The sequence below is a fragment of the Xiphias gladius genome, chromosome 2 (assembly GCF_016859285.1).
Source record: "Xiphias gladius isolate SHS-SW01 ecotype Sanya breed wild chromosome 2, ASM1685928v1, whole genome shotgun sequence".
Classification (NCBI taxonomy): Eukaryota; Metazoa; Chordata; class Actinopteri; order Istiophoriformes; family Xiphiidae; genus Xiphias; species Xiphias gladius.
The window spans coordinates 11,974,616-12,046,704 of record NC_053401.1 but is presented as its reverse complement, the minus strand read 5'-3'; the positions used below and the strand labels follow the sequence as shown (position 1 = coordinate 12,046,704).

The 72,089-nt window shown below is 39.5% G+C and overlaps 2 protein-coding genes across 3 annotated transcripts; both read left to right on the top strand.

Annotated features, from left to right (window-relative positions):
- The first annotated feature begins 14,023 nt into the window (after window positions 1-14,023).
- On the top strand, window positions 14,024-34,233 carry nrcama (neuronal cell adhesion molecule a). Of its 2 annotated transcripts, XM_040149590.1 has the most exons (28): window positions 14,024-14,132; window positions 15,120-15,225; window positions 15,797-15,990; window positions 16,146-16,268; window positions 16,636-16,806; window positions 18,347-18,458; window positions 18,714-18,898; window positions 19,938-20,069; window positions 20,401-20,544; window positions 20,664-20,775; window positions 21,032-21,198; window positions 21,352-21,499; window positions 21,626-21,750; window positions 23,104-23,205; window positions 23,298-23,495; window positions 23,596-23,666; window positions 23,973-24,198; window positions 24,579-24,694; window positions 26,193-26,400; window positions 27,890-28,012; window positions 28,155-28,331; window positions 28,579-28,611; window positions 29,269-29,334; window positions 30,175-30,297; window positions 30,479-30,634; window positions 31,073-31,204; window positions 31,304-31,382; window positions 33,048-34,233. In XM_040149590.1, the coding sequence occupies exons 1-28, from the start codon at window positions 14,024-14,026 to the stop codon at window positions 33,280-33,282; spliced, it is 3,873 nt and encodes a 1,290-aa protein (XP_040005524.1). In that variant the 3' UTR covers window positions 33,283-34,233. The 2 variants fall into 2 exon arrangements, with proteins under 2 accessions (XP_040005524.1, XP_040005516.1); XM_040149582.1 differs by lacking the exons at window positions 28,579-28,611; window positions 29,269-29,334; window positions 30,175-30,297; window positions 30,479-30,634 and adding an exon at window positions 17,269-17,329 and having other exon boundaries at window positions 18,351-18,458.
- Window positions 34,234-40,668: 6,435 nt separating this feature from the next.
- cntn1b (contactin 1b) lies at window positions 40,669-49,526 on the top strand. Its single transcript, XM_040148717.1, has 23 exons — window positions 40,669-40,740; window positions 40,862-40,897; window positions 41,042-41,168; window positions 41,327-41,508; window positions 42,265-42,360; window positions 42,648-42,860; window positions 42,948-43,047; window positions 43,219-43,403; window positions 43,627-43,751; window positions 43,911-44,028; window positions 44,160-44,310; window positions 44,452-44,579; window positions 44,787-44,959; window positions 45,110-45,233; window positions 45,472-45,639; window positions 45,865-46,014; window positions 46,105-46,175; window positions 46,298-46,550; window positions 46,686-46,807; window positions 48,376-48,565; window positions 48,673-48,794; window positions 48,928-49,084; window positions 49,170-49,526. The coding sequence occupies exons 1-23, from the start codon at window positions 40,686-40,688 to the stop codon at window positions 49,250-49,252; spliced, it is 3,129 nt and encodes a 1,042-aa protein (XP_040004651.1). The 5' UTR covers window positions 40,669-40,685; the 3' UTR covers window positions 49,253-49,526.
- Window positions 49,527-72,089: the final 22,563 nt, after the last annotated feature.

Here is a 72,089-nt window from a genome sequence, read left to right as displayed (position 1 = left end):
CTTGCACCTGTCTGCTCGTAGAGCCTGCTACTCTTTCATTGCTATGTAATTCAAGCTATTTTAAGTTTGCAGGAGTCCTTTTTACAATGGAAGATTTCAGCTCTCTCCAAAGGTTTTCAATTGCATTTGAGTCAGGACTCATTGCTGGCCAGTTTAAAACCATTCTTTTGTGCTGCTGGATGTGTGCTTTGAGTCGTTATCCTGCTGAAAGACCAAAGACCTTTGCTTCAAACCTAGTTTTCTGACACTGGGTGACACATTTCGCTCTAAAATGCCTGGTAATCTTCTCCTTTCATCATTCCTTTGATACATTCAGTGCCTTCAGTATCAAACAGTACAAACTGATGCTCTGCATTCCCAAAGAGCTCTACATCAGTTTCATCTGTTCATAGAAAACTATCCCAGAAAGACTTTGGCTCATATATGAAAGTTTTTATAAACATTAGTCCTACCTTTTTGTGCCTCTCTTTCAGTAGTGGTGTCCCCCATGGCCTTTGCCCATAGAGTCCTACTTGGTTTAGTGTGTGGTGTATGGTACGCGCTGAAACCACCACTCCAGATTGCTCCAGGTCAGCCTGAAGCTCTTTAGATGTCTTATGTGGTGTTTTTTCCACAATTCACATCAACATTACCAGACTTTTCTCATTGAGTTTCTTTTTAGCGCCACATCCTGGAAGCGTCTTAACAGTTTTATGACTGTGAAGCTTCTTGATAACATTACGAACTGTTGTAAAAGGGATTTCAAGATTTTTGGCGATTGCCTTGTAGCCTTCGGAATTGTTATGTTTTCTGATAATAGCATTTCTGATGCTCTCAGACAGCTTGCTTGTCCTCGCCATTGTGAAAAAGAGACTGGAAACAAACAGCCCCTTTATGTGCAGTAAAATCATCATTCATTGGTTGATTCAGGTCATCTGAACACTGAAAAAATAAGCACAGGTGAGTCTTACTTGTTTTTTATTTTGTTACATTAAATTTATCACAAGGTGGCCAAAAATTGTGTGAAGCGTACATTTTATGTCTGTATTTTTTATTTCACAATATGAAAGCATTTTTTTTTCTCGTAGTTCAGTAACTTTGGACATTTTAATAAATACTCTAAATGATACAGAATTGGTTAGTTTGCATTTATCTCTAAAGATATTCCAAATTCTTTACTTAAAATTCAGGGGTGCCGATATTTTCAACCAGGACTGTAGACTAGTAACTAAACAACTGTTAATGCTAATGTTGGCTATGTAGCGATAGCAAAAACTTAAATATAGCACCGTTAAAATAATTCACCTTTACAACACCAGTCATTTCAAGCGAATGTGTCATTTATCTGCTTTTCCATGTCCCTTTATCCTACCTGATGCTGATTAATTAATGGGTGGCCACTTATCCAAGTTTGCATAAATGTAAGCTTTGCAGGCCTTTGACTATTGCCACATGAGTTATAATAGAAACATCATTGCTCTGTAATATTATAGGAGACAAAGCAGTAATATTATCTTATCCATATTATATAGTTTTCAGTATTAGATTATTCTTTCTAGTGAACACTTTCACTTCACTATCGCTTTCCTAACCCTTAATAGTAGCATGAGTATCAGAACTGGTTAGTCCAGCGGCAAGGGATTTTTTAACTTTGGCTGAAAAACAGCCCTACTAATGGCTAATGTTTTTCTCACTGATGCAGGTTTGAACAACCCTCTGAAGACAGACAGTGGCTGAAGTTAAATCCTCACAGGTAAGTCAAAGGTTGCTAATGAATCTACTTTGTGTGCTTTACTATTTCAACCATTATTTCACTGTTGGTAACCCCTGATGTCTTGTGATGTTGCTAGGAGCAATGCTGTAATGTTGCTGAATCCACACAGGTGGTCAATCAATGACAACAATAACTTGTTCTATATAATAACAATTTTTGGTGATGGCATATCTGGTCTTGTGCATTTTGTGTATGCAATGTCTCAGTCATCTATGTGCTCTATGGACAGACCCTACACTCTGTTTGGACTCAGTTATGGACTAAATGGTCTTTATTAGATCTGTTTCTGACAGAACTACAAATATCCTTTTGTTTCAAACGGCACTTGAAAGGCCCTTTTGTGAATTTTATAAGCTTTTCAAACCAAAGAAAAGCTTGTACTTCAAAGAAGAAAGGTCAGTTAGCATGGATGAAAAGTGCTCAGTGTTGAGGTGTGACTCACAGCTGATTTATACCCTTTGCAGTATTGGCTGTGACCTCTTGGTATCTGCAGCAAGTATACTCACCAGGTAGTAAGTCATCGAACCAAGGTAGTTGCATAAGGATTGTTGCAACCTCCGTGCGGCTGCGTTAAGTGTTATTTTGTTTAAGGTTGGGTTCTTTTAGTTTCTATGTGGAATTGCCTGATACAGAAAAATAACTCAGAGACAAGTAAAGTGAGATAGTAGTAGTGAGTAGATGTGGAGTGATTTACAAGCTAGAAGCTGGGACATGACATGAGGTTTAAAGTTTGAGGTTTGTTAGTGGGAGAACTCAGGATTAATCCGTAGTTTAGCCAATGTTCTACTAAAGGTTATGTAGTTTATGTAATACCAAAATTCTTAAGCATACATTTAAAAAAAAAACTGTGAAAATAACAATTGGGCCACACCCATAAAGGTGAGAGAGCAACATAGTGACCCAGCATGTGTTTGGACAGAGAACTGTATCTGAATATGACTGGAAAAACTGGAGCCACATGCCCTGGCATCACCTGCTGCAGAACACACAATCCTATGCACATACACACCACACGGGAACAGGGAGAGGAGGGAAACAGATGCCATTTAATACACTCAGATGAACAATTAATGAAAAATATCGTATTTTATGCACATCCAGATAAAAATGACGGTAATTTTCCAGAAGTCTAAAAATATCGATCGCTTTTATACGCACAAACGTTAGAGAACCTAGAAGAGAGTAACAAAGGAAAAGACATACCCTAAATATATTTTGAGATGCAGAGATTTATACACAAGGACTTTTGCATTGCTGTAAACCATACTACTATAGGTTTAGACAGTATTTCCATTTGAATACTGAGCGGCAACTAATGTAAAGATTTATTAATGTTCACAGATAAGAGGCCAAGAGTACACAGCATACTGCATCTATCTTTTCAAAAACCCATAAAACATTTGTCAGTAGGGAGCAATGTCTTAGTAAGTAGAGCAAGCGAGCAGGTGCTGCAGCATAGTATTACATAACACACCACTACAATATTTCCACCTCCCATTACTACCATTGTTACTTGAATAGCAACATGAGAGCACTTCACTATATTGCACTGATCCATAATTTTAACAATGAGTCCTTATCCCAGCAGTTTATTTTATTGTCATGGAAGAAGAATATTTGAATTCAGTTATTGTAGGTTTTGATGATAGATCTCTTCTCCTTTTTCCAGTCTTTGCCCTCCTACAGTTCCCTCTTTCCTCCTATCCATCCCTCTCTATGAGTAATCCTGATGAACAGATGGGTGGAGAAGAAAAAAAGGGGCATGCCAGCTTGTTGCACTGCAATAACACCGTCAATCAGTCCCCTCCCCCCACTCTCACCTCCTGCGCTTCTCATCATGCCCTTTTCTTTCTTGTCAACATTTCAGCCTGCTCTACCTCAGTCTTTCGTCCCTTCACACTCTGTCCCTTATCCTCAACAGATCAAATTTGCACCGCAAACCCTCATGATGTTGTCGGTCAGTCCATTGATCGGTCTGACCATCTGTCTGTGTTAGTATTCATCACTAGCTAGCAACTACTGCCCAGATTGCCATAAAATTTACAGTGTACTTTTATGCACCCCAGACAACAAAACCAGTTACCGGTTTTGACAGTCCGTGGGACAAAAACTTTAAAAATCATCATCCTGTGCAACAACAAGGGTGCAATGAACCTACTACAAACAAGGTCTTAAGCGATGGATCATGCCCAGAAAAATGGAAAAGATATGTAGGCACCTCAACCATAAAGGTAAAACAGTCTTTGCCCTGGAGGACCTACAGACAGGCACACTCTCAGAGACAACCACAGTAACTCACGTCATAGTAAAGCCCAGAGTCACGTACCAAGGCCATGTGCATCTATCTGTTCATCAATACCTTTTACCTAATAGCACCCAGGAATACCAACGAGACTTGGCTCGTTTACAAGCTCAGCTGGATTTATATGGCCACTGTCACATTGCCACACTGTATTAGAATGACACTGACTATTGATTTTAGGTCCTTTTATTATAACATGCATCGTCCTTGCCTGCTTCATTCAAGCACACATTTTCACACCTGAGATCTTCAATAGCTCGGCACCAACCTTTTGCATCTAGCTTCTGACAAGAATTACAGTGTATATTAAAAGGACTATATGGCTGATTTTGCTTATTTCAACACATCAGCTACAAGTTGTCTGTATTTTACATTGCTGTTTTTCAAATGCAAAATTTTTGGAATGTGCTTTCTGCATTATTGGAGCAAAGGGTTCTAATTCCTGGCATTGGCTCCCTTGATATAGATTTTATACTGATGGTTTGGAGATTAACAAGGGAAAAGAGGTAGAGATAACCAAACTGGTTAAATGACTAAATGGAGGAGGAGAGAAATACAGTAATTGGATGGAGGGCTTGGAACTAACCATAGAAAGAGAGGGAAATGACTGGATAGGCAATAAATGTCATTACATACAAGGCTTTGGAGAAAATATATCAGTGTGTGTGAGGAGCACAAATTATGTTTTTTTAATGAATTGTGTGTTTTATTTAAAGCATTGATTATTGCTCAAGTCAGAGTGAGCCACTCTGTTTTCTTTTGTTACATATCTGATATATTTTAAAGGATATTTTGTATCCATCTTTGTTTTCCTTCATTTTTTGGCCATTTTACTTCATATATGCACAAATGTACACAACTGCAACCACACAGAGAAACACATTTAGCCAGCATGTCCCTCTTCTCTGGCTGAGCTCACAGCTTTTGATGAGATGACCTCAGAAAGGCGAGACATGCACACACACACACACACACACACACACACACACACACACACACACACACACACACACACACTTATTCACAAATGCCAAAATGCATAAACATTCATGTGCACATGGGCACACACTCAATACACACCCAAGCCCACGGCATCCGACAAACTGGTCCATACGCCTGGCAAAGTGTGTGCAATTGTCCAAATATCACAGTGCTATAATTGGAAGGCAGATGAAGCGAATTTTAATAGCGGCTATCAGTAATGGCTCTTGATGAGTGAGTGAGATGGGTCCAATGCTTTGTTTTTGAGCAGTTATCATTTTCAGAGCCTCACTCGTCTAATTGTTTAATCTTGAAGGCTTTAACACAACCACAAGTTACAGTTTGAGTTCATAAATCATATTGAATGTTCATTGCCTATTACATAGTCCTCATTTTGTCAAATGCTAGTATTTTTGTATTCCTAGTTTAAAATAGGAAAATTATATTATAAAATGTGTTATTTTTTTTAAACCTTTTTTTAAAGGAGGTATTCAATTTTTTCCAGTAGACAAACATGGCAGTTTGTGTTATCAGTCCTTCATCAGGTAGCGGGTGTGATACCTCCTCCATCTTAGGTATCCTGCCCTTCCCATTTTCTCACCTTCTAAGAGAGGATCACTGTGTTACCTGATTGTGCCTGGAGCAAAGCGTTTAAGATTCTAGATAGAAAGGAGGGATGATCACTTTCCCTGACTAGGAAAAAGGGATCAGGGTCAAGCTATCCATATCAGGGATTTAAGAGTGCTTAAAGATGCATTGGAATTCCCTGCAGCACTTTTTGGCTGGTTATAAACTAAACTATATTTGAATTAGCATTTAGGCACTTATTCAGATGACACTCTCCCTTGCCTTTTATGAATCTTGCGTCCTGGATGAAGAAAAAATTGGTTATTAATGCATTGTGTGAGTTTCAGAACCACACTTTCCTGCCATGCACTTGTACATTTGCTTGTCTATCATTACTACACACTCTCTGATTCAGTATAGAACTATATCCAGATGAACTGTGGCCAAATCTTTTAAAACCAGAGGTGTCACCTTGTGCCCTAGAAAACCCCTGCCATTTCAGCGATATCCCAGTGGTAAACAACATGAAGGACAATAGCTCCCAGTGGGGTGGTTGTAGAGGTAGGGATGGGGGAGAGGCATGGCCTGGCGCATGCTGACCATCAGCACTTCACAAAGCCTCAGAGAAAAGCAGGCGCTGGGGGATTCTGCGGATGGTGCTAGAATAACTGACCCAAAAAGGGAAGGCCCTGCTTTTTGTGTGTGTGTGTGTGTGTGTGTGTGTGTGTGTGTGTGTGTGTGTGTGTGTGTGTGTGTGTGTGTGTGTGTGTGTGTGTGTGTGTGTGTGTGTACAAGTAAAAAAAAAAAAAGGGTGAGATAGTTTGTTTTGATTAGGTGGCTGTGTGTGATCCGGTTTTGGGGATACTGGAGACAAAGAGGCTGCCAGTTCTGTATTTTCATTGCAAAGAAGTGGTGTTAGTGTAGGGAAAGCTCCACTTACAATAACTGCCAATGAAACGGCCAGCTTCTGATGAGGTCAGCAGTTAAGTCATGAGCCTCTCTAAAATTAAGCAGTTGAAACTCGTGACTTGATAGTTGCTGGTTCCAATTTTGACAAGGAAACCTGGGCAGGAGAAGTGGGAAAAGCCTCCTGAAGTGCTATTAAGCAATAGTCAAACTGTTTACTGACCACATGTACAAGAATGTAGTGGTCGTATGAGTGTAACATTTCCCTGTAAAAGACAAAAGTAACACAAGTATGCCATAACCTCATCCTCACTAGAAGTTATTGTCTTTTTTTACAATAAACTCCACACCTCATCTCTGCATTTCCAGGTGTTGAGTATTTGTTTGACCGAAAATATACCTTGTATAACACTCTGCATAGCTTCACTTTAGCTTGAGAGTGAATGCTTTATTCCCATCCCTCATATAATGTGTCTCCTTACTTTCCAAGGTACTGAAAAGTGCAACATTATCCATCTATTGTCTGCAGCGTAAATGTGCTTTAGTAAATAATACTTAACTCTGTAAAAAGATATGAAACATGCATGAATAGCGCCCCATCTATCAAAGCGGATTAGTGAGGAAAGGTACATCTTGTTTTCCTTCCCGATCAAAAAGCCATGTCAAGGCTTTGCTCCAAAGAAGTAGGGCTAATTTCTCACCTTACAATGGGCTTTTTAATAGTAGACTGGCCGCTTTATGCAGGTTTATCCAGGAGGGAGAGAGAAAGTGAGATAAGGGGAACAAGAGATAAAGCAGTCAGCCAATCAAGTTATCAAATTGTGAGATACAAAGTCTAAGATTATAGGTTGGAGTTTTCTGATCAAGGTCAGCCTTCTCTCCAGATGTTTACACAGATGACATGGTGCCTAATACATCTGTCTGGTATCCACTGGCAGCGCTTTACATTTTCCATTCCTTCTCTTTGTGTTCAGCTCCCAGCCCTAGCCTGTGACTCAATACAGTATAAGAAGAAAAAGCTATACATTAATTTAAAGCTGCATCAGTTAATATTTTCTATATTAATAATGTATCACATGACTACTTGTATGAGAAATGGGTCACTAATAGTAATGAGCTCACAGATGTATCACTCGACTCGGCAGTTCCCTTCAGCTCTACGGAGATTCATTATTTTTTATTTTTTCTGGCCTGCGACTTTACTTAATTGGTTCACTCTCACGGCTCTCATCAGCGTTGTTTTCTGCCACAACAGGTAGCTGTTCTCAGCTCTAAAGAAACTCACTGTACACTACCTGCCCAACACCAAACGACAGCCAAAGTTAGCAGGTAGCTGGTGAACACAGTGGAGAAATTAGCAGCTAAAGAGCCAGATTGCATTACTGTTTTTTTAATAATGCTATGAGACTATAAGGTAAAGTTCTAACTTCAAGCGTTTGCTAGGTGTCATATAAGCAATGGTGTGTGTATGTGTGGTCTGCACTAAATGTTAAGGTGTATTTGTTTACATTTCTTTCCCACTGTCTGTTCAGTTTCAGTGAGCTTGGCTTTTCTTTTCAACAACTGGTATACTTTCAGTTTAGTTTTGGTCACAGTTTTAAGGGGGTTTTTGAAAGAGTTCAGATGCACATTCCCCTGTATGGAAAGCCACAGCAAAATAACAAATGTGTAAAGTCTGCCCTCTCAAACGTCGGCAGGGAAGTGGTCGTTACGGTGGCTTCACATTTAGGCTGCACTTCCTCTCCATGTGTTTGTGGGAACTGTCATGGCTCAGCGCTCCTATTTATTGGAGACACTCAAATTGCCAGATGGCAACTGCAGTTCAGTGTAGTCTGATCAGTGTGCTATGATATATGTTGAGAAACAAAAGAGAAATCTTGGCCTTCAAAGAAAGTATATGCAACAGTCCAGTCTAGCTGAAAGCAGTCCAAATCCGTCTATTGTCTCAGAAATATCTCTGTTACTGTGATTTGATGTGACTGCAAATGACTGTGTTTTCATCCCTCCCCCCAATTCTCTGCCTGCCTCCCTTTGCCTCGTCCCTCATCTGTCTAGTCAGGCTGTCATCCCTCAGTGTCTCTCAATGTGACTGAAGGCTGTGGAGTGACCAGCTTAGCGCTTTGCTCCAGGGTTTGCTAAAACTGAGAGGCAGGAAGACCGTTGGGTTTGTGTCAGCGAACTTCACGTCATTCTTTGTTACTGTTGAGAAATGTTGGCTCTGGTTATAGTGACTGCTTTTATCCATGCAGGGTAATTCCACTGAGTGAGCAAATAGGAGTCTTGGTCAAAGACATTAAGATCAAAACAAATGGCTGAATGGCACCATTTGTTTTCGCAGGGATTGAATCCATTATTGGATGATCTTTCTAACAAGTCAGCGTGTTATCAAAGTCCCAAGACTTTTCAAGAACAGAGTTGCAGGAGAGAAGATGGTACAAGTTGCTTGTAATCGTTCGCTATCAAACATCTCATCTAATTTTCAGCAAGAAAATGAACAAACATATTTCCTTAAATGTCAAACTATTCGTTTTGCTGTGATGAGTTTTTAGTTTCAAATCTAAAGGGCAGCTATACGCATGAGATAGCATTCCTGAACAAAACTCCATCGTATATGTCAAATCCTTTCAAACAACTAACAGAAATGCACAACCATGTCCACAAAAGCATCCCTTTAAAGCTCCAGTTTCTTTAAACACAGACACCATCACACATACAGTACTTTGAGATATAAGTATTTAATGGTTTGACTTAGTTTCAGTAGCCCCTCAAATGTTGAGTGCTCAGCTCAGTCCACATGCACAAGGTCAAAGAGGGAATAGATCCAGATTATAGAAGGTCAGTGTGTGGTGTGAATGGGCACATATAGTGGATTATCTCAGAAATGGAGTTGGTGTGCGACCTCACACCTGAATTCCATTTTTATAGGCGCTTATATAATGGTAGTGTGCCGCAGTGTCAAGGCTTTATGTATGGAATTGTGGAATATTGATTCATCCATTAACGAAGACTCTTAGTATATCATTGCAAACTCCAACTTTTCAGCTTGCATTGACTTTCTGATGGCAGAGATGCAGGATGGGCTAGGGGACATCTGCCATTATGATCCATGTCCTTTTAAAAATATACACCGAACACCTTCCCGATCGCTCTGCAGAAAATGAGTGTCAGCTATTGGAAAATGCTCAAAACATACTGTAACATTGAATTTCTCAGTGAGACTGAGAAATTAGCAAGATCAGTTTGACAGCCAGACTGATCTGCGCTTATGGGCTTGGTTTGAGGATGACTTACAAAACACAAAATGATTAAGTGAAATTGGGGCAGGAAGTGATAGAAAGAAAAAGAATAGGGCAGAGCTATCAAGACGGAAAGACAGAGCTGCAGGGCAACTCTTTGACCTCTGGGCTTTGACCCCTGAGTCGATGAGAAGAGCAATGAGGACGATGAGAGATTTCCTGCCCATTAGCCAGAGTCATCCCATTCATCCTCCTTTCATTATCTGTGTCATCTTTGGTTTTTTATCAGTACCCTGTAAAAAAATGAGCAATGGGAAATAATTTTTTCATGTTTAGCTCTAGGATGAATGTTAGACTGTGTGTGTGTGTGTGTGTGTGTGTGTGTGTGTGTGTGTGTGTTTCACACACTCTCATTGCTGCCAGAGAAATATCCTCCTCCCCACTGTATAATAAAGCCTCATGACATAGCCTTTAATGATGGTAAATTCACTCAACAGGCTTCAAAAACAAAATTAACACATTTTTTGACTGTGCTGCACACAGGTATGAAAGAGTGTGTGTCCTCTTCACTTAAAAAGGTTAAAAGTTCAGTTTTATGGTGTGGGATCATGCAAAACAAAGGCGGTGATGATGCAATTTATGCCACTTAACACTCAGTGACATTCTAGCAGTTGAAATATGGAGATGTTGACATTTGCACATTGCAGCTAATTTTATGTGTGTGTCTGTTATGTTTGTGCCTGTGCTGAGGGAGTTGTCTGTGTTGTCTGCTGATTTTTTTTTTTTTTCTCTTTAACCTCAAGCAGTTAATCCTTCCCTTCCTCTCTGGAGATGTGACCCAGGTCAGACATGAAACCGAGACACAGGACAAGAACAGATGACAAATGAGTTATATTTCCATGCTGGGCGAATTTCTTACTGAAGTAACTACTTTATATATAAAATATAGGACTAGTTTGTGTTACTATTTTCATATTTGTCACTTAAATATACAGCCAGAGTCCGTAGCTTGTTAGCTTAACTTAACACAAAGACCGTAAACAGGCAAAAGCGCTATTGTAACCTGGCTAATGAAAAATGGCTGGTCAGTCCAAAGGTAACAAAATCCACCTACCAGCCCTTAAAATGCTCACTAATAAACACGTTATATCTTGTTTGTTTAATCCGTACAAAACCTGAAGTGTAACATTTTCAATTCTCCGCTAGAAAGCAAATACATTGACGTTTTGTTCATTTATGGTACCTCCGCTGCCTTACTTCATTGACAAGCTAAGGATACTACGGTTGCATCTTGCAAACTCAGCAAATAACCTTACTTTTATACATGACCTTTCCCATCCATGGTGTCGAATCCAAAAAAACCTCTCAGATAGTTTGATTTTATGATTATCTAATCTGCAATGGTCACTTTTTTCGCCATTTTTGTTAGCAAGGAGAACAGTGACCTAGCTTACTCAGAGGCTGACAGGGCATACAAAGCACTGGAGTTCAACACACAGCCTATTACGTGTGAAAATTTCAAATTCAAGTGTTTTTATTTATAATTTTTTTTTTCTTTTAAACATTTAAAATCTCAGTAACTTAGTTTGCTCAAAATGTACTATTACAGTTAAATTTGATAAAAATGTATTGTTCAACTTTAAAATATTTTTACTCAGGCATGTTTATTACAAAATTCTTGTTACAAAAAAAGAATATCAGCTAATTTCTAGTCATCAGATATTTATTATTTTAAAATATTCTTATAAGCCTGAAACATTCTGTCAGTCAGGTTCTACCTTAAAGTAGAAGACCAGTAAAGTAACTGATGTAGCATTTTATCTTTCACACATCCCCCTCTATCTCTCTTGCCTGCAGCTAGAGAATTTATCTTTCCCTTTCCACCCCGTCCTCTGTACTTTCTTGAATGTCTTCATTTTTACCCATTTCCACATTCTCTTCATCAATTCCCATCATCCATCTCCCCTTCTCTTTTTGTCATTCATTACCTTTTAGACAAAAGTCCCACTTATAAGAGGCTCAACTAGATTAATAGGCTTCACCCACTGTCTGGTAGAAAATGTCCTGAGGTCCAGCAGGCCACTGTCGCTGTGGCGCAGGCAATTTTTGCTGCAGTAGCAGCATGGAGCATTATTGTAATTGATATGAAGATCGGCCATTACATTTGCATGATATCACATTGCCTTTTCCACAATGAGATTAGAAGATTTAGCATGCATGGCCAGCATCTAATGCACGCAGTTGTGTTGCTCTCTTCTCTCCCTCCATTGTCTCTCTTCTCGATTAACTAGAGAGAGTAATATCCAATAGGACGTGTCGGCGTAATTAGCTGTGTCCTGGGGTTGTATTAGCTCACACTCTGCCTAGCTCAGCTGGATAAAATCTGACACACTACTTTCTGAGTGTGTGTTTATTACCAATCTCTCCCTATGTCATCAGGCATGCTTCCTCTTCAGCAGAGTAGAGACGTAACTGGCCTGAATCTAGCAGCGAGCCAGATAGTTTCACCTTCAGATGCTGCTGAAGACTTCAACCTTCTGCGTATATGCAACACTCTTTGTGTATGTGGGCTGTGCCTGTGTGTGCACATGTGTGTGTTTCTACAATGTATGTGCAAAGATGCATGTGCTACTCATCAATAATGAAGATGTCAGGATGGACTGAGCCATTTCCCTGACAGAATTCCATCTCAGGCTGCTGATAGGAGTTACTGTCACCCTTTGGCGACTTTGCTCATACTACGGAAAAAATGTCTGTTTCAAAAAGTCATTTAGTCTAGCTCTGAGAATCAGTCTAGTCTAGAGAAATGTGCCAGTTGATTTAAGGATTTTCTTCAATAAAAATAAACAATAATAATTGTGGAGCTGAAATCTTGCAGACATTTCAAGACTGAATATTATTAGATATTATGTTCATCTTCCTGGATTAGGCAGGCGAACATGTATGTTGTGCAGAAGACAGACATCAAAAACAGCATTTGCACAGGAGTGTCTTAATGCCATTGGTGCTATGATATATTACCAATTTGCTAATAAATGAAAGCCTAAAAATGCACATGTGACACAGGCTTACACACACAGGGAGAGATGGAGGACATATAAATGAAAAACAAACACACACATAATTTCCTGCTCCCCATGGTGCAATTTACAAGAGCCCATTAATCCCAACATGGTTCTGTGTGTTTGTCATGGCTGTATCAATCTGTGTCTCTTTGTTATGCGCTACGCAACAGAAGCTAGCATTTACGGGTCTGCACTCAAATTGATCCATATGACACACTGACAGGAATGTTTTCACTAATTTGGTGTGTTTGTGCACACGTGTGCCAATCTGTGGGCTGCTATATCTGCAGCAGAGTTGCAAATGTTCCGGCTGAGTGCACTCACATGCCGTATGTTTACAGGCAAACACGTGGTAGGAGGGACACCTCAGTGGTGCACACGGGATGTTCTAGTAATCAGTGGCTATTTTGTCGAGAACAATGCAAATGTGAACACAGCTAGCCCCAAATAACTCCACAAAGACTGCCTGAACATATTGGTCCGTCTCTTCTTTCTAGAATATAACACGCCACTCGGTGGATGTTTGCAGCTCCTACACTTTGAAAGCCCAGTATTACAAAATGAAGTGTGCTTGAGTCTACACTAACACTTATGTGAAGCTCCTGTGTCTTTTTATAGGTTCTCTAACACTAGAAAATAAATAACAGGAGAGACGACAGACAAGTGCACAGTGCATAAGTTGTTTAAGTTACAAAAAAACTGGAATCAAGTTTGTTTTGACTTCTCCTCCTGCCAAAGTCTTTATGTTGGCAGAATGATAGGCTATCCAAGAGACAAGCCACTTGCAGCGCTTGACTTAAATACCCTGCTGTGGATGTATAACCCTGAAAATGTCAGTAAACATAATAGAAAAGTGCAAAGTAAACTTTCCGTTGTAGTTCAGACTAAATATTTATATCCATGGACCCATATCTTTCATTTTTATGGATCAATCTTGTATACATTACACTTATACCATTTTAAGGCCTCTGTTACTATGTATGTGTGTAAGGGTGTACTTTTATACTGCTTGTGTACTTCTTATTCTGATTCTGAAATGCATTGACACGGCTATTTTCTGAATTAATTGAATGAGTTAAAAACATTAAGTACCCCACATAGTAATATATTATGTTTTAAATCTATTTTTGTACCATTCTGTAGGGTGGATCCAGACTTCTTCTCCGTGTTGACCACCCGAACTGCTGCTGAATCTGGGAAAAAGGTTTATCCCATGACACACCCAACCATGGACAGGAACAGGAAGTGGATGCCAGGCTTTGGAGCTGTGCTATTGATGCTCTTTAGTCACATGACTTCAGCACTGGAAGTGCCTCTTGATCGTAAGTATCATCCTTACCAATATCAATTTTGTACTCAGTGTTAATATAGAACATTGTATGTCACTTCTGTCAGTTAAGGAAACTTTTCATGCTCTATGGAAATTGCACTCAGCACTTTCATGTTGTGAGGTACAATTAATTATAGTTACTATGAGCCACAGAAAGGGCTTTAGAGGAGCTGTAGAAAACTAAACGGGACAGAGGGGGTTTTTCTTGTAATTCATCCTTGCATTGGATTGTGGTTTTCAGTTATGAAATACAATAAAATTTTGGAGGAACTCTGTTTACCTTAATATCACACATCCTGTGAGAAATTTTCAACTACTTTTTTTGCATTTATTGCACCTGCCTCACAAAACTGAAGCCACTGATGGTACTCTCAAAAAAGAAGGAAAGCTTGTCCTTACCTTGTCCAAACTTCAGATAGGCTTACACTCAAATGCTAAAAAGCACCTGAAAGCACAACTATTTCACCTGAACCTTGAACTATTTCACCTTTATTGCTTGCAAAAACTAACAACCTTTCCTCAATATTCTGCTACTGTGGTACGACGTGTCATGGTGGACAAAAAGCTAAAATACTGGAAGGATGTAAGTTGGCTGTAACTTCTAGTGTGGAGTTTTTGCTCTTAAAACTTATTTATTTGTATTTGTGTGGGTTTTACCAATATTAGATGTGCATGCAGTTATTTCAGTGTTGCCATATGAAGTGGCTTGCTTGTTTTGGATTGGTGCTCAATATGTCAGTTCACAGAATGGTAAGTTGTATGTCCTCAGATCAGGGGTGAGATAGCTATTGTGGCTTTGTTTGCAGTGAGTGTTTCAGCTCCAGATGACTCGATAGTCAAGTCTGACTGAATGTGAATGCTTGTTGCACGTTGCCTGCAAAACCTCTGCTTGAATATCTATGTTCCAGTGTGCTATATTTACATTGCGCTGTTTGCGTATGTGTGTGTCTGAACTATGCTTCTATTCATGTTCCTCCAGTGCCCCAACCTCCCACAATTACGCTACAGTCCCCAAAGGATTACATCTTTGATCCGCGGGAGAACATTGTCATCCACTGTGAGGCCAAGGGGAAGCCAAATCCCAGGTGAGACACTCTATCCTCCCTGTCCGGTTGATGCTTGTCTATCAGAACATGTGCAACAGGCAAAAAAGTGTGCAGGTCTCCATCCCAGTTAAACACTACGTTAGCATATGCCACTGGTTTCTTCTCTGGTTGACAGTGTAATTGAGGGGCAAAAGTTCATGAAATAATGATATGCTAAAGATACAACCTGGAAATTTCAGAAATCAAGAGCAGACAGATTTCCATTCACTTTTATGGTTCCTCTCTGAAATTCTGGATCTGTTCCTGAGGGTAACTTAACCTGGAGCGATGCGGAAATATGGATCACCATAGCAACTGTTGTCATGGAGAGCCATCGATTGAGAGACACCTAGCAGAGTGAATTAGCCAGAGTTTAGACTTGCCACCAGTTTCTGAATCAAAGGAGTTACAATCAGCCAAACTCCCCTCTATGAAATCAGTGGTTCAAATCAGTCTACATGAATAAATGCATTTCGATGATTTGAACAGATGTGTCATTTCCTCTCTATTTTGTGTTTCCTTGTTCCCGCTAGCCTGGAAAAAAACTGTGTATTGTTTTACATTATCTTAGCTTTTCCTGGACGAGAAATGGGACCCACTTTGATGTCGAGAAGGACTCCAAAGTGCTGATGAAGCCCGGTTCTGGAACTCTGGTCATTGACATCAGCGGGGAAAAGGCGGAGGCCTACGAGGGAACGTACCAGTGTACAGCTCACAATGAGCATGGCACCGCTGTATCCAACAACATTGTCATCAGACAGTCCAGTACGACTTTATTATATTAGATAACATTATTTCCAAAGGTGTTTGTAAATTAAGTGATTCTAATGGCTTGAGCTCCAACTACGATATAAGTTATTTTTTTACACTTAATTCTGGGTGGCCTTCAGTACCTTTTGTTTGATGTTTGTGACTCGCAGGGTCCCCCTTGTGGTCGAAGGAAAGAAATGAAGCCATCACCGTGCAGATGGGGGTCTCCCTGGTGCTGCAGTGCCGACCCCCTGCCGGTCTGCCCCCTCCTGTCATCTTCTGGATGGATAACAGTGAGTCATTTGCATCTATACATATCTGCAATCATGATACAACGACATTCACGACATTTCACATTCACAAACAAAGGATGGTACATTCAGCATTCATTCAATATAGACTTCAGTGACACCCTTTTTACCTAGGTCTGTATCTATTTGCTGCCTTTTGAACATCACAGGGAATGATGGTATAAATCATTAGGTATTAGTGGATAGATTTGATGGGAAATAGGTAAAATGGACCCCCAGCAACCATTTGCTGACCCTGTGAAAAGTAAAGATCATTTCCTTGTTAAACTAACCCCCATGAGGAGTTTACATTGTTAAACTGTTCTTTGTTTTCATGTCTAACTCTCTCCCTCCTCCCCCTGTCTTTCAGACTTTCAGAGGCTGCTGCTGGATGAACGTGTGTCCCAGGCCCTGAATGGAGACTTGTACTTTTCCAACGTTCTCCCAGAAGACACCAGGAGTGACTACATCTGCTATGCTCGCTTCCCCCACACACAGACCATCCAGCAGAAACAACCTATTTCAGTCACCGTGCTCGACAGTAAGTCTAGACAAAAGGCAAGACAAAGCTTTCATGATTTACATCAAGCAGTCACTAGTTCACGTTTCTACATGTATCTCCCACGTCTTTGTGATGAATATGATCTTGAGTTGCTCCTCAGTTTCAGTTCCATATGTTGCTCATCCAAAACTGTCTTAGATGAATTTTGGTTGCTGTCTTTCCTGTATTCTACCTTTCCTGAGCTTTATAAAGTGCTTCTAGCAGTATTTGATTTTACAATGGCCATATCTCAGTGTCACAGTGATTTAACTGTACTGTATATTATGCTACAATCATAATGTGACGACATTTTTGCAACAATACAGTATTATTCTGTATTTACAGTGCATTTTAACAAGCTAATGCATTGGTTAAAACACAGAGGGGAAATCCATTGTAAAGTAAAGCATTGCCTGTTTATTTACTAGTTTTGCATGCTTATGATTTTCTGTTATATTACAGTGGAAACAATGAATGAGACTGTGGCTGCTTTATACAATTTCACTGATTTCTATAGTGGTGAGTGCTGCTGGTTTATTCCCATTCCGCCCCCTAAGTGTGAACCCAGCCCTGTTTTTACTCCCTGGCATAACCATACCTGACATACACACTCACTTTTAACTTGGCCTCAATCCTCTCCTCTGTGATAATATTAACATATACTCTTCCTCGGGTTTCTCCCATTTTTATCCGTTTAGTTTTATGTCAAGTTTATTCAAATTAAAGGTTTAAAGATAGAGATTGTCTGACAAACCTGGGATTTCGGTCAATATAAATGAAACTGACTTGACTATAATGCATGATACAATATTGATTACATCGCAAAATCAACAGTAGCCCTTAATTACCTGTATGTAGATAACAATTCCTAACCAGCTCTGAACTGCTTTCAAAGCATGCATAACATTAAATATCAGCTAACCGCATCTCCCCTGGAATCACAACTACACATAAATTCACACTGATCTCATGATCTGCTCCATCAAGCTCACCTTCAGCGATTATCCAAAATGGCGACATATGAATACAACACATTAATTTAACATGGCATTGCTCCTCTTCCACTCTCTGAAGTGGGGGAGGCTCGTTCGTTATTTTTCTGACCTTTTCAGCAAAGTAATGATAAGGAAATCTATCTCCTTCCATGAGGACATATACTACATGTCTTTGGCTGCTTTCGGCCAAAATCCCCCATGTTGCCATAGCAACACACCAACGGCTACCCCTCTCAGGGAAATTCCTCTTGCTCCCTTACTCTGTCAGTGCTCATACTGTATGTGATTAGGAAAAACAAAAAGATGTCTTCCTATTACATTGTGTTGGGTCGTCACTCACTCATTTTCTATCCCTTCTATCCACTTTGGCAAAAAATACTTTTCATCAGCAGTGTATATTTGTCTCTACCTCTGTCCGTCATGACAATGTGAATGGCCCCCTAAGCTTACAGTTTCACTTCCTAAACTCCTCTTGGGTAACTCAAACCTTCAAGTCTAATGTTGCGGCTTGGTTCTGATTTGGTCTACTGTCCTCGTGTGTTCAGACAGCCCAGTGGGGGAGCGTCGACCCGGTTTCATGTTGCCTCTGGGCCCCACCAGTACCAAGATGGTTCTGAGAGGGGAGACTCTGGAGCTGGAATGCATCGCTGAGGGCTTGTAAGTTTGCATCTGCTGCAAGTTTTTATCACAGTTTATCTCATCTTAATGGTTTGTGTTCACTTTATCAAATGTTAGTGACAAACCACGAAAAATATCTACATGAAAAAGAATATTTTTTCCATTTTTCTATATATTTTTTATATATCATACATCAATTTGCTCTATAATAAAATGCCAGGACTTTCATAAAACTAAAACAAAATGCAAAAATAGCACACAAACACAACTGATTTATAATGGCTTCCATAACAGACCCACTCCAGAGATCTCCTGGCAGAAGGATGGAGGTGAACTGCCGAGCAGCAGGATGTCCTTTCATAACTTCAAGAAAATGCTGAAGATTTCTGATGTGAATGAAGCTGATGCTGGCGACTATCGCTGTGCGGCCAAAAACAACCTGGGCATTGCACACCACATCATCAAGGTCACTGTCAAAGGTATGCAGATAAACTGTGGTATTTTCTTGTTGCATGGCTATTAAGTTTACATTTATTAAAATATTTAAACCAATCACTATAGTGGTGAACTGTGGAGTAACTTCCTTTTACTCTTACATGAGAGTGCTATATATGTTTTTAAAATTTTCCCAACACATAAAAGTCTGTAATCAATTAAGAACAGATACAAGAACAAATCAAATCTAGTCACATAAAAGTAGCTAATACAAATAATCATTAAACATAAAAAGTACAAATAAAACATAATACAGATACAAAAATTGGGCAGCAGATACTTCCCTGACAATTTTTTTGTCCTTGTGATATACTTTTGGAATTTAAAGTACATTAATTCAAATAGAGCTGCAAATAAGGATTATTTCATTATCAATTTATCTGCCAATGTGTCTCGATTCATCATTTGGTTTATTAAATGTCAAAAAAAATGTCCATCTCAATTTCCAAAAAGTCCAAAGTCATGACATTAAGTTGCTTGTTTTGTTTGACCAACAGCCCAAAACCAAAAAGATATTCCGTTTATTGTCACATAAAAGAAAAACAGTGATTTCTCAAACGAGAAGTTGGGATTAAGGAATGTTTGTCATTTTTGCTTGAGAAATGACTGAAATGATTAATCCATTATGAAAACATTTTTCTGTTGATCGACTAATCATTTCATCTTTACATTTAAGTTTGACAACTAGGGAGTATCACGATATTCTTGGTTGGTTTTGCTGGTGAGCTGGGATTCAGCAAAGCAGGCAAAACAAAATAATGCACTGAAAGCTGCTATAGCTGAAGAACCAAGTGATGATTCACAGTGGGATCAGTAGTACTAGTAACACAATACAATTAAAGGGACTGATTAGGTTAAAGAAGTCAGCTTTATCTGACACATTTTAATCAAACGGTTACATAGATGCAACTATTTCTTCATCCCTAAATTAAGTATATCATGCAGCAAAATGCTAAGTAAAGTTTACTTTGTCATATTGTCTCAGGGATCTCACTCTGTATCTTTATTCTTGTTCATCCCCAGCGGCTCCTTTCTGGGTCAGTGCTCCGAGGAACCTGATCCTTGCTCCGAACGAGACTGGCATCCTGACTTGTCGAGTCAATGGAGACCCCAAACCGAAGATTAGGTGGTTTGTCAATGGAGTTCCCATAGAGAGTGAGTAAAATGAGACCATGCTTTCAAAAACAGAATATACTACATTTGAGCACACTTCTGTCGAAAGCACTCAGCAGCAACAGAGTGTATAAAACAGCCTGTGGAGTTGCAGTGGGAATTGAACTTACAGTCCCAACAGTGTCTTCCTCCTTTTTTGCTTTTGTCCCCCCACTGTATGGTATTGTATAAAGGCTTTGCATAATGCAAGAACATTGCTACGAGCTGGTTTATACATACAAAGAACTCTTATGGTGCAGTTGAAGAACTTATCAGTAACATGATGTGTTTTCTATAATTTGGATATTATATTCTGTCTCTGGTCCCATGCTAGATGCTCCTGAGGACCCCAGCCGCAAGGTGGAGGACGACACTGTGATTCTCAACAACGTGCAGTCAGGATCCAGTGCTGTCTACCAGTGTAATGCATCCAATGAGTTTGGGTACCTGATGGCAAATGCTTTTGTCAATGTTCTTGGTGAGTTAAAACATCTCTGTAGCTGGAAATATATTCAAAGTTTAAGGTACAATTTGGATATAAAGGCCGTTGTGATAGGTGAGGTACAGTGAGTGCTGATTTAGGGCTTCTTCCCACAGCTGAACCACCAAGGGTGCTCACTCCACCCAACCAAGTGTACCAGGTCATCACCAACAACCCTGCACTACTTCACTGTTCCTCCTTTGGCTCACCAATACCAACCATCACATGGTACGATTCGGCTGAGGTTGTCTGTGCAACTGAATCCATTTTGTTTTTATTTCAAAAAATTTGACGTTATACAACCATGTGGAACAAAATTATGTCAGTTTTAATAATGTTGAATTTTGATTTGAAAGGTTATTAGATTAAGACTTCAGAACTGAGGAATTAATCGTGTCCAAGTCTAAAATAAATTTCCATGTACATTTTTCTTTTAAAGCTCAACTTGCTCTAAAAGTCTGTCTTGTTTGCTGTTTCTGTGCAGGTTCAAAGACAGTCAGACCAGCATTAAGAATGGTGACCCATATGTGATCCATGAGAATGGTACACTGGAGATCCATGTGGCCCAGCCACTAAACAGCGGAAAGTACACCTGCATTGCCACCAACAACCTGGGGATCAAGGAGAACCACGTATTCCTGGAGGTTAAAGGTCAGATGGACCAATCACAGCTCAGACAGTTGATGATTCAACTTTTAGTCTGTTATAAATACTATCATAGCTCATAAAGAGCTTATATTTTGGGCCCCTATAGCCATTAAGTCATGCCATCAAGCTATATTGCTTTTTTCCTCCATCCTCCAGAGCCCACCCGTATCCTGAAGCAGCCAGAGTACAAGGTGGTGCAGAGAGGAATGAGCGCTATGTTCGAGTGTAAAGTCAAACATGACCCTTCCCTCATTCCCACCATGACCTGGCTCAAAGACAGTGGAGAGCTGCCAGATGACGAGAGGTAGAAAAGACCTTCAGACTGCGCTTATTTTTAAATCAGAGTAATTGATTTAATCACCTCCTCCTACTGTGGAAAAACATGATATAATTTAGGTAAAAATCATCGTGCTTGGTGTATTACTCTCAGGTTTGAGGTGGATGCAGACAGTCTGACCATCAAAGATGTGACAAAAGAAGATGAGGGCACGTACACCTGCATCATGAACACAACCCTGGACCAGGACTCAGCCAGTGCCATGCTGACTGTTGTTGGTATGTTCACACCTTAATGTGCATTAGGGGTTTTTGCACTCAGCAAATCGACAGAGGTTATTTAGAATGTAGAAATCACACAAAGGACTTTCTGGACTGATCTATTTTTTTATCTTGTCCTCTTTTTTCAAAAAAAAAAAATCAGGTGAGACATTTCAAATGATCAGACTCTATTGACATTTTTTGAACACAAGCTAAAATTTAACAAATGAGTCATTTTCTCTTCCGTCCTGTTTCTTTTGAAAACCCTTTTCTGGTCTTTCATGTATTCTCAAATTATCCTCTTTACTTATAAATAACAGTAGGCTTCAGTCATATTCTAACTTAGAATCACATTACCATATTAAAATTTTCCTGCTTTTCTTCTGTTTCTAAAATCTCTGCCACTAACATCTAACCCTCTTCTTGCACTTTACTCTTGCTTCTTGCTGTCACAGAGGCTACTCCTACTCCAGCTATGGTCTACGGTAAACAAACAGTGTAGCGTGCTTTGTAGCGTCCATTGTCTTCAGTCATACGTTCTGTTTTTAAAACCTGCAGCCTCCATTTTGCCTTTATTTTACGTGGATTGCCCTTGTTCTCTGTATTACATGTTGCACCATATGATATTTATTTAGTCTTTAGCAAGTTGTTGCACTGTTAAAATCACGAACATTTGAAAAATGCTTAGCCTCTGCATGGCCATGGTGCAGCGACACAGGTGTTTTCACTTAACCCACCTGATTAGACCTCTTCTCGGGGCTGTGTGGGCGTGTACGGACTGTGCTTGATTGACATCTCCCTCATTCTCTGATCCACTCAGTTTCAACCTGCGCAGAGGTCTAACCAACCAGAAGTGACAACACCTGAGTTTCTTTACAAAATTCTTACTTTTTACAAACTGCCTCCTGTGTAGTATTGAATGAAGACACATTATTAAATTAACATAATAATAGAACCTCCACAGTGGTCATAAAGCAGGTCCATTTTTTAACTCTTCTGTCATGCAATATTAAAAGGTGTAAAAAATAAACTAGCCTTGCTTTCAAGGCAGCATACTCTTACTGTCTGCTTTGTTGATACCATTTATTCTAATTTTAGGGGCATTTTCATAAATAAATAAAAAAAATAATAAAAAAAGATTAAATCCTGACACCAAAAGCCAAACTTAAGCTCAAAAGCTGTAGTATGCATCAAACTGAATCACTCTGCATCTCTTTTCCTGTCTGTTTTTTAATGGACGTGGAAAGGTACTGCAAAAAGTGTCAGTGTCAAATTTTCAATCAAAAAACAGAAGCAAGTTCTAGATGTAACCAACACAGATGACAGAATTTAAAGTTTTCTCTGGTCCTGAGCTCCTCTTTGTGTTTGCAGAGAAACCCGACCCTCCGACTGACCTCGAACTGACTGACCAGACAGAGAGGAGCGTTCAGCTCTCCTGGATCCCTGGAGACGAACACAACAGTCCCACACAGAGTATGAAATATTCAGCGTTGCTGCTTAGTTGTTTTGCAGAAATTGCTTCAAAATACACTAAATTTGTAAATCTTTTTTTGTATCTTCCACAGAGTTTTTGATCCAATACGAGGATCTGCTCCACCAGCCAGGAGTGTGGATCAACCTGACAGAGGTTGGTGGCACTAGCACCACAGCACAGTTAAACCTCTCTCCATATGTCTACTACTCTTTCCGAGTGCTGGCTCTGAATCGCGTGGGCTACAGCAACCCCAGCCAGCCGTCACGCCAATACAGGACCAACCCTGCAGGTAGTGAACATGGTCATCATCCAGAAAATAAATAATGTACTGTAATGGTAAAAATTCTAAAATATTCACAGATTGAGCCTCAATTCTTTGGTTTTCCCAGCTCCTGATGAAAATCCATCAGATGTCCAGGGAGTAGGAACAGAGCCTGGCAACTTGGTCATCTCCTGGACAGTAAGTTATCTTTAATGGTTTGATCTCTGGCTGCTGTGGGCTGACTGAGAGCCTAAGTATAGCGTGTGGCTGGAATATACTGGTAGCCTCATGCCTGTACAAGACAATCCCATCAGTATATGATATGAAGGTACTAAAAAACAGTCCTGTACCTCTGTGTCTTGCACTACTATTTAGGTTATGTGAGGAATCAAAATGATGTATTTGGCAGAATGTGGTTGGAGTATTTTCATTTACCATGGAGAAGTCTGAATATTTCAGTGTTATTTTTCAGCAACAGACTAATTAAAATTACTCTCTGTACAGCCATTGACAGGATTCCAGTCCAATGGCCCTGGTTTGGAGTACATAGTGCAGTGGAGACAGAAGGACATGGACGAGGATTGGTCATCAAAGAACGTGGCCAACGTTTCCCAGTTTGTCGTGTCTGGAACCCCCACCTTTGTGCCGTACGAAATTAAAGTTCAAGCATTGAATGATTATGGCAGCGGACCAGAGCCTGAAGTAGTGATTGGGTATTCTGGCGAAGACTGTGAGTGAACTGATGATTACTTTTTTCGCTTTGAAAAACTTATTTAGTCATCATTGGTCAAAACTAATCAAAAAAGACAAGTTACAAAGTTAAAATCTGCATAAACATTTTTTGTGTGATGGTTTAGTCAATATATGTTGCGCTTTGTTTCTTAGGGGGCTGGAATTCATATATTCCACTTTCAACCAACATTTTAGTCGTATCCTTTTTATTTCTTGAAAAAAGTTTAATGAACTTGTGCAATAGGTTGGACAGAGGTACATTTATATTTTGTCACTTCATGATAGTCGTCTCTCTATCATACAAATGTAGTATGCCGTTACTGTAGTGACTTGGAACTAGATCTTGACTAACTGCTTCTGTTTCTCAATGTTTTGCAGTGCCTTTGGCTGCTCCTGACAGTGTGCAGGTCATGGTTCATAACAGTACCCTAGCAGAAGTACACTGGCAGCCTGTATCTTCCCCTTCATTAAGGGGAAAACTACAGGGATACAAGGTATTATTTGATAAATGGTTATTTATACAGCATGTCTTGTTTGTTGCTGCTACTTTGTGAGATCAGTGCTTGAGTGACCAAACTCAAGTGAAGACTGTTAAACACACACGAAAGCATTCTGTCAGATTTTTAAAAACCCCTTGTATGTTTTAGCTTTTGTGCCTACACACTAAATGTGAACAATAACCCAGCAATACTAATGCCTGTAATAAACACTCTCCCCCTCTATTCAACCCCTTCATTTCAGCACATGGCCCCCATCCGCATTTTACAGAATGAATGAAAGCACAGCCCATATATACAACCCACAAAATGGCTGACTCTTTGTCAATTATCCAATGAGTAGCAGACACATACAGGCCAACCTCTCAGGATGTTGTGCCTTAAACACAGAAATGTCAAAATAAAACTTCAAAGCATAAGGCTCTAATGCAAACTGTAAATACAACCAACAATATACAGTCAAGCAAAACCAGGAAATAAAACTACCAAAAGAAAAACTCTAATCTAGCAGCCTGGATTAGCCAACACATGAATTCCATGAAAGGGGAATACGTAAAAACACACAGTGGTTTATTCTGGAATTTCTGTGTTGTAAGTACAGCTTCCTTAGAGGTTGGCCATCTATATGTCTACTCCTCATTGGATAATTGATAAACAGTCAGCCATTTTTGAGGTGTATATATAGGCCGTGTTTTCTCTACTTTTGTAAAATCTGTGTTGAGTGATGTTTGTTGGAGGTGAAGAAAGTTTTCAGTTCATTAGTTGGTGCTTTTGAGTTTTCTTGCACATTTGCTGAGAAGCTTCAAATCCTAAAACATACAAGTTCCTTGAGGCTCTTGCAGAATGTTTGCATGCGTGTGCAGCTGTGTGTGACTTTGTGTGCAGAGGGGTGTATCATGAAACGAGATTACCACTTAAACTAGGTGCTCATTTTCATGGAATTATGTTTCATAAAGTGGCTTTAAAATACATTTAAGATCATCTAAAATACATCTCCAGACAAGTCTGGTCCCTGTCAAGACTTAACCAATGTTACACCAAACTGAAAGTGATCAATAAATTTGACCCAAAAGTTTAAGCCTCATTGTGGAAGACGCACTTTCACCATTTACCTTCAAGTTAAATGCCAATAAAATAAATGAAAATAAACAGACACTGAGAAATTGTATTGAAAATACAAAAAGGGCAGACAACCAATGTGGAGAGTGTAAATTGATATGATCTTGTTTGGGTCTATATTTTGAAATCATGAAGATCAGCTCTTAAGCCAGGCTTGAATTAGTCTTATTAGCTTGAAGGTATTATCAGGCTTACTCAAGCCAGGCTTTTCACGATAAACACTGCTTTTCTGAGGCTCCTTTATGAATCACCCCTCTGCTGAGCCACCTGCATCTCTGTATGGTACCATGTTAGTGAGGCAAACTATAAGGAAAAAGAAAACAGTAAAACAGCAACACATCAGACGAAACTTTTACTCTTGGCGTATCTCCTCCAGGTATACTATCGTCGTGAGCGAGGCTTGCATGAGACAGAGGAGGAGACGGATCAACAGGAGCAGGTTTTGATGTTCAGTGGGAACCGTAGTGAGGGGCGTCTGCCAGGCCTCCAGCCTTACAGTCTCTACAACCTCTTTATCAGGGTCCTTAATAACAAAGGAGAAGGTCCTCCGAGCCCCAGCCAGACATTTGAGACACCTGAGGGAGGTGTGTATGCCTGGACATGGTTCTGTAGGCCATAGCGCATCAAGAATATCGAAAGATTTTCTTGTCTTCCCACCAGTTTGGCAAAAGTTTTTGGAAAATGTGCACAGGATTTTTTTCATTACAAAATATAGGGGAAACAGTTGCACCCTAGCAGTACTCACTCCAGTAACCAACCAGAATCACCGTAGTAACCACCGAGAGCATCCATAGAGCACAACCCAAACGCCCTAGCAAACATTGTACCCTAGCGACCACACAAAACAACATACTAGTGATGGTGAGCTGAAGCTTCATGAAGCACTGAACCCTTCCAGCAAAGTGTTTCAAGAAAAGGTTAATTTCTTGGTGCTTCATGTTAACAGTACGATGTCTGCTGGCCAGAATATGAAATAGCAAATACAAATGTGTGTGTATATTACAAATTAATCATCAGTGTAAAGGAAACCATGACTGTATTTTTTTTATTCTAAGCATACCTTTTAAAGTTATAACATAAAGGCAATTAACATTATCTAATCATCAAGTGTAACATTATCAGTCAAGTTAGGATGAATGTCTGTGTTTTATCTGAAGTGTGAAAATTGAGTAATCAATGTGTAATGTGGGCACAGAACATGTATAATGGAAAATGATTTTCGAAAAACACTTTATTCATTTTTATTAAGAAATAACTTCTCAACTGTGTTGGCGTCTGTTGTGACTGACACTTATGACCAGATGAGTCCACAGACTGTTACCTGATAAGCAAAAAATGTTTATAGAGAATGCAGTGATGAAAAAGAAAGCACAAACACTTAACCTTAGAAAAAAAAAAAAAAACAAATAAATCCAATTTGATTTTGATGTCCTTTTGAAAAATTATATTTCGATAAACTCAAAGCATCTATAATAACATTACACTACTATGCGCATACCTTATTGGTAGAAATAAGATCAAAGTATTGACAAACTGGTCAAGTCTCTCTTTTCCGTGGTGGATCCAAAGCAAATATAACCAAGCCACTTGCACACAAAATGTCAGTGTTATTGATCAAAAACTATGAAAATGCATCATTTCTCTCTTAGTGCTTATATACACAGTAAAATGTAGCTCCATAATTCAAACTGCCACCAAAAGCAGTCATATGGTACGGACAGGAAACAAGGCTTCACACGTCATCGGTTACGTCAAAAAATAATACACACGCTTAGATTTGCACTTCACCAGAAAGGTTCAGCTATACTTGACACACACTTTGAAGCCTCAACCTCTCATGTTACATCAATACTTACAACTACCTAGGCATGCCCTAGCAACCACCTCAAACCCCCAAGGAACAATCTATTTATTCCCTTGAAATCTCATGGAAAACCCTAACAATGATGTAAAAAAGTCGTACCAATCATACGTCCATGTGCTGCTCTCTTAAGCACATACACAGTCTATAAATGTCCTATGAATGGTCCTGTTCACAACAGACCCTGACTGTGGTTCTGGTTTTGGTTTCAGTCCCAGGGCCTCCTTCTTTTCTGAATGTCATCAACCCCAGTTTGGACTCTCTCACTCTGGAATGGGGCCCACCAATGAAAAGCAATGGACGCCTCGCTGGATACACACTGAAATACCAACCAGGTAGGCTTATGAGCTGCCTGGCACACTACCTGAATACTGCAACAAAATTATGCAGCCTTTGTGGAAAGGAAAAACTATGCTGTGCATTCCTAACATGAACCATTTCTCCTCCTCCCTCCATCGTGACTCTCTGTCTCTGCAGTCAACAACACCAACGAACTGGGACCAGTCAAGGTCATGACATTTCTAGCCAACGAGACCACCATTACCCTGGGCAACCTGAACTCCAGCATGCTCTACAAGTTTTACTTAAGTGCAAAGACAAACAAGGGCTCTGGCCCCATGATCACAGAAGAGGCCTTCACAATCATGGACACAAGTGAGTCCTGTGTGTACATAAACTTACAGTTTAAGCATGTAGCTTCATGCGTAGCAAATTACAAGAAAAATAGGATGAAAAGGCCAAAGTCTTATATCAGTAACCAAAATAAGGAGTGCAGTGGTCAGAATGACAGTGCCCTGACAGATATTAGTGATTCCTGTGAAAATTACAACCATGAGGTTCTACTGCATTCCTCACTCAACCTCTTACACCCATTCTCTATCTCTTTCTCTTCTCTCTGAAGCACGTACTCAGCCCACTGTAGAGACGGGCAAAGGTAACCCAAGTCTGCCACTGGAAGTCCCTGCATGCTAATTACAACATCAGATATAATTAACTTAGCAGAGATATTTGTATTATCTCACTTTTCCCTGCATGTTACTAAGTTAGCATGTTTGCAGACTCCCTGTGTGAATAAATAGGATTTAACTGTGACAGACTTCCATGGCATTTGCAAGCAGTGCCGCTTGTGCCCTATTCAGATAGAATAGGCTGTATTTGCTGTAACATAGTCTAAAATAGAGGATTTTTATGCCTTAAAATGAGCTGTGCTTGCAGTGTTTTTGTATTCGTCAAATGGACATGTTTACATTAGACTTTTCGCATGATGTTCATGAATGCATACGATGTAGTCCTAACACATTTTATTTACCTGCTGATGTTATAAACTGATGGACTGTGTGTATAAATGAACGAGAGTTTGATTTGAACCAAATAATAGGCATTTTGAAGTACTGTGATTCAGAGTTGGTTTTTTTTTTGTTTTTTTTGGGGTACAACGCTGAACCAGGTTCTTAATTTAACTCTGAATCTCAGTACTTGGAGGTCTTGTGTTTTTGACTCAGCATGCCAGCAGCAAAGCTCTGCAGTTGACTGTGTGTTAGCTATTGTGGTGTTTATGCGTGTTGTCTCACTCTTTTCCGTGTTCTTTCAGGCCCCACAGAGCCCCCTCACCCAACTTCCCCCATCACTCAGTCTCTGCACCCCACGTTTCACAAGGGTACAAGCACTCCCTGTGTCCCCCTACTACTGTGCCTGCCCAGATATCTACCTACAAACTCAGAGCTGCAGAAATGATCCATCTCAGCAAATGTTTAAATCTAGCAACCAAAAAAAGAAAAAATGTGAAAAATTAGTCAAAAAGAGGGCAATAATACACACTTCTGTGACTCTCAGGATTTTTGGCTTTAATCAGATGAGCTACTGTGATGTTTTAAGTATTTTAAGACATTTTTGCTTGTTTTTAAGGAAACTTCACTAATATACAGTAATATTGCAGTCCTTACTGAGATGGGCATTTTTGTTGCAACTATACTGTATAACTGGCCTGTTTTGTACATTGTAGCAGGATATAAGACTACTCTAATGCTTCTTTTGTTATGTAACAAAAACTGTGGCCCTGTATTGCATTGTGGCAAACTTTTGAAACAACTTCCAGTATATACAAGGTGGGAGAGGCAGCCAACTAAATTTTAAACTGTGGAGTGTTTAAAGATTTCTATTATTCTCTAACTGGTAAAACAGACATTGAGGTCCTTTTGTAATACTTGAATTCGGCTGGTACAGTAGTTTGTGAATTTTTGTTTTCATATAATAAGTTAGTTTCCAGGCATGATTGTTCATATTCCGTGTCAAACAGAAAGTGAATGAACTGACCTGTAGATTTGTAGACACTAGTTTTATTGTACACACTAGCCTGGAGATGTTATGGATATGGATATGGACATTGATATATTAGGTATTGAAATAAGTTAAAAAAAAAATTCAGGTGACATAATAAATTGGTAGATTTTACATTTTGAATAAAAACACTTTTTTTTTTTTTCTCTTGTGTGCTCAGCACCTCCTGTAGGCCCTGCATTTGGCACAGTTAACACGTCTGTATCAGAGGACGGTGCAGTGATCAGTTGGGAATACTTTGGACACCATAAGAATGTATATGTGGAATATATTGTAGAAAACAGTAAGGCTTCACTTTGTATTTACAGTCATTCCACTCTTATCACTTAATCGATCTGGTCAGTAATGATGATTTAACCTCCAAAACTAGCGGTAAAAACCATTCACCATTCAAATAGTAATTGTTTCCCAAAACCTCTTTTCCCCTGAATTTCATTCTTCTCCATCCACAACTCCAATTCTAGGTAAAGAGGACTGGAAAAAGGAGTTGGTAAACGGTTCACAGTCGCATACGATAAAAGGTTTAAAGCCGGGGACGTCCTATAGGGTGCGTCTGGTAGCTAGAGACCCGACTGACCCGACAATCCACAGCACAAACGAAGTGTTGGTTACGGTGCCAGGTGAGGCGGCATGCCTCAGGATGGATGGTCATTGAATTTTTTTGTTGCCTGTCTCGTTTTTGTGTCTCATCCTCAGACATACAGTGTTACATTCAGACATGAATGTGCAATAGTATAGTTTCCTAGATAGTGTACGAGCATGTTGGAAGTTGCCATCAAGTTGGTCTGATGCATGTCACTTAATCATCACTAAGAGGTCCATTAGTTTACTGCCGTGACTTTTGTTTTTCTTGTCATATTTTCAGTTCCTGAACAATCATTGCATATTAACCCATTTTTTTAAAATTCCATTTCAGCCTCTGATAATCTCAGTGTTGCTCAGCATGAAGAAAACAGATTCCACCATTTTAACAGCCTGGATTTAAATTTGGACTGACAGTTATTCTTGCCCTGTTTGTCTCCATCTTTCTCTTCCTTGCTCTTTTTCTGTGTGTCCAGCTGTACCTAGCCGGCAGGTAGACATTGCCACCCAGGGCTGGTTTATTGGACTGATGTGTGCCATCGCTCTTCTCATCTTGGTCCTTCTCATAGTGTGCTTCATCAAGAGGAACAAAGGTGGCAAATATCCAGGTAATGCACATATCAGTATGTACTATAATTTCAAACATTTTGAAATGGATGGGGGGAAATAAAAAAAACAAACAAAAAAAAAAAAACTGTAATCTACAGTGAAAGAGAAAGAAGATGCTCACCAAGACCCTGAGATCCAGCCCATGAAAGAGGACGACGGGACGTTTGGAGAATACAGGTCAGAGCATTCTTTTTTTCTTTTTTTAAATTTAATTCATTGTGTCCTGAGTTGACTGTTTGTTTGTATGTAGAACATTTTTTTACAGGCCACAGAAACACTCTCCCCACCAAACTCCATTACTAAACACTCCATAGAGGCAAGGCAAAATCCGCCCTACTCTGTGCTGATCCTTTTTTAATGACCAACTCACAATTTAGACGGGCCATCTAATCACAAAAACTGTGCAATGCAAAATATGTCAATATTAACAAGTAATCCCATCTCTGGCCAAGTAAACTTTATGGTAACTCAAAACAGTTGGGGGAAAAAATTGCCATTAATGTTATGATTTTTCATCATGTTTTCACTTTTTCTAGAAAAATTTATTCTGACTTTAACAATTCTCAGAATTGAATCTCAAGATTTTAGAATTTAGTTGCTATGGTGTATCTTTTTTAATTATCCATGTGGATGCCATTGTACTTTAATTGTTCCCATATATATGCTTTGCCTTGCAAAATTGTGAAATCATTGTCTGTGTCTATGAAAAGCTCATAAAATAATAGATTGTCATTATGGCTCATGAATTGCTTTTCATGTGTCCTTCCATTTTTATCTTTGTTTTTTGTTTGGGGGGGGGGTTTAGGTCTATGGAGAGGTAAGACGAGATGCGGTAAAACCAGCATGCAATTCACGCAACCTATAAAACATCCTTTAAGCTATGTGTCTGACTTAAGTGAAAACAGAAGCAAAGGAGAGAGCGCATCAACTTATCTGGTTTACTATGTCATCATACTCATCGCTGTGACAGGATCAACACCATAATCAGTTATAACATTAAAACTAAAATTTAATATTAAATATCACTGCTTTTACTTATTCATTTAATCGTTATCATTTAAATAATTTAATTTGATTATTTCAAACGCAAATGCATTGAGCAAAGAGTTGAAATGTACAGTATCATCCTAACTGAAGAGCTTGCATACTGGTGTATTGAATAGACTAGGGCGTTTTTAAGGAAATGGAGCATAAAAACAGGATGTGAACGGTAATAATGACGTAATCTTTGGAAAAATAATTGCATTTTGGAATACTGCATGTCAACCGAGCATAGCATATTGACTGAAATTGTTTCAGAAATTGCATTCAAATACAGGTGTAGTATTACAAAGGACTGAACAGCACGCATTTTCGAAATCCTCTTTAGCGGTGGTCACTAACCCTGAATCTTAACAGCACCCAGACTTAAACCACGACAGCACTAACACTATAGATCATACTGTATAAGCTACATAGCTGAGCTGCTCCACTGTACAGTACCATGAAGTATATTGTACTAGACTTTACATTGACATTGTGCATTATAAGAACCCTTCGATGTTTAATGGAAACAGTTGGTAGGGCCTACTCATTTATATGTTTGCACATTTGTGCATTTGTAGTGCGCCTGAGCTAAACCAAAGCCTATACGAAAGACAGCATAAATACATGCTGCTATGACAGGTGATGCAGGGTACACTTGTGCAGTGGAAAAGCCAGATTACTTATGTGTAAAATGGTAATGCTTGAAGAAGACCCTGTCCTCTGTGTGGGCACTACGGTTTCTGACCACTGCAGAACAAACCGCATGGATTATTTTGAAAGTAACCTTTACCTCCGACTTTTTCCTACCCTTTACAGTGACACAGAGGACCATAAGCCGCTGAAGGGCAGCCGGACGCCGTCCAACGGGACAGTGCGCCGTGACGAGAGTGACGACAGTCTGGTGGACTACGGGGAGGGCGGCGACGGACAGTTCAATGAGGACGGCTCCTTCATCGGCCAGTACAGCGGCAAGAAAGAGAAGGACACACACGAAGGCAACGAGAGTTCGGAGGCACCGTCACCTGTCAACGCCATGAACTCGTTTGTCTAACGAAGGGCCGCCGCCTGGTTGCGACAGTTTCTGAGGCCACTCCTTGTCACCCTGGCAAGTGTGACCATCTCTGTGGTTACAGTTGCTAAGGTGACAGTGGTTGTTATTATACCTACTTTTTACCATGGTGGCTGTCACTTCGGTGGCCATGGCTACCTGTCACCAAGACTGCTGACACGCCCTCATCTCCACACCCGCCAGCCCCTGTCACACTGTGACCTCCTCTGATCAACACACACTCAACATGGCAAAGAGCGACACCATATCCCCCCATGAATGTTGAAAGAAGGCGCGAAACGAGGAATGTGAGGACTCCGAGAAGAGGAAGGGAGAGAGGAAGCAATACAGAAAAGCAGAAGGAATGTACAAGCAGGAGTATTACCACTCAGAATGAGCAGCAGTGTGGCCAAGTTTGTGTGTGTGTGTGAGTGTGAGTGTGTGTGTGTGTTGGTGCCATTTAATCTCCTTTGCAAACATACTAAACCTGATGTATCCAAATATATATTTTATCAAGTGCAGTACATGACCCGCAGGCAGGAAAATAAGCATTGAATCACATTCATAAACATCCGCATGGAGTAAATCATGATTCTGTGAAGCATTTTACCATCCTCGTGTCAGTGGTTGCAGAGGTGAGCTGAGTGTTGAGACTGTATATGGTGCCAGCCTTCTAGCAACTGGGTTTTTTTGTTTTTTTGTTTTTTTTGTTTTTCAGTCAATGTGTTAAATGGCGTACGATATCGAGACAAAATGGCAGCAGTGTCTTAGTGGACACTGCTGAGAAATGTGCGACTCAAAGTAGAAGCTAGGATATGTCTTTTTGAGACGAATGAGCTGTTTGTTCATATGTAATAGAATAAGAAGAAAGCTATATTTCAAGGTCAGGGATATCCATTTGTAGTCATGGGAAACCTGTCTAGAAACACTTTGAACTCAGCGTTCGGTCACTCCTTATCACACCAGCCAGCCAGAACTCTCACACTGATTTGGTCTTTTTTTTTTTTTTTTTTTTTAGCCTCATGTTTACTCAAGCTTGCTCTTTTTGCTTTTCTCTCCCGACCTGTTCCTTTACACTGAGCGTACGCTTCTTGTTACCGAGCACTAGCTGAACACAAGTGGAGGTGTGATTGATCCAGTGTCATTGTCAAGTGCTTCCACCCCGAATCGCGGCCACTTTGCAGGCCTTTGTTTTAGGCGATCATGGTAGTGTCAGACCTAACTGCTACCCCAGCATTGTCTCCAATAGAATTTCAACTTCTGTATCTGCTATGTATACTGGCAGAAAGGAGAGAAACACTGTCGCATGTAGAGGTTTACGTAGAATGCACATGATAGTTTCTGGATATTTAGATGTTCATGATCAAGAACCTTTTTTAGCATGGTTTCTAGTGCCTTTGTAGAGATCAGTGACTTAGATCCATAGTTACATCCCTCTTCATGCACAGGACAGACCTGGGCTCAGTGCAGTTCATATAGTCCAAGAATACAGTATATACAAAATAACACCCCATTTTATTTAAATGACAACTGCAGATGTGAGAGCATTCAAAAAGACACAAAACATTCAACACAGGATTTTGTTGAAGAGTTTGTTAATGAGGGCACATTAAATCTATGGCCCTTTTATGTGAGCTACGAGTACGGTGAAACATCCATTTGGGCTTATTAATTTAACATAGCCTCTTTGAGTCTCATTGGGTCCAGGGTTCTGGTCACTGGGCTGAAGACTGTTTTTAAAGGTGGATTTCAAAAATGACCATTTTCACAGTTTTACACTGGCATTAGTTGTGAGGAATCATTTTCAACTATAGCTTGTTATGGCCTTGTTGACAATCATGTTGCCCGTTTGGTATACAAACAGACCGCCAAGTCATACCATTCCAACTAAGAGTTAAAGGCTGAGCACATTAAAATGCGTAGAAAGCCTGAAGTCATAGCATGGACGCCTGATGAGATGTCATCCCGGCTCGTGTTCATTTCAATAATTCTCCTCCTAACCCATTGATCCTAAGGAGGAGCCACTGCTCAGCAGCACGGAACTACTGCCAACCTACTCACCAGGTAACTGCCCGTGGGAATCGGACTCACTATCTGGTACAGACTATTATAAGAATGGGACTTACTGTTACTGGTTTTCACTTAGAAAAGAAGGGGTCGGAAAATTGTTTAATGATACTGAATGTTGGAAACGAGTCCATCAGTTTATGTGAATGAATATATTGCTTGTTTCACTGCAAATGGTAAACACACTGGTGACTTTGGTTTATGCATTTAACCTTATATCTGTATGTTGTCACGATCCGAGTGCAGCACTCAGTGAGTTTTATATTAGTGTAAATGAATGAAGCTTGTGTGTGAATGTTTGGGTGCGTGTGTGTGTGTGTGTGTGTGTGTGTGTGTGTTTGTGTGTGCACAGCACATGCATGCTACTATAATAAAGTGTGCGTGTTGTATACTATCGCTTTCTATTTCCATGGATAACAGTCTATAATTCTGACGTTTCAAGCAGTCTGCGCCTACTCTCAACAGGAGATACAAGACTGTTTTTTTTTTTTTTTGTTTGTTTGGTTTTTTTTTTTTTTCAAGAGAACATTTCCATGTCTTACGTTTATCATAACTTGCATCAAGTTTTTAGGTTGCAATGTGTCAGCTTTCCACGTGTAGATATTTTTGTTGTATTTTGTAAATAATGGCTTGAATTGAGCGCAGATGTGTTGAGGTCAGAGGTGAGAGCGTGACCACTGCTGCATTATGGGTAAGGGCGGGGGGTGCAAAATGGCTTTGTGTGAGATGAGACTATTTAGTTTCCACTCTTTATTTGCTGTGAAACTTATTATTTTATTTCTTTTCTTTTTTTAACTTGTCAGGTGAATTCGCTCAAATGTTTAGCCTATCAGGTATCAAAAGGAGATTATTTAACCTGTGACTGAGCTCTTGTGACACCTGTATTGTTTCTGTCTCTGACCGTTCATGCACCTTTTTCTGTATTTTTTATTTTAAAAAAGGCACACACTTAACCAGGATATATCATTTCCAACAAATTCATGCGTCTAATTTAGGACAACGTCCACTGTCTGAGCGCTGCATGCTTGAAAACGGTTGTTCTAAACTAGACATCTCCTGAAACTTGACACATCCTTTTTAAGAGTGTGCACTTAAAAAAAACACACAATTGTAATTTGGAGCATACAGAGCCGGCATGGACAGATAAGCGGCGTGACACACTGGAGTGTGAATACCCTGGAGACAATGTTCTAGTGACTGGTGAACATACAGTAGGATATACAGTATATGATATAATGACATTCTGGCTAATGTTGAAGCTACATGAGAAGCATGAAAGGCTGTCAAAATGGTTTACTCTACAGTATAATATTGCAAAATATTTTGTATTTTAAATGAAGTTTAAAAAAATGAAATAAATGTTGGTTTCAGGATTTCACATCAGTCCTGTTTTCTTTTGTGACCGTGCATGCAGTGCAACATGCAAAAGTGTGTGTGTGTGTGTGTGTGTGTGTGTGTGTGTGTGTGTGTGTGTGTGTGTGTGGCTCCACCTAGTGTGTTAAATGAAGATGATAGATATTTTGAGCTGTCAAATAATCCACAGAGATAAACCTACGAAAATTAATCTGGTGTGTGCGCGCGCATGCACTGTGCATCTATTATTCTCTTCTACTGGGAGAAATTGACTGCGGTTTTCTATATGGTTTCAGATTCCAAAGAATCTGAAACCATATAGATTCCAAATCTAAGTTTCCAAAGATTCCAAATCTAAGTTTTACTTGTCACATGCTCAAACAATACCTAGTGCAATTAATAATAATTAGAATATAGTAAAAAAGAATTGGGGAAAAAAAGACAGATAAGATGAATTATAAATATATGTAAGTTTTAAAATGCTTAAGTCGTGATGCAAAGGTGTTTATCCCGTAACCAAACTCCAACCGTCTTTTTCAAAACACTCACATTATAGTGGATCCAGTGATATTTCATTTCCTCATACATCTCGTGTCTGTCATTGATAATTGATCTGAGGGCCATTCGTGACGCGCAGCCCACGGTGAGGAGTAAGATGTGGACTTCTTTCTAAGAAATGGTTCCATAGAGGCTTGTACCGTCTTACCCTCGTCCGGGATGCGCAGCAGCACGGTGCTCGCATCCCTCCCATCCGCCCTCTCTCGTGGACCAATCGCGTCCTCGCTGCCGCTCCCGAGGTGCCGCGCACCCTCTTTCTTCCAATAGAAAAAGTTCATCTGAACGGGACGCTCCGTCGGGTGGTGGGCTGTGGGACGACGCGCTTCGGGTCCGGGTGTGCCATGCGGACGGTGCACCGAAATCTCCCATTCTAACGCAAAGGTAAGCGCGACAACGCAGGGGTAGGGAGTGTGTCTGCATGCCCCAACCGGCTCCGGTGTCGGGACTCAGCGGGAACAAACCGGAAATGTGTTGAGCTCTGTGGCGCAGAAGTGGACCGGCACAGGAGTACCGCAATGCAGGGCAATGGATTACCGGTCCCGCTACGTCGTCATTTGGGGTGAAGTGATGTAAGGGGCCGTGCAGTTACTTGTAGAGGTTGGGCGCTTTTGGAGGGGCATGCGACAAAGTGAGCACTGTCTGATTTAAAATAAGGTTTCAGCTTTTCTCCCTGCAGTTGTAGTCAGGGACAAGGGAGTGTGTGTCTGTGGATGCAGGGAGGAGACGCAAGGTGAAAGTGTCAGATACTCTATGCGTCAAGAGCTGCTGGATGCACCGTGGCATCCATCTGCTAAAGGACTAACTTCCCCAAATAGATACCACCCCTGCTGTTAGATGTGAAAGGTATAGCGAACTGTCATGGCCGGGAGGTGGTCAGGAGAAAAGGATCATTTCTCCCCCCTCTCCTTTTTTTGTTTATCTCCTTTATTCTGTCACATTCAAGCTCTTGTGATGCGGAAAAGAAAGCGGCAAGCAGAACACTCACTGAGACAAATCAAATGTAGTCCCCACGAATCAATCCACCGTTGACCCAGAAAGAATAAAAAAAACCTTGTCGCGATACCCTCTTGCAGAATTCAAACATGACTTTAAATGTGAATCTCTGCAGCCCCAAAACCACGGCAAACATGGTCGTTCAGGCAGCCGCTGTGACACAGGGATTAATACACTGGCTGACCTGAATTTCGCTGGTCTGTCCAAAGAGGATATGTGATGGGATTACTGCCAGGAGACACAAATGAAAAATGCTCTGATGAACTTATCAGAATTAGTGGTGGAACAGATTGCTGCCACTATATAATCTATAAAGCCAAAGCTATATATAAAAGTGTCTTGGAAGCTTGTGCACGATTTGAATCCGACCTGCGATGCAGTGCTATCAGTGTGAGACCCCCCCCCAACCATCGCTTCTTGCTGCTCTTTCTCCATTTCAAAGACAAAAGGTTTAAAGAAAGGAAGCCGCGCCAGTGCAGGATAGACACAGTCAACTGGTAGCGTAGTGATATTGGTGCTGAGTCATCGAGAGTGCACATGAGGAGTCGGTGCTGCAGTATCTGCGCGAGGATGTGCTGTAAGCCTGTGTTCTCTCTCTCAATTTCTGGGCAGTTGAGCCAGACATGGCTGATTAGGGACATGGGAGGTGCCGTGCCTTCTTATTCTTCTTCCTTTTCTTTTCTTTCCTTCTTCTCACATCCACACTCAGTTAAGGCCTGTGAGACTGTCTGCCAGCTAGCTAACTGTAGGATCACAATCCCAATAGTATAGTAATAGCATCACCATATCACAGTTGTATTTCCAGAAGGTTTTTGGATGTTTGCATGTCAAAACATTTCTTTAGGCAAACTGTCTTCCTGATTTACCACCCCTGATCAGAGTCCCCTGACCTTTGACATTATAGGAAGATTATTATCAACTGCAGTCTGAACCTTAAAATAACTGTTGAGTGTGGTTTCAGAAGTCTATGATGCACTTTGGATCAGTGGAGTAAATGTAAAACTTGGGTATTGTCATCGATAACAACATGAACCCAGAAGAAGCTCTGGTGTAGATTTTGCTGCTGACCCTATAGTAAACGATGGGTGGTAGTTCTCATTTAGGGTTTAGGACGAGCACCCAATGTACTGACTCCAACCAATCCCATAACAAGATCAGTCATAGCAATAGAAAGTCAGGCAGTGTAGAGGTGCCTGCTGTAAATGCCTGAATTTTAAATCTAACCTTTTGGTGACCTAAGCTGTGTCCCAAATCCATTATATATATAAAAATATATACACACACTACTCTATATAGTACGTATTACATAGTAATTTACCATAGTGTATGGTTTTAGCAGTTAGTATCAAAATTAGCAACATACCTAACGATTTTATGCTAATGACATCAAACGTCAATCAAACTTCAACTTTGGGAAGCTACTGCCAATTGAACTTCACAAAGAAACCTCATGTTTTTCCAACCCACAATTTGTTTTTCCGCCGTGAGCAGCTCCTCAGTTTCCTTTTGCACTGAATTTTGGGAGAATAGTGGCCTTCAACGGCGCACTCAAATCGAGCACATTTAGTATGCACGCCGTTTCTGTGTGTACTTTAATTTTGCACTTTTCCAGTGCAAGCACACTATATCTAAAACCTGATTAGAATCCGTATGCGGTAGTGTGGTAGTGTGGATTTGGGACACGGGGCTAACATTGTGTTAACGTCACACTGGAGAAGTGGAAAACATCTGATGGCCAGTAGTGTTTAACTCATTAGAATTCCTGCATCCAATTTCATTTTGTGTTTTAAAAATCCAACATAAAAGAACTTCAGCAGCTTTTGTTTCATTATATTCTCTCTCTGAATTTTCCCCTCTGTCTGTCCCTGTTTGACAGCGAGAGCTGGAACGCTGCGGTCGCTCGCCTCCATTTCATCCTGCAGAAGTGATGCGCAAGCATATGTGATGGCACAGCAGGGGCCGTCTAGGTGCTGCAGAGGCAGCTTGCGTTTTGTTTACAGCCAGCCCCAGCGTGCACGCATGCAGTACGGCACGTGTGTGTCTCTGCAGCTGCGTGTCCTTGCGGGTTTGCACGCACTCTGCTGAGTCACTCACATCCTGAATCATTTATACGTACAGGAAGATTCCAGCTAGCTCTGCACTCACTCTGTTTCTGGTGTGGAAAGTCCATACACAGTCCTCACTCTGGTATTATAGCTTAAAGGTCACATAGGTTTTCTTTTAATAATACACTAGCACAACAAGGGAAGATAATGTTAAACAAAACAATTGCTTATGTTGGTATGAAAAAAAAAACAGCAATTCTGCTTCTGTCTGTCTCAAATCTTTCCTTTTTGTGTCTCCCGTTCATGCCCTGCTCACTGACTCTTTGTTTCGTGTCCCTCTGTCCATCCGCCTGACCCACACGGCTGCAGTAAGTCTATCTCTTGAACAACATGGCTTGCACTGCTTTACTGCTCCTGGCACTCGCCTCTTCCATCTCAGTCACAGGTAAGAAACACTCGCTCAAACTGATATCATGGAAAACTGTTATTGTGATTGGGTGTAAACCTTGCACACTATCGGCTGATATGATATGATTGACATTTTTTTTTTTTCTTTCGCTTTGCAGCGGCGGTTCTGTTTGGTGAGCCCAGAATTTTTGGAGGTGAGTTCAGTTTCCCAGAAATTAAAAAAAACAGCGCATGCTTGCACATACATCAGGACACATGAGGGTGATTTTTTTATTTTTATTTATTTATTTATTTTTTGGATTAGTACATCAGCTAATTTGTTATGTTAAATGTGTCAGAGGATGCAACTGGTTATGGTCCCATCTTTGAGGAGGAGCCTGTGGATGTGGTTTATACTGAGGGCTCACCTGACGAGAAAATCTCCATGAACTGCAGGGCACGGGCAAACCCCCCAGCTTTATACAGGTTACACACCCTTGTGCAAAGATTTTCACTCAAGGCAATAATATACTATCCCTTATATAGCTTTGCACTGCCACATGCCATATGTACACCACAAATATACGACGTGGTATAACATGGTATGGTTTGATTATCCAATGTTGTATTTGCGTCACTGCTAGGTGGCGTCGTAATAACTGGGAGATCAAGCTGATGGAGCAGCCAGACGACCACTACAGCCTGGTGGGGGGGAACCTGGTTATCACCAACCCCAAACAGAAGAAACACGCCGGGACGTACGTCTGCGTGGCCAAGAACATCTACGGCACCGTCATAAGCAAGGAGGCCAGGGTCAAGTTTGGATGTGAGCGTTTAAACTCTGCTGCTGTAGCTAAATCTACCTAACAGGGCGGTAGTACTTCGGTCTGCTGTTCTCCATCCTTGCCTCATGTTTTTATGATATCTCATTACACTTTTGACTCTACTTCTTTTGAGTTTGACTTTATTATATTGTTGATCCAAATTTGCTCCTACTATTTAAATATTTGGGTTTTTATTTTTATTTTATATTCTCTTAAAAAGCAGCCAGAAGAAATTAAATGTTTAGTCGTCTACCCCTTTATAAATCAAAATTGTGTGGATAAATTAGTTGAATGTTGATATGGTGGTCTTGTACTACATACAGTATACAGTAGATCTACCTTTTCTGTTTTTCAAGAATGTTGACATTTAAAATATACATTTAAACCACCTATTTATTGCAATTTTGTTTTGGCTTAGATAAAGGCTTCACTTACTTTCAATTTAGTCTCGACCTGAACTGATTTTTGTTTTTTTTTTGTTTTTTTTCATAAGACAACCCACACACTTATTTCTCTTTTCTTGACAAAGTATAGTTAATATAGAGCTAATATATTAAACATTGATATATATACAGTATATACTTATATGTAACTTTTACGTTTGCCACTTGTCATTGTGTGCGATAATGTTGTGTAGAGAAAATGAAAATTTCCAGAATGTTAAGGATGTTTATGCTGCAGTTATTATGTTTGTGTTTGCTTCAACATTTAGTGTTCCTGTTCATCCTTTATATTCATTATCCTCATCTGCTGTGTAGTTTTGGAGGAGTTTTCTGAAGAGGAGAGAGATCCAGTGTATGTCAAAGAAGGACAGGGAGCAGTTCTGCTGTGTGCCCCTCCAAAAGCCTGGCCCTGTATGTACAGGTTTTCATGTCGTCATCACACAACTCCATCTTTTCACTGCACTCTAACTGGACGATCGGTTTTCAAATGTGTAGGAATGAAAGAGGAATAATAGTAAAAAATATATATGTTTGCCTAAAAACAATTTGCACCATTTATTTATTTATGTCACAACACAGATTAAAGGCTAAAGTCACTCTGAATTACCTTTTATTACCATTACCATTTAAACAATTTACCAGTATAAACAAGACTGTGTCCATAAACATCATACATTTTTTTTCTTATTCTCTTTCAGCGGCGGTGACCTACCGCTGGATCTACAATGAGTTCCCAGTTTTCCTGCACACAGATCGCCGCAGGTTTGTCTCCCAGCGGACGGGGAACCTGTACATCTCCAAGGTTGAAGCTCAGGATGCAGGAAACTACTCCTGTTATGTTTCCAGTCCCATCATCGGGAAGAGTGTCTTCTCCAAATTCATCCCCCTCATCCCTTTACCCTCTGACGAAGGTTGGTAAATAGTAGCTATGCTGCAGCTAAACATGAAAAAAGTCTAAAAGTCTTCATTTTGATTGTAATATACTTTTTTTGCCCCAGGTGAGGAAAGGAAGTACCCAGCAGACATCAGGGTGAAGTTCCCAGACACTACTGCCATGCTGGCCTCCAATATTACGTTGGAGTGCTTTGCTCTGGGAAAGTAAGTTTTTATTAATTTAGTCATTTAAGGATTAACAAAATACAGGGGTATGTCAGATTTATGCTTTCACATAGAGTGGGTACGGATTGATGTGACAAGAAGTTTTATGTACATTTCTTACTTTAATGTAAGTTTATCATAACAACAAACCATTTTTTTATGTTCCTTCAGTCCCATCCCTCATATTGTTTGGAGGAAGGTGGACGCCACAGACCTCCCAGCAAATCACGAGATCAGTGAATCGGGAGCCGTGCTTCATTTATACAATGTACAATACGAAGATGTGGGAGGGTACGAGTGTGAAGCCATCAACACTAAAGGGAAGGACTGGCACAAAGCCTGGCTCTATGTGGAGTGTAAGTAAAGTTATTGCGGACTAGGGATATAGACTATTTCCCTTTTTTTCTAGTTCAAATAACATAATTGATCTTCATTTTCCATAAATAGTAATTATACTGAGCCTCATAAGGGATATGGTAGAAAACATCAGTAACATCATCAAAAAAACAATAAGGAAACAAGTGGGACTTCTGCATATAGTAATGATGAAAATTATATCGATGGCCCTTTTTTTTTCAGCTGCTCCAGAGTGGGCTGAAACTATCAACAACACTCAGATTGACATCGGCTCAGAGCACACCATGCGCTGTGTGGCATCAGGGAAGCCCTTCCCTTTCATCCGCTGGTACAAGGATGGATATATGGTGAAAACTCATGTCACCTACCATTTATGATGGGATTTACGCCACCTCAGCTCGGCTGGTGTGGTGTGTATTGGTTTTCTTTGAAATTATATTCAAGTATACATTTGGGTTGTGTGTGTGTGTGTGTGTGTGTGTGTGTGTGTGTGTGTGTGTTCACAGAATGGTAAAGGTGAGCTGAAGTTTTCCAGTCTTACTTTTGCTGACTCAGGGATGTACCAATGTATTGCTGAGAATTACTGGGGCATCAAATACGCCAACGCTGAGCTGCGAGTCATCGGTGAGTCCCCACAAAAAACTGCACTGAAAACGAAATTGGGTTTTCAAGAATTTCAACAACTGAATGATCCCTACTGCTACAATATATCATGAAACAGCTCCTAAACACAAAATTCTATAATCTCTCTCCAGCCTGTGCGCCCACGTTTGAATTCAACCCTGTGAAGAAGCAGCTTCTTGGAGCTGAAGACGGACGTGTGGTGATTGAGTGTAAACCCCGAGCTGCTCCTAGACCTCGGTTCACCTGGACAAAGGGCAAAGAGCTGCTCTTCAACAATTCACGGTCAGTACAAGTCATAAGAAAAGAGACCGGACACAATGATTCTGCAATAATCAGGATTAAAACAGTGTAGCACCGGAAATCCCTTGATATGCATTAACCTTCCACCAACAAGGAGCTTAGCTTTATTATGCTCATTTTTAGCATTTCCATCATGTATGATGGGAGTCTGGAGATCCTCAATGCCACCAAAAATGATGAGGGTAACTACACCTGCTTTGCCGAGAATGACAGAGGAAAGGCCAACAGCTCTGGGTATCTCAAAATTACAGGTTAATACGCATTTGTTTAATCTGCATTTGTGTGTGCTCATCTACATAGTTAAATATAGTCAACTTTTACAGTGACTGTCACACTATTTATGTGGCAGATTTTTATATTTAAGTAATTTGGCTGATGCTGGTATTGCTAAATATTTGTTGGACACTTTTGATGGACACGATATTTGTGACTTTATTTTATTTTATTTTTTTACCTAGAGATGACCAGCATCACGGTGGCACCTGAAGACACTGAGGTTAAGGTTGGTGATGAGGTTATTCTGAAGTGCGCTGCTTCATACGATCCCATGTTGGACATCACCTTCATCTGGGCCATAGATTTCAGAGTCATTGACTTTGACTCTGAGTGGCAACACTACGAACGTGTTTTGGTAGGGTGATGGTTCATCCCAGCTTCTTAAATATGTCTCACAATTGGTCACTTGACATCCCACTAGTATTGTCAGCTAATGACGGATATTTTTCCTTCTTCCTTTTTCTACCCCTTCCTTTCTCATCTCCTTTTGCTCCCGGTTTTCAAGAGTGAAGATGGCAGTGGTGACCTTAGAATAAAGAATGTCAAGATTTGGCACGAGGGTCGCTACACCTGCACAGCTCAGACTGTGGTGGACAGTGATACAGCGTATGCTGACCTCAAGGTTGTAGGTCAGTACCAACATGGTTTCCCCCAGATGATTATAGTACTCACAGGTACTGTACTCATTTTTGATTACTTTTTAGGTGCTTGGTTGAAATTCTAACCCAAAGCAAATGATTAGACCAAAAACATTACAAGTGATTAAAAAAACTGTAACTATACCTATCATTCCTTTATTTCTTGATCATATACACCACTCTCTCATTTGTTTACCTTCTTTCCATGACTCCTTCCTCCCTAATCCAGGGGTTCCTGGGCCTCCTGGTGTGATCCGGGTGGAAGAGATTGGGGACACGTGGGTGAAGCTACTGTGGACTAAAGGAGCAGAACATAACAGCCCCATTCTCTACTACACCATTCAGACCAGGCACTACTGGGCTCTGAATGAAGACGACTGGAGGAACGCCAGCACCTGTGAGTACTGCTCTCTACCAGTGGGGGGCCAACTCGCTCCACAGTTGTGATAGACTTGGAGCAGTCTGACCCTATTTTAACTGATTGCTTCAACCTGCAAGTAAAATGTACTTGCAGGATGTGGAGAGATGGATTTCCTAATCATACTCTCCCTACGCAACAAATGGCAAATGTAATTGAATTTTTAGCACAATTTGACTTTGGTCCACTTAATTTCTTTCTCAGCTCCAGCCATTATTGATGGCAGTGTTGAGAGGGCAGAGGTGACAGACCTGTACGCCTGGATGGAGTATCAGTTCAGGATCTTCGCCACCAATGAGTATGGTTCCGGAGAGGCCAGCCTCCCCTCTCTCAAGATCAAAACCTGGGATGCTTGTAAGGAGAGAATACTAATATTTGATGTATCTTTTAGTCAGGACAGTTGAAGAGGAAAAAAATCTGATAGATTACCTTTCTTCTTTTCAGCTCCAGTGGTATCACCCACTGATGTCGCAGGTTATGGAGGTAGAAATGGCGAGATTGTCATCACATGGACAGTAAGTAAGCCCTCAGTTCATGTGACACTATTAAGATTCTGACTTTATCGTATATGAAAACTAGTTGAAAACAGCTTTAAGTGTTTTTGCTTTCTATTTCTCTTTGCACTCCCAACTCTCAGCCTGTGCAGCCATGGTATTTCTACGGCAAGAAATTTGGTTACATTGTTGCATTCAAACCTCACGATGCTTACGACTGGTGGTATGAGACCATCTCAGACCCCGAGACAAGGCGTTATGTTCACAGAGACTCCTACTTTATTCCCACTGAAGAAGATTTTCAGGTGCGAGAGTTTCAGGTGAAAATCACGTCATTTAATTTGAAAGGAGAAGGACCATACGGCCTCACCACGGTCATCTTCTATCCACGAGATGGTGAGAATTTTTTTTTTTTTTTGGTTTCAGTCTTGGATGCTCAAATTCCCTTGGGAAATGAAAGGGTGTGACACTAAACCTAGAGCAGCTGACCAGTTATTTTCCTTTTCTCTTCCATTTTTCTGACTTCTCCAGTACCCACAGAGTCTCCAACAGATGTTTATGCCAGGCCAGTGTCCTCCACTGAAGCTCTTGTGTGGTGGTTGCCAGTGGTTGACACTGGAACAGGCCTGCAGCAGTACATTGAGGGATACCAGGTATAACGCTTTAAGAGCGCAATTAACCAACTGAAGATTCTGATCTCAAACTTTGCACAAGCAATACATTTTCTTTAGGTGTAAGCATAGTCATACTTTTTGTGGTTACTCAAATCTACTGAAAAGTGTTGGCCTCTTAAGTAGCATATTTATTTAATGGCAAAGATAAACTGACACTCTTCTGGCCTCAGAACATGTGTAGATGTACAGCTATACAGTGAGCTAAACACATTTCGAACTAGACTGGCACTCAGTAGAGCGCATACCTCTGCCAAGGCGAAAAATGCCCTATTTTGAAATGTCAAGGGGAGTGATAAAAAATTCCTGGATGCGCCCCTATAACCAGATCCACACCAAAATGAAAAGGATTCTTCCCTGGCCCATGCCCCATCCCTCCACCAAGTTTACAAAGCGGTTCAGTACTTCTTGCGTAAGCCTGCTGAAAAACAAACCAACCAACCAACAAACAAATGAACTAGAATGGCACTCAGAGAGCGCAGAACTCTGCCAGGGCCAGTGTCAAACAACATATGCCAGACTTCAGAGAAATAAATTCCAATTCGTAAATGTAATGGGTTCTTCCCTAGCCCATACCCCATCCCTCCACCAAGTTCAGTGCAAATCAGTTAAGTACTTTTTGCGTAATCCTACTGACAAACTTGGTGGGGGTAATAAAGGTTGAAGGCAACAGTTAGAGGTAAAACTGTGAGAACAGTTTTGGACAAAAACTTAAATCTTGTGTTTCCACATCAGAAAAAGAAGACATACACATTAGACATACAAACACATACATACATAATCGATAGAGTAAAGATAATATACAAATGAACTGGTACAGTTACAAGGAAACTGGATTCACAAAAGTATGGACCACCTAGCTGTCAAATTAATTTAAATTACCTCACGCTAAAAAGAAACAAATTATCACCAGAGAAAGATCAACATTATATGTCCCCTTAGAAAGTACAATCCAGTAATTAATGTTGCTAGTAAACATACACACTAGAGTAAAAGTAGAAAGATTTAACTCCACAGTAAATTAAGTTATTTAGATTGTTGTATTGGTAACACATTAGCCTCAAATGGCTAGTGGCCAGCTTGGTTAGCAGTAAAATGGTCACACAAAAATTAATTTAACAAATCACAAATCAGCAATCACAGTGGGGGAGTAGATAAAAGATGCCTCTCAATATTTGCTTGGTCACAGATCTGACGAAAGGCTGGGTGTTAGTTAGCTTAACTGCAACTGCTATGAAACTGCTAGTAGAAACTGAATGTTCAACTGAAACCAAATGAAAGTTAGCCAGGAACTTAAGATTTTGCCCTTTAGGAAGTATCATAAAAGCTTTCCATTTTTATTTATTTTTTTTGTAAAATTAAATTGTTACAACTCTTGCCACCACATCATCCCCGTATCTTGGCCTTGACGCCAGTGTTAGTTAGCTAGCAATGTAACGAAAACACGCTTGCGTTGAAATTTCCCTCTTTATCCTGTGATTACCATATTATCTGAGCAACGAACATTCGACAAACATTTAATTTCAAAAGTCACGTTTCTTGCTAACCAGGTCAAATATTGGAGAAAGTACGATGACCCGGAGCCAGGAGCCAACCGCATATTTGTTCCAGCCACAGTCAATCAGACCAGGCTGGAGAACATGCTGCCAGACTCACATTACCTCATCGAGGTCCGTGCCTTCAATGGAGCCGGCCTCGGACCCCCTGGTGAACACTGTGAGATGTTCACAAAGAGACCACGTAAGGCCAATTACAATCTATAGACGATAAACAACTCTAATGAGAGTTATCTTCTTATAATGATAAATAGATATAGATATGGTCATGATAAATAATTTTGTTTACAGCACCACCAGAGTCTCCAAGGATGTGGCGCTATATCACCTGGACAGGAAAGTGGCTTTATGTGTGGTGGGATCATATCGAATACGACTGGTTTGGCAATATTTCCTTCCCACTGTACTACAAGGTGGGTGTGGAAGGTTTTGCTATGATCTTTTTAGCCTAATAGTATGTATCGTTCATTAAATCTAAGACTAATTCAGAGGTCTATGTTGCAATAACAGAAATGCTGAAAACCTCCCATGTTACATGTTTCCTAGGTCATGTTCAGAAAGACAGGCTACATCTACGGGAAAGTCTACATCACTGGCTGGCACTTCATGGACTTCCCCATGCCCCAGGTTGGCGACTATGAGCTGATGGTGCGAGGCCGTTATGAAGGAGGAGATGGACCAATCAGGAAGATTAGGATTCAGGGTAAGAATAAAATAATTTAATGATTGATTACTTTTTTTTTTTGCCCTCTTGGTCCATTTATCTCATGATGTTTTTGGTTCCTCAGGTAAAGCATCTATGATCACGCCCACTCTAAGCGTGTTATCTTTGGTGCTGCTGGCACTGTGCATTGTGGGATTGGAAATTTAAGAATGCTACAAGTGACATGTATATAATAGACTCTGGGAAGCAGATACATGGACCTAATAAGAGATCCAGTCTTCACCTTCAAACACTCTTCACACTGATAGTCATTGGTTAAGATCCTACATCATGCATAAGTATCTGCAACCATCATATCTGTATGCCACCTCAAGAGAAGATCCAAAACCAGATGTTTTACTCAAGTTAGTCCAAAGTCCAAGCGAATGACGACAGATAATTGTCAGCTGATGTGTATTAAACTTTCCGGACACTGTTCAGATAGAAATAAATGCACCCAGGAAAGTTATTTTTAACTTTTTTTTTTTTTTTTTTTATGTTAAATGAAAAACTGTTGAACACAGTTGAATATGCCCTGTTCATCTTCCATCATCTTAACTTTCTTTATTTTGTAATTGCTCCTACCTCTTTGGAGTTGAAATGAGCTGGACAAACAGTACTAAGGTAGAATTTAACCTATATAGTGAGGAATTTTTTTTTTTTAGAAATTTATAGAAAGCACTATCAATCTCTCAGATGGTCAAAACAATGATGAATATGTAAAGAACTGTATAGTAACCACTGCATTTGGTTTGGAATTAGCAACGAAAGATGTCTTTTTTTTGGTGTGTGTATAGTTTTTTGAACTGTAATGCCAGGGTTGGACAGAAACGACTGTATATCACATTTATCAGTTTGCTAGTTTTCTTTTTGTCAGGCTGCAAGACCATTAAACACATTATAACAATCTATAATGTCTTCGACTGTCTGAAGTGTATTGTGTGATTTGAATCAGCAGATGGCAGTATATCCACATGCTACTAACCATCATTTCAGTTATCCATCGGTCAAATCATACAGTACAATATACTGTAAGACACCAGTTTTTATATCAAATCTGGATTATAACATATCCCTTCTTATCTATATTTTCCTTCCAATAAAAGTTAGCAGTACTGCAAAATGTGCTGATAATTAGAGAAATTCGTCTTTGTTTGCCTTGCAATTTTCTGTTGTGCCTGTGCCTGTGATTCGTGGTTCTCTCTGCTTTTATTTACATGCTCGGTGTGGCTTTTCTGTGGACAATGAACAACAGAAGCGTTCTGTATCTGCCTTCGGTTTGTCTCTGGTGGCCTGGGTAGTAGTGGTCCTACAAGATCTTTTTTTTTTTTATGGCATGAAATCTTTTTTTTTTCTTTTTTTTTCAAATGTTGCTGAGTCTTTGAATCCATTGTCTCGATGCAGCTTATAAATCAGAGTGATCTGGAAAAACAAGTTTGGGAATTTCATCACGTCTCAGGAGGTAAATGACAGCGACTGTGCCAACATACAATATCTTAGACAGATTTAAGGTGGAAGTGACCCTCTGACCACACATTTGCCAAGTAAAACCCTCAAGATGTGATGTAAAATACTCCTACTTTTACAGCAACAGTGTAAGGCTCTTTGGCAGAGGTTGGCTGAGGTGGATATAACGTGTAGAGTCAGAAGAGAATTATGCACAACATGGAATGCTGCTAATATGTTTCTATATCAGTTTGTGGACATGGTTGATATTGTGGTAAGATATGCACCACACTCCCCTGGACTGTTGCTGCAAATGAGGTGATTTGGTCAACTCGCCTGATCAAGGCTGCATATACAAACTAAATTCTGGCACTGGCTGTGATGTCAAAATAAAATGCATCGGCACAATGAGTGATGAACTGATTTTATGAATGTTACTCATATAGTGCGAACACTGCATCTTTGGTGGAAGGCAATAACACCCACAGAGTTAAGCGGGACAAGTGGCCCATGACATCTTACATCAGGACATACAGAATATGTCAGTGGAAGAATATGTCAATCGTGAGGTTTTTAAGACACGTATAACCTTTCGAGGTAACCTGTTATATGAGAGACAATTCAGAAGTCCAGCCAGGACTGAAGAAAAGAGCGCGCTAAAGGGAATCATAAGTCAAATAATAAATGAAGGAATCAGTCATAATCCACAGTGGAAAGTAACTAAATATATTTACTTGAGTACTCTACCAAGTTTTGACGTACTTGTACTTTACTTAATTTATGGTGAGACACTACAGGTGAAAACAATGTTTTCTCTTGCACTTGGTTAATGTAGAGACTTTGGGCTATTTTGCTTCCATAACATGACTTCTTTCAGACTAGTGGAAAGAAAACGTCCAAAATACACATTCAGGTGTTCCCTTTACTAAATTTTGTCGATTGCACCTGTACAATAAAAATTCGATTACAATACATATCTTTAATGGCCGTTTTCTAGAAATGAGTTTTTTCTCATACTCTGTGCCAAAAATCTCCACTTCAGTAGCACTTACATACATCAAAATTTCCAGTTTTATTCCTATCTATATTCTGAAGGTTCCTCCAGAGGGCTTTGTTTATATATCATTCATAGCATGATAAATTTAACATTTTATTTCTAAAAACATGGCGAAATTTAATTTAATTTAAAGGTAGTTGACATTATTTTCTCAATTATGGAGTAACAAAAGCAGATATTTAAAATACCCTCCATAAAAATCTTGGGCTGTAATATGTCAACAAAATGAAACAAGAATTTTGAACATGGCTTCAGCCAATGTCCACATTTCTGCTCTGGAAATGTATGCAAGTTTGCACATATTTAATTAGATAATGCCTCATTTTCATATTTAACCATAAAATGTCATTAAACTTGTAATACTAAAAAAAAAAAAGTCTTAATGTAAGTAATGAAGTGGGGAAGTTTCTTGGTGATATCCATTAGTTAAAAATTTTACCCTATTCACCTGTAGTGTCTTTCCTTAAGGTACTCTATACTTCTAATCCACTACATCTCAGAAGGAAATATTGTACTTTTTACCACAGTATATGTGTGTGGCAGCTATAGTTTGTAGTTACTGAATTTACAGCCTTTAAAGAAAAAAAATGATGACTTGGTTATGAAATTATGATGTATCTTTTTAAGATGAAACTGTCTGACATATAAAACAGTAAAAGTAGGATTCACCTCCAGGAGGTTCAACTTTAAAATGCTGCTTAATGCATCATAATAATATTCCACTAATGATTTATATATGATGTAGGTCCTTTGTCATCCCCCTCTATCCTGTGTCTGTGTATATGTACAGTATAACACTACACGAGGTATCCACAGGTCCCTGCAAACAATCTCCTAATTTTTAGTTTATTGTTTTTACCTTATAACCTCGCTCTGTGTCTGACAGACACCAGATATACCAATCCCAGGTGTCATATACAATAGATAAACTCCCACCATGCAAAGGAATGCAGCTGATTATTTACATATTAGATATTCCCTTTGCTGTTTTCCATTTGATCAGAAGAAGCTTTCTGGCTGTCAGATTAGACCTATGATGGTGGGAGCACATAAATAGATTTGATAATAGAGCTGCTGGAGCCCTTAGTGCTCAAAGCAGGTTCAGCCTGTGTGATTTCCTGCCTCTCACATGCACTCATTGCATTTTTATCAAATCCTCTCAACCCTTTTAGCCCCAATTCCATTCTCTGAATTATCCCCATCATAACCCATATACCAGTGGCTGTATTTGTGCACAATAGCACACTACATATAAATAGAGAACACATTTTCTATAATTTGACAGCAATGTTGCAGCACACAGGACGATGCTATGAATGGTATAAGCATCAGGTAAGGCAAAGCTCAAAATAAAGTCTGTAGAGCCAGCAAAGAGCCATACCAAGACATATGCAAAGCAGCCTGCATTAGCCTTCACACTGGCCCATAAATCATGTACATTTGGCAGGGCCCTCTGGCTTGCAAGCTAGTTAGCCCAGACTAGAGAAGCCACTCCTGCTGGTCCCACAGAGCAGAGGAGCCTACTGAGCAACATCAGATGGCTCCTGGGGTTTGGAAAGAGCTGCGGTAAATCTCTCAGACCAATTTGGCATGGCAGAGCTGGCCTGTGTTAGCAGCGCAGCTAACCTGGTTAGCAGCCTGTAAGACCACGGTTGGAGGTCTCTCCTGCTGTTTGATTGGCTGAAATGGGTTGCAGTGTCAGATCAGGAAGTAATTGCCTCTTCAATGGATGGTTTATGACCCTGTTTACCCTGTGAAGAATAGCTCCTTCACATATCCCTCTTTCTAGTGGTGGTACTTTGTCCTCCTGTTGGTTGATGTAGGTGCTCTCTCACTATTAGAGAACAAAAAGAATGTGCACCTTGAGGCTGAAAGAAACAATTTTAGCTGTATTGTGTGGCTTTGAGGGGGAATTGATTGCTTACTGTGCATTGTGTAGTCTCATCGAAAGGCTTTTCCTCTCTGTTGGCTAAATTGGGAAACTTCATTGTGGAAATATTCCCTAGATGCCCAGTAACTGACAGCGCTGTCTGAATTCAGAAATAACAACAGACAGGTTGTACTGTTGTGTGACTAAGTTTTGTGTAGCTCTTCAGCCCCCTGCCAGATTTATGCTCACTCTGCATCAGGACCCCCTAGTCTGCTTTGGCAATCACACCAAATCCTCTCTTTTCCTCTGTCTTGTGCTGGCAGACTTGATGCTTGCTGACGGTGATGCCAGAAAAACAGTTTCCAATCCTCTTTGAGTCCAATTAAGGATTAACAGCACCACATCCACACAGGCGGAAACCTTTCTTGCTGTAAATACTTGTTTCAGCTTTTGTTTAAGAGATTTTCATTCAGTGTGATTGCTAAAATTTGGAAATGGGCTGTCCACAAAAAAACACACTATTACCAGTCTCACTGTTTGACATCTGTAGCAGCAGTGGTAAACAGAGAGGACATGGACGTGTTGAACTACTTGGTTAAATATATTCCAAGATCTAAATCAAATACTTCACTGAAGGACAATGGAGTAAAACTGTTGGTCTGTCCAGCACTCTGGTCCAGACTGAAATTTCTCCACAGCTATTAGAAGAATTACCATTAAAACAGGTACAGACATCCATGGCTCCCAGAGGATGTATCCTAATGACAGTGGTGATCCCCTAATATGTTATTTAGCACCACTGTAAAGTTTTTTTTTTTGTTTTTTTTTTAAGTATCAACAAATATTGGAAGGCTCAACATGAAATTTTATACAGATATTTGCGGTCCTCAGAAGATGAATCCTAATACTTTAGTGATCCTCTGACTTTTCACTTAGGGCTACCAGCAGGTCAAAGTTTCCACTTATGCAGTGGAATATCTAAACGTCTACTGGACAGATTGGCAAGACATTTATTACAAGCAGGTTCCCAGATGACGTATCCAAATGACTTTGGTGATCCCCTGACTTTTCTTATAGGATCACCATGTGGTCAAAATTTTAATTTGTACATTACTCCGGTTTGTGACTGAATACCTTCACCTTAGCTGTACTTTGTGTTTACTCCTAATTAACACATGTTAGGATGCTAACACACTGAACTAAAATGCTGAACATGAAAATTAAACATGCTAAACATCAGCATGGTAACAATTTCATTTTGACCGTGTAGCCATGCTAGCATTAGCATTTAGCTCAAAGCAATGCTGTGCTTAGTGCAACCTCAAGGAGCTGCTAGCATGACTGTAGACTCTTATGTATAATCAGTGGAAGATTATATTTGACATATCATCACTCTGCTCTCCGTGATCTGGTTTAATCCATCCCTAATGATTGAAGGGGATGAAGCAGTAAGGGGTTGTCTCTGCTTTTAATTACTGAGGAGCATGACTATCAGTCTATAGTATATATAATTATCTAGTCAGTCAGGTAGAGAGTTAGGAAGAGCACACTGGTCAAATGATTTATCACTCTTCTTGTGTTCACTCAAGTACAACATTTTCTTAACAAGTGAAAAGACTGGTATAAGAAGCATTGATTAAATTATTTCTCTTATATATCCATAATTCATATAAGTGAACATTTAATTTCTGGTGCAGATGAATGGGAAGAGCTTTGTTAGATCACTTTCAATGTTAAGTATGCATGTCAGGAACTATATAACTAATTCTCTTCTACTCTATACCAATTACTTGGTATCACTAAGTGAAAAATACATGACAAAGAGGTGAAATGAGAAAATCCTTGCAAGGAATCAAGATTTAACAATTTGATAGTGCAGTAACCTTGATCTTGAAAATCTTTGATGGTAGATAATACTTAGCCTTCTTATTTTTCTTTATCTATAAATCTAAAATTGATGTATTTTTGCAAAGATTGATACATCTGCTCAGTGCTGCCCTTGTTTCTGATGTAGACAGGAAAGAAGGGCTACTTCAGCCATTAGTGTGGCACACTCTCAGCTGTCACACAGGAGGCCATGCAGTGAGGGATAGATGTCAGGCTGATGAAAGAGGAATGTGATACCTGTGCTGTCAGGAAAGAAAAGCTGGAGGGATGGAAGCAGAGAAAGGCAGGAAAAAAGCTGGCAGAAAAAAAAAGAGTGAAAAAGAAAAAAGACAGAGTGAGAAATAAAGGGAGAGAGGGAAAGGAGATAGACTTTGAAAGACTACACAAAATGATGTGGTATCACTCAGTGCCTGTGAGGCAAAATCATCACCTCCATCCCCCCTCACACCCTCAGAAAAATGGCAGAATTTATCACACATTCCCTGTTCATATTGAAGATTTAGAAGTAGCACTGTAGCATAAAAATGGGTACACAATAAAAATATCCTGCTCAAACTCCCCATGTTACTCTGAAAGATGTGCGTCTAGGAGGCCAAGATGAAAATGTCAACCTCAATTTTTTTTCATACTAAAACATTGTCTTCATCTGAATCTCAAGTGGGAACAGATGCAGAACAAGATGGGCTCTCTGTGTATCTCTGCATATTTTGTTTATGCTCTTGTCTGTCTTGCATAGTCCTTTGTCTCAGTCTTAAAGGCAATATTTTGGGGGAATTTGCCCTTTTTTCCCCTGACAGCAAGCTCCATGAAATCCCTTTTGCGCACAAACTCTCACATCATCTCAGACTGGTGTCAGCAAGGCAAGCAGATTGCGTCAGATGCCAGCAGCACAAACAGGTTAAGGTTCAGCCTCAAAAAACAGGTGCTACTGTCAACACAGCAGATACACAAAGAGTCATTATTTGTGTTACATTGTTAAATAAACTAACAGATCCAGTCTGTCGTGTGTCCTCTTATTTTACGCTCATCTGTACACAGCAGACATTGTCCATCTTCACAAGAAATGTTATCCTTTGTGAGTAATAAAATTTTATTTTGTCTTTTGTAAGATGCTCACTGCCACCCCGAGTCTTTCAAGCTCCAGAATTTTTTAACACTGAATTTTTCTTAAAAACATTTGCAGTCTCAAAGTCAAGGCTGAACTGCCCAGGTGATGTTACTGGAGTAGTTTTCCCGCATTCGAAAAAACTCCTCTAGAGCCACATAGGACATTATACAACTGTTTTCCCAGGGTATGTAGTAACAGCTGTGAGTAAAAAATGTAAAAACAAAACAAAAAACAAACATTTTAAGTCACTCAAATTTACACCAACACAAGTACACATACACACACAACCTCAGTGAAGCTACGTGCTAAACACCCTCCATGTACCTGAGAAATAAACATTTTTGCAGTAGATAGTATCAGTAGGCCACACAAGAGGTGAAAGTGCCTCATAAAGAGTTAACGCGTTATCAACTTAATTGATACAAATGCATTTTTAATGACCGGTCCTAGCTCAAGGCAAAAGAAGCATCAAATTATGCTAAGTAAGTGAAAAATGCTAATGGCCTGGCTATGGCTCTGGGTTGCAGCCATAAGACGAACTTTGCAGTTTTTTAATGTCCTTTCCCCCCGGTGAAATCTGGTGAAACTCCTGAAAACCTGAAAGGGATCAAGTGCAATTTAAAGGTTGCTGGTGTAGTTCAGCATTACACCCAACTACGCAAGCCTTAGAAACATGACATTAATTCAGTCTTTTAAAGAAATCTGTTTGGTATGCATGTTGTTTAGCTCATGGCTTGCTCTTGTCACAAAAGCATTTAGTAAAAGCAGACTGTTCATAGCTTCATGATCCATAATAATATTCACAATCACCAAACAAAACATCTGTTTTCCTCCACAGTCCAGCAGTGTTTATCTCCAAGCTTCAGCTCTGACTGCACTCCTGAGGTGGTATTTTAACTCTTCTGTGACACCTGGAGAGAATCTGGCAGATATCAAAGCAGAGACATTTCAGTGTCGCCGGGACCACTCGCCAGATACACAAACTAAGGCAAAGTACACAAGTACACACGTTTGTTTGCACATATGTGGATGCAGAAAAATGTGCATGTACACATACAGTCACAGACAGGCACTTATTTAGACACACACAAATAGACTGATTTCCTTTGCTGCCATCTGTCAGTTGTAGAAGCCTCGGGGGTGTTACAGTTGGCTGCAGACTGTGCCACAGTTGGGTGCTAAAATGAACAGCATAGCAGATGTTTGGGTTGCTTTTCAGTAAGTTCCTATACCAAAATCCATAAGAAGACTGCCAGCTTCACTCCACATGAGGCCTCTGCCTGTGGTCCTGTCATGAAATAATGTCACTTATTTAATGACACCTACACAAAATGGTTAGAGCAACATCTGTGTTTTGTTGATGGTTGTCTTTGTGAGCGACAAGTTGTGTAAGCGGAAGAAAGTTAAGTCAAGATCTACAGAAGAGAACCCAGCAGGGCTGTCTGAAGTGACAAAATGTTAGTTCTATGCTCAGAAATGGTATTTTTTGGTACACATCTGGAGCAAGTCTTCTGCTTACATTGTGGTTTTTCAGAAAAAACATTCTTAAATAAAACAATATTTTATCACATTATATAAAATAATAGATAAATACAGTTTCTTTAAATATGACAACTACTTGCAAACAACAATCTATTCATATTAAAATCATTTATTAACTGGGCACATTGTCTCATGAAATAGTTGGATGAAATTTTGATGTTTTAATATCACCTTAAGTTGTTTCAGTGAACTAGTTAGAAAACGGTTGTCTATTTACAAACAGAGAGCTTCATCATAAAGCTCTGGTTTAAACAGTAAGGTTGCGGGCTGGAAAACCAAAATAATGAGCTTGAAGATGCTAAAACGCTCTAGCGAACTGAGGTTTCTTCACTAAGAAACCTCATTCACATTACACATTCCACTGTTGATATAAAAATATTGATTTGGGCAGCTTAAAATAATTTTAGCTATTTAAAATGATTTTACCGTTGTGTCTGATACAATGTTATGATTGTGCCAAATGGTGGTGGTCAAATGGTCAATGGTCAAATTTTGTCAATAGTCAATAAAACGTGTGACTTTGCAAAGGACTATTTTTTTTGGGGAGGGGGGGTGTAAAAAAATTAGGTTTTGTGGGGATGAAAATTTTGACAGGTTTCACATATATACACCCAGTATGACATCCCCGCCACGATGTAAAGAATGCCTCTCAGACAATAGGTAACACATCAGCTCCCACTATAAGCGATCCCACAGCCTTGTATTAGTCATTGACGGATGACACAGTGAAGCTGCTCTTGCCATTGTTCCTGAGTCTCTAAGCTTACTCCCTGCTGATGTCACCAGAGCTCCTCTGTGAGAGTAGATTAGTTGCTATTATCATCTGTTGGAAGGAATAAGCCTTTAGTAAGCCCTTTCTTGTATGAGTGATACACAGATCTACTTTTTTTCGATAAAAGATTGTATAAAGTTTGAAGTCATCATATAGTGGGATTTCTTTACTTTTTAGATTTGGAATTTAGCTGTCACCCCAATCCAGACTGAAGAAGTGTGTTTGTAATTAGGGATTTAATACTCAAGGACACTTCACAAGGACACAGTGTTATTTTACATTATTTTTCATGTACACTGCAAAAATTGCAACAGCACTGGACAAAAAATTCTTTAAAGCTGCTGTAATTAATATTTATATATTAACAATGGGTCAAATGACTAGATGTAATATGAAAGGGATTGCTCATAGTGACAAACTCAGATATTTAGCGCCCAACTCTGCAGTTCCTGTCAGCTCTACAGAGTGCTTTAGCAACTTTCAGCTCATTGTTTTGGTTTTACGACCGGCCACCTAACTGTTGCAAATTCACTCTCTCCACTAGAATGACTGTCGTGTCGAGATGCAGCAACAGCACCGAATGGCTAACAGAAAAATTTAAACTAGCTGGTGAACATACAGTAGAGGAGCAATTAGCAGCTAAAAAGCCAGATATTTCCTTCAGGAGCTGGTGGAGAGCAAAACAGACTTACAAGGAAAGTGAAAATTAGACTTTCATTTGTCAAGTAATTTGAAACTTGACTCCAAATAAATACAAATGCTTAGTTTGTCAATATCTCAACAACTCAATATTTGAAAACTTATAAAATATAGAGATCCATTTTGTAAATGTGTTCTAATTTTGTCAAACAAGAGTTCACCTGACCCTTTCGTAAGTTGTCTCAATTTCGTGCTAACATGTCTTATTTTGGGACAGATATCTTCAAATACACCACCAACCATTCATGGATCATCTCACAAAGGCACATACCATAAGATGTGCTTCAAACTTTTGAACTTAGTCCATGATTGGGTTCACATTACATCGTGTTTTTCTCTCACCTTTCCTGTCATTCTCCACTGTATCCAGCATGAGCAAACTTAATCCAAAAAAAAAGAAATGTACAATTTCCTATCTCAAGAACCATTAACCCCTTGCACAGTAACGCCCTACCCATCGATCTCAGATTACATTTGTCATGTTTGATTTCTGCACCCATTTCTCACACTCCTTAAAATGTACAAGGGGCACTCTGTGGATCAGCAAACTAGGGCACCACAGTATGGGCCCACCTAAATAAATGAAGAAACACTCAGTTGCTTACAATAACTTTTCACCATAAAAAGGGAGAAGCCATACAAATATAGCCTAACAAGTGGGGCTTGCCAACCTCTCACCAGTACATGGATTCTTTTCCATGCAAAGGTTAGAGAAGTGACAATCGTGGACAGAGGGCGTGACCCCAGTGAGTGCAGGAACATTAGGATGAGGTTAAAGGTCAGAGGACAGGGGCTTTGGGGTAATTAGTTCAGACAGTGACACATTACATGTAGCCTTAATGCAAACAACTGTGCAAGAACTGATGGAACCCAAGAGAAGCAGGGAGGACAAATATTATCGTAAGAGAAACAAGTCGTCAATATGTCATCAAGAAAAGCGATCCTCTTGGTTTTGTGATCTGTTTTATGACCTGTTTATCATTCACTTGACATACTGTCACCTATTTCCTATTTCCCTCAATATTTGGGGGAGCATCAATTTTGAGGCATAGAAGCTATTTAGTTGTTTTAATAACCTTCAGATCTTCTTGAACAGAAGACTCAAATTTTGTCAATCTTATAATGACTTTCACTGTTTTGAAAGAAAGATGACATAATACACAAAACGAATACAGAAATTTGTGACCATTATGTATTGACAGATAGTGCTAAATCATGGCTATGGTGTTAGCATTTTTCTCATCTTTATTATTTATTTGGATTCCCATTATCTTCCATAAAATGCTCGCTAGGCTTCCTGGGGTGTTGGGTTTCTATTATGGAAAATTTAACATTGTCATTCATCTGAGCTGAATCTAGCATCATTGAACCCTTACAGTCTCTTAGACCCCAATTTGCATACTTTTAAAAATCCACGGATGTCAATGGGAAAAGAAGCATTTGGCTTTTGTTGTGCAGTCATGCAATCACGTACTTCAAATTACTTCTTTAGATTTAGATCGTAGCACATTCTATAGTCATGGTTTCTCTTTGACTTAAAAGATACCTTTGTAGTTAAATAAAGGTACAGAAATTCCAACAAAGCATGAAGATTACTCAGTGACATTTAACCTTAAGAATGAAACCAATCACAGCTGAGTCTGAAGTACGACTAACAATAATGAGTAATTATGGTTGTTAGCAGTTGTTATAAAAAAGGAGAGAAACAGAGACCTGGCTATTGATACATCTTTCATCAAATGGTTTGAAAGGTCAACAAGCTTTAATGGAAAGAATGTTAAAATATAGTTATTATTTACACCCAAATTTTAGCTTGGAAAAAGGTTGACACACTTCACAGAATTCTTTGTCTTGCTGCTTATGCCCAACACAGTCACACAAAAGTTGGAGACTTTTATTTGCAGATAATGGAACAATCTGCCAAAAAAAGAGTGTAGAACTTGTCACTGAAAATCTTACCTTGCACAAAGCTGCCTGCTGATAGGTGCAAAGCTGTTGCAGTGCATCTGGAGCTTTTTGAATCTGTTCTTATTTAGAGGTAGCATTTGGACTAACCAGCCTGAAAAAATAAATGTGTAAAAGTTTTCTGGGAGGCATATTTGCATGTGTAATGAAGAATGGAACTGTGACCTGAAGACCCAGTGACTGATGAAAGTACTGGACTCTGGTATGGGTAGCAGAACTGAGAGGCCTGTGTGTGAGAATCACTTCTTCAAACAACAAGACTTGCAATTATCTCCACCGCAAGCCAATCAGACATACTGCGCTTAAGGAAGAAGACTGCAATCAATCTCCAATGCTTATAATGAGAAACATATTTTTCTCTGCCAGTGAAAAGATAATCAGCAGCTGAACAGAAGGGTCAACAGGACCTCTCTACAAGGATGTAGGAAAGCATATAACACAAATCTTGATCAGCCTCCACAGCTCCATCGGTGGATCCTTATACAAGGTTACCTCTAAACCTGCAGTCCCTTGACACAGTTGCTGGCTGTGGTATCGACCACTGAGTGTGTGTGTGAGTGTGGACAGAAGTATCTTAGCCTCTAGTACCAGCAGTTTTTCTATGTGCTCTATGTAAAGCATTCATTGATTGGAATATCTGAAATAAGACATTTTTCATCTCTTTTCAGTGCAACAAGAACATCTGCTATGTGCCTGTTGTGCTTTTGTGTATCCTAATATGTAAGGGAAAGAACAAAGGTTACTAAGTGCTGTCAAAATGTTTTGAAGGGAGTAATACACTTTCATATAATTACTAAGATTAATAAATGCACTGAATTTCCAGCAAAATCTTCACAAGTAGATGCAAAAAGCATAGCTTTTAAGACTAACCCGAGGAAAAAAATATCGAAAAATCATTCAAGAGAATACATTAATGTTATGTATTGTTGAAAATCAGTGTTTTGGCTAACTCATTAATCATTTCAGTGCTTTTGAAGCATATGTGTGCTCTGTACTGTGCTACATAATTTAATACTTTGGGTCATTATACTAAGGGGAAGTTTATGCAATACAATCAGACATGTTTAATCGGCCCTTAATAAGATCTTACTCTTCAAAATGGGCTTTCTAATATAATCTTGCAATACTTCACACCCAGATACTGTAGTTTAAAGAAATAGTTCAACCTTATGGGAAATACGCTGTTCACTTTCTTGCTGAGAGTGAGATAAGAATATTAATACCACTCTCAGTTAAATTAGCCTAGTGCAAAAATTGGAATCGGTATGAAAACCAAAGTGTAAAAACTGATTTTTTACAAAATAAACAAATGATATAACATGTTAATTAGAGAACTTTAGAGGTGCTAGGGGAATTTTGTTCCATTTGGAGAGAGCTAGGCTAGCTGATTCCCATTTTCTAGCCTCTGTTTTGTCATTTCTTTCTTCTTCCAGTCTTTGTGCTAAGCTAACTGGCTGCTCCATACAGAAATGGGAGTGGTATAAATGTGTGACTTTTTTTAATCAATCAATTCTCATCTTTTTTTCTTCATTATTGCAAGCTTAATTCTTCCAGTTTTAAGGGGTTTTTCCTTATTCCTTATTTCCTTAATTCTCGACAAGAAAGCAAATAAGTGTATTTCCCTAAATTTCAAACTATTTCTTTAATACATTTATCTATTAAGTCTGTCAATTGCAGCTCTTTAGTGGTGTTTGAGTAGTTTACCTTTTCCTTAAACAATGAAACATGTAACTGACCCTCTGAATCCCACTGTTTTGTTTAATTGATGTAAGCATCTCATGATTTCATGCAAATTACTTAGTATTATTTAATAGTTGTAATGATTACTTTAATTTGTAAGGTTATCCCATTCCTGTGCTTTTTCTCTGCATGCACAAGCAATTGTACATGCATGTGTGTGTGTCTATATGGGTGTGTACTGACCTGTGGAAGTTAATGGAGGCTGTTTTATTTTGTCATTGTTTGTGAGATGGAGGTGAAACCAATTTCAGATAATTGGAATCAGTAATTAAAATTTATGTTGCCACTTAAATTCTCTTCTACAGATTTTATTTGGCCAATTAGAGGAATAAATGGGTGCGCTAAGTTTGATAGTGAAAAACATTCAATTCTATAAAGTGAAGCAGAAAAACATGCTAAATAATACAACAAAACCCCTTCATTACGCTCTTCTGTTCATTATTGGGGGGAAAATTCAATATCTCATTTTTCATTCCCTGCTGTTTATGCCTTTGAAGCATATTTTTTTTCTTCATTATTGCAAGCTTAATTCTTCCAGTTTTAAGGGGTTTTTCCTTATATAACCTCCCAGCTGTTTATTAATTCAAATAACTGACCAAATAAGTTATCAGGGAAAACATTTTCTTTTAAGTTAACAGGAAGTAAGAATATTATTCAACAGCATTCCCAAGTATTAGAATTGGGTCACTCACTCAAATCTGTACTTTTTCTGGGATATGATACATATAATTTGTGTACTGAAGGTGGTTACAGCTGTGGACAGAAGTAGGCAGTTAAAGTACAGGCAATGACAAATAGAAAGGGTGGACGGGTGTTTCTAGGTGACCTCAGCATTCATTTGACCTCTTTTGACTCAGTTTATGACCTGTGACGCCGCTGAAAGTATACAAAAGCTTCTGAGCAGAGACATAAATCCATATTAGGCACTGTGTAGGGGAATAATTGGACCAACCCCATCATTTATTATTGAATATTGGTGGAGCTTAAGGCCCCTGAACACCTATTTTCTCAATCAGCTTCATACTGTGAACAATGGGGTCCTACACAATCATATAAATAAACAGTTTGGGTTATTTTAGTTGAGATTTTTGTATTTCGGTTTTTCTTTCTGCTTTTCTCACTAGTTTGAAGTGGACGGGGCTCAGTTGGAAAAAGATGATATCACAAACTCTCATACATGCAAAGTTTAGCAACAATTGAATCAAAATATGAAGCTGTGGGGTTGTTTGCTTATGTTGTCAGCACTGTCAATCAAATGTGACCACTCCCACACCGTCTTCACAGTCTCCCACAAAAGTCTTTCAACCTGGCGCACAATGGTTGCAAAATAGTCTCCCTACATTTTTCACAGTATAACAGTCAGAGATAAAGGGATAATATGCGCACGCCACCATGATGCCCATACATTACAATCACTCAAATCACAAGAAGTGTTGCAGACACAAAGAACTTGTTGACAGCTTAAGTTTTGTGCTTCAACACTGCTAGGAAGAAAGTGTCATGGCGCCCTGTTTTTTATTGCCCACACAGTCTGGAGCGGGATAATTGTCATGCATTGGAAGCAGGGGAGCATGACGGGCACAGATAGACAGGGAGACACACCATATATACAGTCTACTAGATACTGCCATTTGTCTCACTCAAAGCGGGGCAAGCCAACCCCGCCCTTTGATCAATGGTATTTTCATCACTGGCTCTCGCACCCTTTACCCCTCACCTTCTGCTGTTCTCAGTCCATCTTTCTTTCTTTCTTTCTTAAGTCTCTCTTTTTTTCCTTTTTATACACCACCTTTTACAACTCCTCTTTTCATATCTCTCTCTCCCCTCTTTTTCTACAATTTATGCCAATATACTTTTCCCTTTATAGTTTCCATATACACCACCGACTGACAGAGTAGCATTTGTGCCAGCTATTATGTAAGCTATAGTGGACAGAAAGTTTATAAAGTACATCGTATAACCTTCTAAATCAGGATTGATGATGTCCAAGCGTTGCTATTAAACTAGCCCCTTTGTTCAGATATTAGTAATAATATATGGTACTACTATACAGAACAAAGAGTGTGATAATTGTACAGTGTTGTAGAGAGGCAATGGCATGATTACTTTTCATAGATTTGGAGCCATTAGGTTAATCATTACAGACGTAGATGGGGACTGGTAATTCTACATGTTTGCTAAGAAAAGTATTTTGGAAAATAAAATGTCTAAGGCATACCTGTATATATATTTACATTCTCGGCATCTGATGTTTTTATTCAAAGCAACGTAGTATTAGAGAGCAGAAAAGGCATCCCAAATGTTGGAAGAGGATAATGGGCCACTGAGGGCAAGGACATTGGGTTGGTTGGATTTATGATTTCTATCGACTGCATCAAGATGTAATTGTTGGAATACCAAGAACAATAATAATAGAATAATATACAGTATATGTATTGTTTGTTGAATGGATGTCTATAATGGTAGAGAAAAAGTGAGTTTGCCAGAGTAAAAAGTCTGCTTGTTCACTGTAACTGAGATGACATAGCTACTGAGGCCAGAACAGGTAAAATGCTACAGTAACATTTGGAAATCTACTTGAATTAACTGACTTTTGGCCAGTTGGGTACAGCAGAAACTAGTTGTAAACACAACACCATCAAATTGTCGCCTCTTAAGTTGATTTGGCTGACTTTTTAGCAAATAGTTGTGAACAGTGGTTTACACAGACACAGAGCAACATTGGCATTCATTTGGAGTCATGTGTCTGGTCACCTGATCCTCCTGTCAGTTCTGTTTTTGGTCTTCACTAACTCCTGCAGGATATATCTGTCTTTTCATCGGCTAAATACTCCACTGTGTCCCACAACTAGTCACTAACTTTGTTTACTGTCTGGTACTGAGCAGGTAGCTTATAGTGGGTTTATCAGAGCTCTTTCATTGAAAACAGCTGCCTGCTGCTTTTTGAATCGATGCTGATGAGAGCTGGAAGAGTGAACTAAAAAAATAAAAATTTGCACCCCTTGAAAGGAAAACAGTGAGCTACAAAACATTAAAGTGTCTGTAAAGCTAAGGGGAACTCCAGAGTTGAGTGATAATTTTCTATGGGTTCATCACTACGAGTGACACCTTTCACATATGCATGGTCATTTGAGCCATTGTTAATGTTAAAATATTGACTATAGCAGCTTTAGCTTCAATTAGTCTTTATCAACTATACCAATGGTCTCCCAAAAATGATCTTCTTACTCCTTCTTATCCTGTTATTTGGTAAGATATGATTGCTAGGAGATTTGTGGTGCAACTCACACTATATGAATATATTATATCCTTTGCAAAGCCACAGTAGCAGGATTACATTACTGCATATTAGAATCACTATAATCCGGTTACAGCTCTGATGCTCAGGTCACAATGACAATGAAATAATATTTAATTGAAAGCAATGATATTGCTGTCATCGTATGTTGTGACATCTCCATATGACATCTCATGGTGCACATATATACTATCACTTTTAATTTACTGTTTTTCAATTCAGTTTTATTTGTGGCCATTCTTTCTCTCTTTCTTTGTGTGTGTTATGTTGCTGTAACAGTTTCCTGAAAAAGGTGAGAGCAAGAAATAGATGGATAGCTTGGTAGATGGCTGGGTGGGCTAATTTTCAAAGAGCTAGGATAGTAGGTAGGTAGTGATGAAAAAGTATTAGCTGGGGAACTAAAGAAACTTGACCATAGAAATGGCCTGTTAAAACCACCTAATATTCTGACATCAGATTGAGCTACGACTATGTTTGGCACGAGTGGAATCTGGGACTTTTAATAGGGCTCTTTGTATTTTTCGTGCTCTAAAAGCTTTGAGTGGTCTTGGTTGCCATTGCAGCACTTGAGGACACTCATGGATGTTGTGAGCCCAAGATGAAATTATCATAAAATCCAAACATGGCCTCTTAGGTCAAGTAACCACACAAATAACAGGTACTCACTACTGTGGTTGGAACAAGTTCATAACTTTTAAACTAGGTGCTTAAAACTTTTAAAATATTTTTCTTAATCGCTTGGATAATATAGCTCACACAGGTATTGCTATATATAAGATTCTCTTATCTGTGTTAAACCACATGTAAAAAGCACGAGAATCAAAAATCAATCAAAAATCCATCAAAAACCAATTTCTCCCAGCAGCAATATGTGGTAACATCCGGAGTCAAAAAGGCCAGATGAGTCAGAAGTAGTTCAAATATCCTTTTATACACGCACATACTGTGCTACAGCTGCACAGATTTCATGTACTCAACTGAACCATATAAAAAACATGACAGAAAAACATTTACTGCATTGCACCACTGTTGCTCCTACATAGCAGAATTGTATGAAATTGAAAAAAACATTAATAAAACCAAGAGTGATGGTTGATGAGAGGCTTGAGTCTACAGAGAGCTGTGGAATCAGAACTGTGACCAGGAGCTATTTATCATTCTGGTAGATTTACACAAGACCCCCATACTGTGTGAGGACAACCTCAGTGCTATACTCTTAACCTTTTTGTGACTTTTTTGAAGTAACAGAATTATTTTTCTTCTAAAACATTTCACCTAGTGAGATTATTTTCACAGAATTTAGTAGAAGAAGAAAGAAAGCTGAAAAGAAAGAATGAAAGGTTGAGTGGTGCCTTTTGAACTCTGACACTTTATTTGACCTTGTGGCATTGTGGACCCACTGAAGAAGCTTCCCTCCTATGAGACTAAGCCTCTTAACCATTTTGATCTTTTTGACCGAAGAGGACCCCCACTGGGACACAGGGTGACCCTAACATGCCCTTATGCTTCGCTCTGATGAATTGAACACTAAAGGTCAACAGAGAAGAAAGTGCTTCTTCATGGCGAGAAGGCCAGATGTACAAAGAAATCTGAAAACATTGACCAAACACATGATATGATGCACCATTATGTCCTGGTCTAAATTCGATACTTTGGACCTTTCATAGTGCTTTATGAGGTCCGACTTGCATATTCACATTACTGCGGAAAAATGGCTACTGTGCAGGTGTTGCATTGTGATGGTTCTACACTGATGTCTGTAGTTCATTGATTGGAGTACTGTAAGTTCACATTAGTTGAACTTTGACCCGAGCTATGCTGACCTTTGTGGGCACAATCAATTGCTGATAACCACCGTTTCAACTAAAACATAGACGCAAGCCTACTTGTGTGTCTGAATTTCCAGAACTGCACGGGAACAAATTGACCTCATGTTGAGACAAAAGATGCTAGGTAAAGTATCAGCAGGCAGATGCAGCTACCAGGTTGGTTACAAAATCAAAGAGTGATCCACTGCTAGCATAATTAGCATTGTAGCTAAAGTGGCAAAGTTTAGTCGAGCACCTAAGGGAGCTTTGGAGCTGTAAATACTGTGGTAACCAATGCAGAACACGCTGCACAAGACTCTGTTTTTCCACTGTAATGTGAATCCATCTTAAAACGTGACTCTCAAAAAATCCAGTCTGAAGTTATTCAAACTAACATATAATTTGTTCGAAAAGCACCCTATGCCTACCTACGTCATTGCCTTGAGTGAAAAGCTAATGTTACGGCAGGTGGGGGCAGTGTGGCAGATGCAGTGGTAAATTAGCAAACAAATAAACCTTTATCCATGATTTTGCCATTTATCTAAATAGAAAATGTTCCCTTACATTATTTCTCAGTTGGTTTGGTGTCCTGATTCTCTGTTCAGCACGGCTTGTTATTGTTCTGATGGTAGTTCAAATTTCAAATAAAAAGTGAAAGCAAGACATTAACAACATGCAGAGTTTTACCGTACACAATGAAACTCATCAAAACATCAGAAAAAGAAATGTCTTATCCATAGTGTTTATTTATTAGACCTTCTACTACAGAATACATCCTCCTGTTAAGGTGACTGAAAACTGAAAAAGAAATTTTGGTGCTTTTTAAAGATTGTTTGTTAGAAATGTTTTTTTTGTTGCAAGACGTCTTGCAATTTGTCCCCAAAGTGGCCTATGACAGACGCACACACACGCACACACAAAGGTACACGCATCAATATAGCATGGCTCCACCATTTCAGTGACGGATCTCTGCTTAGTGCTCCTCTGTCATCAGCTCTGTCGTATTGCATGGTTGCCATGACAACCACAGCATGATGTCAAGTCAAGAGAGGGAGGTAAAAAATAAGGTATTGCCCAGCACCTTATATTTTTAAATGAGACTGATTTGATTGAAACATAAGGCATGTACTGTACGTGCATGTGTTTTGTGTTAATCCATGAATATGTGACAAGTTCAATCATATGTCACAGACTGATGTGTCTTTAACAAGCAGTTAAAGTGCTGTAAAATGCTTTTGACAGCATTATGACTTTCACCATTGGTATGTACTAATAAAAACCTACACTCTGACCTTCTGTGCTTTTTCCCCATCCAAGGTGGTTGTAAAAAAAAAAAAAGGCTTGATATTGGATCATAAACAACTGACAAGGCTGCTGCTGGATTAGAAAAACAAGTGATTTTATAAGATAAAAGAGAGGCGCAAACATCCAGTGGGTGGATGTTCTTGTAGCTCTATCCTTGTGAGAACCAAAGTGTTAAGGCCAGGTCACACTAGCATTTACAAGACATTCAAGACATTTTATTTCACCAGGAATTCAATTCAAATTCAGTTCAAAGTGATTAGTTGTTTACCTTGCAGGGACAACGTAAACCAGTGCATATTTTTAATGTCGAGTTCAATTTTTGATGAGCTTTGACCTGCAAATGTATGTCGTTGCAATCTGGCCACTTTTAAAGGGCTAGTTTAAGGTTAGAGCTTTAATTCATGTTTGAGTTTTAAATCAGGATCACGTTTAAAGTAGGTTGGTGGGGTCAGGGAACGAATGTAGTCCATGGAAGATCCTCATTGAACTAATAATTCAGAAATGTTGTGTACGTTTTCAGACCTGGTACTTATGAAAAGCGGCTCCTCCACAATACAGATTAGCATCATAAAGACTGAGGCCATCTGATCCTTACATCCCTTTGACCTCTGAGGTCATCATAGAGCTGGTCTCAGAGCTTTGTGTGTGTACTAAACCGTCTGTGTTCAGGCTGGTTTGAACCATGTAGCATTAGTCTATAATCTATGAAATGACCTATAAGTCGATGCTAAACGGATGGCTGACGTTGTCAGAAAAAATAGACATTGCTAGACATTGCTAATTTGGTGTTATGCTTTTTGTCTTTTTACTTGAATTTGATTTTTACATAATGGCTCTTATTTCCCTTGTACATCAAGTGAAATCTGTGAGATTCATCCTAAAATAAAAACATTCAAAACATATAACCTGAAAAAATTATCACAAGCATGTACATTAAAGTTTTCTTAGTGCTATTTCATCTGGGTAACGTTGGACTTAAATATCTATATATGGTTTTTGTTACAGATAAATAATCCATACTGCAGAATGAAAGGAAACCATTCAGTTAGACTGTGATAGGTCATATTCTTCTGATAAAGTCATTTTTTTCTCTGTTGTATAGCCATCGAGGGGACAGTAAAATTTTTATTGGTCTTTGGGCGAAGATTGGGACCAGCAGGATGCTAAAGGCATGCCCAGTCAATTAAGCAATCAATCACATTTATTCATGTGTAGATCATTTTTGAGCAAAAAAAACCCACACTGTCTAAAAATCACAGCAACAGGGAACATTTGTAGACCCACTGTGGGGTAGACTGGGTAACAGATGAGAGTGATGCAGGGTTGCTTAGATTTGTTTATCTGGTGATTTTATTGAAGTCATGGTGCAGCAACAACAACCTGAAATATTCGTATGGCTTCACCTGAAATGCGTCATACAATAACATACACTATATAGTAATATATATATATAGTCAATTTTATATTGAATCATGAGAGGGCTACAAGTTGTGGGTATAATGGCATTGTAACAGAACATAAGGTATTACACAGAGCTAACATTTCCTAATAATATTTTAAACCCAGAAACATAGGATTTTGAATAAAAAGTCTACAGTGTTAATGTAAATCAGACATTGCTCCACAATTGCAGGAGTACACAATTATAGCAGATGACAAGATAATAATGACCTTGCTGGTCAAAATACATAGTAAAACTACAGTAATGTCAACCGAACCTATGCAAATCATTCGGGATAAATCCCACTATTAAAGAACTCAACCGACAATTAAATTACTTGGACATGGACATTTACATTTGTGTAATAGAAATCTCCTGCTGACCTGCTGTGTAGATTTGCCCAAGTATAGATCTGTGTTCCTTGGTATTTTCCAAATTACTGTATGTTCAACAAACTGCACCTTATTGAGCATATCGACTGTAAGGCCAACCGCTGCTACTCAGCCAGCCACGCCCTTAGCCAAAGAGGGCCCCAAATCAATACCATGTGCTTTTTTTCCCTACATGGGCTCTGGCCCCTGTTGTTATAGACACAATGTAGTGCACACAAAACCTTCAGATTTAAACTCAATGAATGCTTCTCCTGCCATGTAAAGGAATTGAAGTAAAAAAAAAAGTCTGTCTATGAATGAGCACATAACAGATTTTGCTCCCCTTCTGGTTCATTGTTAGAATTTCTCCAGCAACCAAGAAAAGGCTACCTACAAGAGAAAAGAAAAAAAAGAAACTCAAGCTACACTTCTGTGCAGGATGACACCTCACCATGTGTCCTTTTTTGTGCTTTTTCTTTCCAGATGGAGCCATTGTTCCTAGTGCCGCACTGCTCTGACCACACCTCAGGCTGGCACACTGACATAAGAAGTACCATAATATACAGATATAAGGAGGATCAGGGATACAATGGAAACTTCCTTATCTTCCTGACAGGCAGTTGCTTGTCCTGCAGTTGGGATTAGACGGGAAAAGGGGAACCAACAGCTGGAAGCAGGAAGTGAGACAGCACGCAA

Bases quoted from the DNA above. Each gene is read 5' to 3' on its own strand.
- cntn1b (XM_040148717.1), top strand. From the start codon at position 40,686: ATGGCTTGCACTGCTTTACTGCTCCTGGCACTCGCCTCTTCCATCTCA. The intron at 41,169-41,326 runs GTTACACACCCT...CGTCACTGCTAG, and splicing joins AACCCCCCAGCTTTATACAG to GTGGCGTCGTAATAACTGGG. The intron at 42,861-42,947 runs GTTGGTAAATAG...TTTTTGCCCCAG, and splicing joins CCCTTTACCCTCTGACGAAG to GTGAGGAAAGGAAGTACCCA.
- nrcama (XM_040149590.1), top strand. From the start codon at position 14,024: ATGACACACCCAACCATGGACAGGAACAGGAAGTGGATGCCAGGCTTT. The intron at 20,070-20,400 runs GTGAGTAAAATG...GTCCCATGCTAG, and splicing joins CAATGGAGTTCCCATAGAGA to ATGCTCCTGAGGACCCCAGC. The intron at 28,013-28,154 runs GTAGGCTTATGA...CTGTCTCTGCAG, and splicing joins CACACTGAAATACCAACCAG to TCAACAACACCAACGAACTG.